The sequence below is a fragment of the Mauremys reevesii genome, linkage group 1 (genome assembly GCF_016161935.1).
Source record: "Mauremys reevesii isolate NIE-2019 linkage group 1, ASM1616193v1, whole genome shotgun sequence".
NCBI lineage: Eukaryota > Metazoa > Chordata > Testudines > Geoemydidae > Mauremys > Mauremys reevesii.
This window is the reverse complement of record NC_052623.1, coordinates 223211218-223283306: the sequence shown is the minus strand read 5'-3', so window position 1 is coordinate 223283306 and position 72089 is coordinate 223211218. Positions and strand designations below refer to the sequence as shown.

The 72089-nt window shown below is 45.5% G+C and overlaps 1 protein-coding gene across 1 annotated transcript; it reads left to right on the top strand.

Moving 5' to 3' along the window:
- The first annotated feature begins 44237 nt into the window (after positions 1–44237).
- Positions 44238–70618, top strand: LOC120404118 (olfactomedin-4-like). The gene is made up of 4 exons (XM_039536120.1): positions 44238–44358; positions 63030–63242; positions 64713–64866; positions 68731–70618. The coding sequence occupies exons 1-4, from the start codon at positions 44278–44280 to the stop codon at positions 69456–69458; spliced, it is 1176 nt and encodes a 391-aa protein (XP_039392054.1). The 5' UTR covers positions 44238–44277; the 3' UTR covers positions 69459–70618.
- Positions 70619–72089: the final 1471 nt, after the last annotated feature.

The window sequence follows — 72089 nt, the reverse complement described above, 5'->3', positions numbered from 1 at the left end:
AAATAGAGTAAGGGGACAGCTTTAAGAAACAAAATGGAGCTGTAACAGACAAGAAGCTGTCTGAATAATAAATATTGATTTTCAGTAACTCTTGGAACACTAGGGAAGCTTCAAAAGACTAGAAAACAGCTAATGTTGTATTTAAAAAGGCTGAACAGCATGACCTAGATAATTCCTGGCAAAATAATAGAACTTCTAATATGGGACTCATTTAATTCTGTATTAAATGAGTATAATACAAGTAATGGGAATCAACGTGGGTTTATGGAAAATTGATCCTGTCAAATTAACTTGATATCTCTTTTTGCCGAAATTAAAAGTTTTGTTGATAAATAGCATCATCGTGGTTATGGACTAAAAACTGGCTACCTGACAAGTGGAGCTATTGATAAGTTTAAGGTGCAAATTGCAAATTGCCTGTAGGGAAGCAGTGAGAAAGGCAAAGAGCCGGGTGGAGATGGACCTAGCGAAGGGGATTAAAACCAATAGCAAAAGGTTTTTTAGCCATATAAATAGGAAGAAAACCAAGAAAGAAGAAGTGGGACCGCTTAAAACTTTAAACGGAGTGGAGATTAGGGATAATCTTGGAATGGCACAATATCTGAATGAATATTTTGCCTCGGTCTTTAATGAGGATAATGAAGGGCTAAGGAATAGTGGTAGAGGGACTGATGGGAATGAAGATATGGAGGTAGACATTACGGTATCTGAGGTAGAAGCCAAACTTGAACAGCTAAATGGAAGTAAATCGGGGGGCCCGGATAATCTTCATCCTAGAATATTAAGGGAATTGGCGAGTGAAATTGCAAGCCCGTTAGCGATGATTTTTAATAAATCTCTAAACTCGGGGATTGTACCGTTTGACTGGAGATTAGCTAATGTAGTTCCTATATTCAAGAAGGGGAAAAAAAGTGACCCGGGTAACTACAGGCCTGTTAGTTTAACATCTGTAGTATGCAAAATCATGGAAAAAATTTTAAAGGAGAGAGTGGTTACGGAGCATGAGGCCGATGGCAACTGGGACAAATTACAGCATGGATTTACAAAAGGTAGATTGTGCCAAACCAACCTGATCTCCTTCTTTGAGAAAGTAACAGATTTTTTAGACAAGGGAAATGCGGTGGATCTAATATATCTTGATTTCAGTAAGGCGTTTGATACGGTACCGCATGAGGAATTACTGGTTAAATTGGAAAAGATGGGGATCAAAATGAAAATCCAGAGGTGGATAAGGAGCTGGTTAAAGGGGAGACTGCAGAGGGTCGTATTGAAGGGGGAACTGTCAGGTTGGAGGGGGGTTACCAGTGGAGTTCCTCAAGGTTCGGTTTTGGGTCCGATTTTATTCAATCTATTTATCGCTGACCTGGGAACCAAGAGTTGGAGTGAGCTGATAAAGTTTGCGGATGACACCAAGTTGGGAGGTATTGCAAATTCGGAAAAGGATAGGGATATCCTCCAGGGAGATTTGGATGACCTTGTAAACTGGAGTATTAGTAACAGGATGAAATTCAATAGTGAGAAGTGTAAGGTTATGCATTTAGGGATGACTAACAAGAACTTTAGTTATAAGCTGGGGACGCACCAGTTGGAAGTAACGGAGGAGGAGAAGGACCTAGGAGTCCTGGTTGATCGTAGGATGACTATGAGTAGGCAATGTGATGTGGCCGTTAAAAAAGCTAATGCGGTCTTGGGATGCATTAGGCGAGGTATTTCTAGTAGGGATAAGGAGGTGCTAGTCCCATTATATAAGGCATTGGTGAGACCTCATTTGTAGTATTGTGTGCAGTTTTGGTCTCCCATGTTTAAGAAGGATGAATTCAAAGTGGAACGGGTACAAAGAAGGGCTACTAGAATGATCCGAGGAATGGAAAGCCTGTCATATGAAAGGAGACTTGAGGAGCTCGGTTTGTTTTCCTTAACCAAAAGAAGGATAAGAGGAGGTATGATTACACTCTTTAAATATATCAGAGGGATAAACACCAGGGAAGGAGAGGAATTATTTCAGCTCAGTGCTAATGTGGGCATGAGGACAAACGGATATAAATTGTCAGTCAGGAAATTTAGGCTTGAAATTAGACGAAGGTTTCTAACCATCAGAGGAGTGCAATGCTGGAACAGCCTACCGAAGGAAACAGTGGGGGCGAAGGACCTCCATGACTTTAAGATTAAGCTAGATAAGTTTATGGAGGAGATGGTATGATAGGATAACGGGCTTAGTCAATAGGTCAATTAAGTGCCACACTGGTAATTAGTACAATGGGTCAATGATAGGATATTGTTAGCCTTTTTCCAGAGGGTCTGGCTGGAGAGTCTTGCCCGCATGCTCGGGGTTCAGCTGACCGCCATATTTGGGGTCGGGAAGGAATTTTCCTCCAGGGTAGATTGGCAGTGGCCCTGGAGGTTTTTCGCCTTCCTCCGAAGCATGGGGCAGGGGTCGCTTGCTTAAGGAGTGGGTGGATCGGCTTATGTGGCCTGCATCTTGCAGGAGGTCAGACTAGATGATCATAATGGTCCCTTCTGATCTCGAATTCTATGATTCTATGATTCTATGAAAACAGGTTCCTTACTCAGGGAGGTACCTAAGATTATTATGAAGTGAGATTGGTGAATCAGACAAATAGAAATAGGAAGACCTTATTTAAATTTATTTTAAATCCAAATAAATCCAAGCATAATTATATGAAAACAAATACATATAACACAACACCCCCACAGCTCACATTCTTGAAATCTTATGGAGACCATTAGAGATAAAGATGAAGAGAACAGTAAGTGGAGAGCACCCAAAGTTGGCAGTGACAATCTGTTTCCACCATCCTGTCATCCCAGTGTCCCAAGTAAGGGTTAGTCTGACCATCTTTTATAAAAGGGATGAGATAATATCTTTATCTGTAAACATCTTTTTCCTTATGTCCCCTCCACATATTTTATTTAGGTCTTCATCCGCTGCCCATATTTGTCATTCCCGGGCCCATCATTTAGATTCTGGTTGCTAGCATTAGCCCTTTTTGTGTAATTCTTTTTTCAGTGGTTTCAATACATAATGTGGTTTCTCCATGTTACAAATCCCCATAAATCCTCTAGAAATCCATTATTTCCAGATTGTGGTGTCCTTGTGTATCCCAAGCTACGTATTGTAAACTATTGTTACATCTTATAATGTTATGTTAAGTTGTGATGCTAACTCCTTTGCTACGTAGGCTATCATAACAACTAACAGATCCACTCAGTTCCTCAGATCCAGGCCTCAGTTTATTGTCAAGCCTTCATTAGTTGATACACAGATTCTTACATAAACCTACTAGCAAGTCTTGCATTACAGCTCTAATAGCTTCTATTTTACGATCTTCAAGCATTTTAATGTGCCTTAACATGTGATATATAATCTAATCTGAGTATGCAAGATTAGGTCAGCGTTACAGGTCAATATAGGTCTCATAATGTAACTATAAACTGGGATTTATCATTGAGTGGGTGTGTTTCCAGTGGAGGCCCACAGGGATCAGTTCTTGGCCTTATGTTATTTAACCTTCTTTACCAAAGACCTGGGAGAAAACAAAGTAATCTCTGATAAGGTTTGAAGATGACAACACACTGGGGGAGTAGTAAACAATTAAAAGGACGGGTAATTGATACAGAATGATCTGGGTCACTTGGTAAACTGGATACAAGCAAATATGTGTTTTAATATGGCTAAATGTGAAGTTATATATCTAGGAACAAAGAATGTAGACCATGCTTATAGGATGGGTACTTCATCCTGGGAAGCAGTGACCCTGAGAAAGACTTAGTGTTGCCAACCCTCCTGGATTGGCAAGGAGTCTCCCAGAATCAGACTCGATTTACTGGAGGCTACTGAAGCCAATCCAGGAGATTTTAGGTGGCTAAAAGTCCGGCAGTTCAGCGGGGCAGGCAGGCTCCTAGACAGACACTTGGCCAGGGGGCTCTGCACACTGCCTCCGCCCGGGGCACCAACTCCACAGCTTCTATTGGCCGGGAACTGAGGCCAATGGGAGCTGTGGGGGCAGCACCTACAGGCAAGGACAACATGCAGAGCCACCTGGCTGTCCCTGAGCCTAGGAGCCAGACATGTCTGCTGCTTCCGGGAGCCACCTGATGTAAGTGCCGCTCAGCTGGAGCCTGCACCCCTCACCACCTCCCACACCCCAACCCTTTGCCCCAGCCCTGAGCCACCTCCTGCACCCAAACTCCCTACCAGAGCCTGCACCCCTCACTCTCTCATGTACCACAAACCCATGCCCCAGCCCTGAGCTTCTTCCCACACTCAAATTCCCTCATAGACCCACACCTCTTCCTGCACCGCAACTCCCTGCCCTGAGTCCCCTCCTGCACCCAAACTCCCTCAGAGATCCTGCACCCCAAACCTCCTCCTGCATTCCAACCTCCTGTGCTTTGGTCAGCCCAGAGCCCCCTCCCACACTTCAAATTCCTTGGCCCCACCCTCCAGCCCACATCCCCTCCCATACCCCAACCACCTGCCCCAACTCGGTGAAAGTGAGCGATGGTGAGGGAAAGTGAGCGACAGAGGGAGGGGTGATGGATTGAGTGGGGGTGAGGCGTCAAAGAAGGGGTGAGGCAGGGACATGGCCTTGGGGAAGGGGCATGGGTGTTTGGGTTTGTGTGATAAGACATTTGCAACCCTAGAAAGACTTGGGGCTCATGGTGGATAGTCAGCTGAGCATGACTTCCCAGTACAATGCTGGGGCCAAAAGAACTAATGCTTGGATGTATAACGAGGGAAATAATGAGTAGGATCAGGGAGGTTAAATTACTTCTGTAGTTTGCACTGATTCTACCACTTCTGGAGAAACTGTTTCTAATTCGGGTGCCCAATATTTAAGAAAGAATATCAAAGAACCCACACTGCCAGCAGATTGAGGGAAGTGATTATTCCCCTCTATTCAGCACTGGTGAGGCTACATCTAGAATATGGTGTCCAGTTTTGCCCCCTCCCCACTACAGAAAGGATGTGGACAAATTGGAGACAGTCCAGCGGAGGGAAACAAAAATCATCAGGGGACTGGAGCACATGACTTACAAGTTGAGGCTGAGGGAACTGGGCTTGTTTAGTCTGCAGAAGAGAAGAATGAGGGGGGATTTGATAGCTGCTTTCAACTACCTGAAAGGGGATTCCAAAGAGGCTGGAGCTAGGCTGTTCTCAGTGGTGGCAGATGACAGAACAAGGAGTACTGGTCTCAAGTTGCAGTGGGGGAGGTCTAGGTTGGATATTAGGAAACGCTATTTCACTCAGAGGTTGGAAGTACTGGAATGGGTTAGCTAGGGAGGTGCTGGAATCTCCATCCTTAGAGGTTTTTAAGGCCTGGCTTCACAAAGCCCTAGCTGAAATGATTTAGTGTTGGTCCTGCTTTGAGCGGGGGGCTGGACTAGATGACCTCCTGAGGTCTCTTCCAACTCTAATCTTCTATGATTCTATGATAAGGGGTTCTTAAATCTATCAGACAAAGGTATAACAAGATCCAATGGCTGGAATTTGAAGATAGATAAATTCAGAGAAGAAATAAGGCACAATTTTTTTTTAATAATGAGATCAATTAACCATTGGAATGACCTACAAAGTTCAGTGGTGAATTCTCCATCATAAGTAATTATTAAACCATGATTGGATGTTTTTCTAAAAGTTAACCTCTATTCAGACAGGAATTAATTCAGGGAATTCCAGTGGCCTGTATTAGATTGGTCAGTGTAGATGATCACAATGGTCCTTTCTGGCCTTATAATATGAGTCTATGAATTGTGGGCAGGAGACAAATGTCTCTAATCAGTGAAGTTCCAGGGATGAATCTGCAGGTCATATTTCCTACCTCTTCTCCGTGAAAACAACAGGAGAAAAGCAAATGGGATTGTTGCAGCGTGACTAGCCCCTTAAAGGGGAAATGGGCCCAGCCCTACCTGTGACACTCTCCAGGTGGGGACAATGTCAGAGGGTCACGTGACACAATCTGGCCTCATTTAGCCCAACGGCATGGGCAGAAAGGGGGAACAGCAGTGGTAAATGGCTGTAGAAACTACAGAACACAAAAAGGTTCCTGCAGGAGACCCTGAAATGGACTCCTGCTAGGTCATGCTGGAAGAGACCTGTCATGGCAGAGAAGAGGCCAGGCTTCAGGAAAAGCCCAGGGAGTTAGTGCTGTGATAAGGACTAAGAAAATGTATGTTTAAGTAGAGTGTGAAGCCCAGGAGGGTGCAGGTGACTGTTTCTGTTTGTGTTATACTTGGACTTCCAGTGGGGAAAATCCCAGAGAGTCCGTGCTCCCATGAGAGTGAGAAGAACATGAGACTATTGCCGAAGGTCGTGTTTCTTTTAAACTTTGAGTATCTTGAATGGGGCTGAACTCTGAAAGTGACCTGGCCAGAGGGCTGAGCAACGTGAATTCTTGGGAGAAATGGAAAACCCTGATGAGGAGAAACTGAGGCAGAGGCACCTGCAGGGCCATCCCTAGCCACGATAGGTGTTCAGAAGCAGTGACCCTGTTACACGGACACAGGAAACAAGCAAATCTAAATAGTAGAGCTGGGGGGTAGGGAACGGTTTTCCCATCCTGCAAATTTTCAAAATACAGAATATATATCCCATCTCAAATTCAGACTATAGACAGGTGCTGTCCAAGGACACCCCTTTATGGTCTAGGGTGGCCCTTCAGTTTCCCTTTGTGATTCCCAAAAATAATCCACTCACAGCAAGAAGTCTTCAAAGCAATATTCCTCTTCTCTTAGGGTCTAATATGTTCAACCTAGTTCAGCTCCCCAGAGTCAGCCCCTAGGGTCAGGGTTTCTGCAGTCTGCCTTCTGGGGCTGTGTGGTTCAAATCCTCTCCAGCCTGTAATTTCACTCCTTTTGATCAGGGTTTCACAGCCCTCCTTCTAGGGGCTGTGCACTAGCTGAGTTCTTTTGCTTTCTGGGCTCCCAGCAGCTCCTCGTTGACTGAGCTTGGAGCTTGCTGTTGATTCACCTGCCCCAACTACTAGCAACCAGACATGCCCCTATCATCATTGGGTCTGGATCCAGGCCAGCAAAGGAAATGAGGGATGCCTTGTGTGCCCACATCCATGGTGAACAGGGATGAGGAGATGTGGTACCAGGATAGGAACCTGTAATGCAGTTATGGGGCATGTGCTGGGGGAACATGATGCAGTAAGATTTCATACTGTTGTTCTAAACTTATCAAAATGTCTGTTGTCACTTTGGTAATGTTTTTTTTTTCATGATTATGAGATTTGGATACTTTATGAAAAGCTTAAGACAAAACTTCCTGCTTCTTCCTTCTTTAGCAAGCACCTCCACGCCATCATATTGTCCACCCAAACCAATTTATTAACACAAGTAACTAATGAAAATAAGAGATATGACTAAAGCCATTGCAGATGGAGCACAGCTTGTCCATAAATAACTATTAACAAATGTGCAGAGTTAAATGAATTGCTGATTGATGCCTGACAGTGAAAGACAAATAGTGCAGCTCAGTGCAATTATCTGAAACTCAGTCATCACATATCAGAGGGGTAGCCGTGTTAGTCTGGTTCTGTAAAAGCAGCAAAGAATCCTGTGGCACCTTATAGATGTTATATACTAACGTCTGTTAGTCTATAAGGTGCCACAGGATTCTTTGCTGCTTTTTCAGTCATCACAGTCAGTCACCCTGGGGGTGGAACCTGGTGCCAGAAGTGGGCACCTGCTGTCCTGCACACAACAGAGTGTTGTCCAAGTTGCATGTGTCTGTACAGATGATGTGGGATGTATGCAGGTTGAGTGCACAGAGTACATCTCTCTGTTCTAGCTCATATAGTTGTTCATGGACCACCCATCTCAGACAAACCTAAAGAATTGTCCCAGATTGAGGTGTCATTAGGGGAGGTTTTGGAACAAATTGATAAACTAAACAATAATAAGTCACCAGGACCAGATTATATTCACCCAAGAGTTCTAAAGGAACTCAGATGTGAAACAGCAGAACTACTAACTGTAGTTTGTAACCTATCATTTAAATCAGCTTCTGTACCATATGACTGGAGAATAGCTAATGTGACATCAATTTTTAAAAAAGGGATCCAGAGGTGATCCCGACAATTACAGGCTGGTAAGCCTGATTTCAATACCATGGAAACAGGTTGAAACTATAGTAAAAAACAAAATTATCAGACACATAGATGAACATATTTTTTAGGGAAGAGTCAACATAGTTTTTCTAAAGGGAAATCATGCCTTACCAATCTACTAGAATTCCTTGAGAGGATCAACAAGTATGTGGACAAGGGGAATCCAATGGATATAGTGTACTTAGATATTCAGAAAGCCTTTGATAACGTCCATCACCAAAGGCTCTTAAGCAAAGTAAGCTGTCAGGGGATAAGAGGGAAGGTCCTCTCATGGATCGGTAACTGGCTAAAAGATAGGAAACAAAGGGTAGGAATAAATGGTCAGTTTTCAGAACGGAGAGGGGTAAATAGTGGTGTCCCTCAGGGGTCTGTACTGGGCCCAGTCCTATTCAACATATTCATAAATGATCTGGAAAAAGGGATAAACAGTGAGGTGGCAAAATTTGCAGATGATACAAAACTATAGAAGATAGTTAAGTTCCAGGCAGACTGCAAAGAGCTACAAAAGGATCTTTCCAAACTGGGTGGCTGGGCAACAAAATGGCAGATGAAATTCAATGTTGATAAATGCAAAATAATGCACATTGGAAAACATAATCCCAACTATATATATAAAATGATGGGGTCTAAATGATCAATTACCACTCAAGAAAGAGATCCTTGAGTCATTGTGGATAGTTCTCTGAAAACATCCATGCAATGTGCAGAGGCAGTCAAAACAGAATGTTGGGAATCATTAAGAAAATGATAGATAAGAAGACAGAAAATATCATATTGCCTCTATATAAATCCATGGTACACTCACATCTTGAATACTGCATGCATATGTGGTCACCCCATCTCAAAAAGAGATATATTGGAATTGGAAAAGATTCAGAAAAGGGCAACAAAAATTATTACGGCTTCCGTATGAGGAGAGATTAATCACACTGGGACTTTTCAGCTTGGAAAAGAGATGACTAAGGGGGGATATGATTGAGGTCTATAAAGTCATGACTGGTGTGGAGAAGGGAAATAAGGAAGTGTTATTTACTCCTTTTTATAACACAAAAACTAGGGTCACCAAATTAAATGAATGGGCAACAGGTTTAAAACAATCAAAAGGAAGTATTTCTTCACACAATGCACAGTCAACCTGTGGAACTCTTTGCTAGAGGATGTTGTGAAGGCCAAGTATATAACAGGGTTCAAAAAAGAACTAGATAAATTAATGGAGGATAGGTCCATCAATGGCTATTAGCCAGGATGGGCAGGTGTGGTGACCCTAGCCTCTGTTTGCCAGAAGTTGGGAATGGGCAACAGGGAATGGTTCACTTGATGATTACCTGTTTTGTTCATTCCCTCTGTAGCACCTGGCATTGGCCAATGTCAGAAGACAGGATATTGGGCTAGATGGACCTTTGGTCTGCCCCAGTATGGCTGTTATTATGTTTTTATTCTCTGCCTGGAACCTTACTGACCATCTAGAATTTCTCCTGGATGAAATGTTTTCAGGCATCACCTGCCAGGATTTAGGGAAAATTAAGGCAAACATTACCAGGATGCTGAATTAGGATGCAGAGGTAACAGAGCAGATTGTTCCTCCTTCCCTCTCCCACCCCAGCCCATACAGCATGATGCAAATGCACCAAAGAAGAAGGACAAGCAGTGAAGGGGAGTGGGAGAAAATGGTTGCCAGGGAAATGTTGTGGCTTCCACCCTCAGGTGAAGCTAACTCATCCTATTGCATGCAATATACTCCATAGGAATAATTGTATTGGTCACAACACAGAAACCCTCCCTGTTATACTACACTTTCCCCCATGGTAATAATAATGACGGTGGGCAGATCTGATCAGGCTGTGGATCCAATCCCTGGCTCTGAGCTGCTCCCTCTCCAGGCTCTTCCTGAGGTCCTCCCTAAACCAGGTCCTTGGAAAATGGATCCTGGAAACTCACTAGCCCAGAGATTCCAAATGTTTTCTGTCACGTTCCACCCTCCTTCAGAGACCCTTGCCCCCCACCCGCCTCCCTCTCTCCAAACAGAAACAGCAACTTCATGGATTCCTGGGTCCCGGAGTCCACATCAGCCGAGATGCCTTAATGCTCCCAGCCCACGAGCACCCCCTGCCTGCAACATGCCCCAGGTGGGCAGCCTGAGTAGGACAAAAACAGCCCGTCTGCTCCCCTTTGTTGTGTATTTGGTTGTCATGGGTTTTGTTACTATGGCAACTGAGTTAGACTATTAAGGGATAGCTCAGCCGGTTTCAAGCTCTCTGTCTCTGTAAATAAAATGGAGGTTTTGGTTAGCTGTCTGCTCTCTGGCCTCAAGTGATTTCTTCCTAAACCGGCTGCCCCAAGGATATAACACTGGCGACGAGGATGGGATCCTGGTGCTGCTCCAGTAACAGAAGGAAGTAGAAGTCAAGGTAAAGACCAAACAAAGAAAAAAAGCTGCTTGTTTGCACTGACTGTGAAAGTGAAACTAAAAATCATGGCTACTCTGACCAGGCCCCTGGAGCCTTTTGATGAGAATACAGAGCAGTGGCATGTGTATACTGAGCGTTTTGAGCTTTTTGGTATTGCAAATGACATTACAGAAGCGAAGAAGGTGCCAATATTCTTAACTATTGTAGGGGCTAAAACCTACTCTCTGCTACGCAGCTTACTACACCCTGTTAAGCCTGAGACTAAATCTTACAGTGACATTGTGGAAATCCTGGGGTCTCATTTCTCCCCAAAACCACCGGTAATTGCTGAAAGATATAGGTTCCACAAAAGAGACCAAAAGGAAGATGAAACAGTTGTACAATTTGTAGCCATTTTAAAAAAGCTAACAGAACACTGTGAATTTAAAGAGATGTTAAATGATGCCCTGCATGACAGGTTAGTGTGTGGCCTCTGCAATGAAGCTATACGGAAGCGCCTACTGACAGAGGCTCAGCTTACATTACAGAAGGCTGTTGATATTGCTGTCTCCATGGAACTGGCTACAAGGGAGGCACAATACATCGGTGCATCCCCTAGGGTGTAAAAAGTGTCACAAGAACTGACCCACAAAATGGTGCAGAGTCAAGAATGTTACCGCTGTGGTAAGCTTGGTCACCAGGCATCAGAATGCTGGTGTAAGGACCTGGTGTGTCGACACTGTGGCAAAAAGGGACACATCGAGTATGCCTGTAACAAAAGAAAAAGACGCCTGTGGTCTGGCTGACAAAAAGAGGAACCTTGCATACCCTAGAGCAGACCCAGGATGATCAAGGTGACACCTCCTCACAAGAGGAAGTGCCACTGCATGCTTTGTCTTTGGCAGCGGGCTCACATGAATACTGGGTAACCCCCTTATTGGAGGGCAAACCTATACGCATGGAACTAGACACCGGTGCAGCTGTCTCGCTGGTTCCTGAGACTGTGTATAAGGAAAAGCTACAGCATCTTCCGCTTAAGGCAACAAAAACTGTTCTGAAGACGTATACAGGTGAAGCTGTGCCCATGTTGGGCACTATTGATGTTAAGGTGGAGCTCAATGGACAGGCGGCTAAATTGCCACTGTTTGTGGTGAGAGGTGACTACCCAGCCTTAATGGGTAGGTCTTGGCTTGGGAAGATTCAGCTGAACTGGGCAGAAGTGCACCGGATGACTAAAGAAGAAACCAGTCTAACCCCTATACTAAGGAAACATGCTGCTGTTTTTGGAGATGATTTGGGAAGTATGAAGGGAATCACTGTGACATTGAACATTAAACCTGGCAGTCCACCAAAATATCTGAAAGCCCGAACTGTGCCATATGCCATCAGGCCAAAAGTTGAAGCAGACCTGGAGCGCCTGGTCACCAATGGAGTCCTAATACCAGTTACCCATAGCTCATGGGCCACTCCTATCGTTCCGATAGTAAAGAAAGATGGCTCTCTCCGGATTTGCGGTGATTTTAAAGTCACTGTCAACCCAGTGTTGTGTGCAGAGCAATACCCACTTCCCCGCATCGATGACCACTTCGCAGGCCTGGCTGGGGGACAAAAGTTCAGTAAGTTTGATCTGAGTCAAGCATATTTACAGATGCACGTCGATGAAAAGTCCCAAGAGCTGTTGACTATTGTGACTCATAAGGGGCTTTATTGATACTGTCGCCTACCCTTCGGAATCACATCGGCTCCCGCCCTGTTCCAGAGGGCTATGGACCAGATCTTGTGTGGCTTGTCAGGAGTTCAGTGCTATCTGGATGATATCCTGGTCACTGGAAGAAATGAAGAGGATCACTTAAAGAATTTAGAGGCTACCCTACAAAGACTGGAAGAGTATGGCCTACGAGTTCGCAAAGACAAGTGTGAATTCTTCAAGCCCTCTGTTGAATATTTGGGACACATCATCGATTCTGCAGGTCTTCATAAGGCCCTGCAAAGTTAAAGCTATTGTGGAGGCTCCCCCACCTCGAAATGTAAGCCAGCTGCGCTCATTTCTAGGACTACTGAACTATTATGGGAAGTTCATCTCACAGTTAGCCACACTGCTAAAACCACTTCATGAGCTCCTTGGGCAGAACAAGGCCTGGAAGTGGACTGAAGCCTGTGATGTTGCATTTAACAAAGCTAAGGATACATTGTTAAATTCTGAAGTTCTAACGCACTTTGATCCGTCCTTACCCCTGCAATTGGCCTGCGATGCTTCCCCTTATGGAGTGGGAGCTGTCGTGTCACACATTATGCCTTCGGGAGAAGAAAGACCTATTGCTTTTGCTTCACGCACTCTAAGCAAAGCAGAAACTAACTACGCCCAAATCGAACGTGAGGCATTAGGAATTGTTTTTGGAATTAGGAAGTTTCATCAGTACCTATTTGGGCGAAAGTTTACTCTTCTTACAGACCATCGACCTCTGACATCAATTTTTGGACCCTACACAGGCACTCCCCCATTAGCTGCTAGTCGTATGCAACGTTGGGCATTGATACTTTCTGCACACACATATGAAATCAAATATCGGAAATCCACTCTGCACGGCAATGCAGATGGCCTCTCAAGGTTGCCTTTACCGGTCAAACATCAAGATAGTGTCCAAAAGGAAATCTTCTACTTTGAACAGGTAGAGAATACACCCATCACTGCTACTCAGATAAAGAAGGCAACCCGCGTTGACCCAGTATTATCCCAAGTTATGGACCTGGTGATGCATGGAAAATCTCGACAAACCTCTTCGGTCTCACCCAACCTTGTTCCCTACATGTCCAGGAGGACAGAGTTATCGGTCCAATCTGGTTGTTTGTTGTGGGGGAGGCGTGTCATTATTCCACCACCCCTGAGATCACAGATGTTAGAACAGCTACATTCCGGTCACTGTGGAATAGTGCGCATGAAGGAAATTGCACGAAGCTATTTTTGGTGGCCTAGATTGGACAGTGCTATTGAAGAGAAGGCAAAAGCTTGTATGTCATGTCAGGGTGTAAGAAATGCACCCCAGTGGGCACCCCTACACCCATGGGACTGGCCTGAAAACCCGTGGCAACGTATTCACGTTGACTTTCCTGGCCCCCTTGAAGGAAGCATGTTCTTGGTGGCAGTAGATGCCCATTCTAAATGCCCAGAAGTCTCTATAATGCAGTCCACTACTGCAGAGAGTACTATCCAAAAACTACGAGGACTCTTTAGTCGTTTTGGTCTGCCAGAACAACTTGTGAGCGACAACGGACCGCAGTTCGTCTCTCAGGAGTTTCAAAATTTTATGAAGGCAAATGGGATACACCACATCACGTCAGCACCATATCATCCGTCCACCAACGGATTAGCTGAAAGATTTGTGCAGACAATGAAAAACGCTTTGAAATCAGCAAAGGGACAACACTCCATTCAAAAGCGTCTGGATACCTTCTTACTTTCCTATAGAAACACACCTCATGCTACGACCCAGGCTTCCCCAGCCTTTCTAATGATGGGACGACAGCTGCGCACTTGCTTTGATCTGCTGAAACCTTCTGAACCCAGACAAACTGTGCAACATCAGCAGCAATATCAAGTCATCAGACGGGCACCCAGAGCAAAAGACCGAACCTTTAGTCCGGGACAGCCAGTTTTGGCTCGGAATTATACTTCCAGAGCTAAACAGGTCCCTGCCACAATCATCACTCAAACAGGACCTGTTTCCTACACAGTCCGGACTGCAGAGAATCTTACCTGATGGCGACATGTAGATCAGCTGTTGCCAGGTCATGCCAGTCTACAGGACCCATCTGCAGTTGAGGGGTCTGACTTCACCCCTCCTGGTGAGACACCGAATCATGAGTCACCTGTTCCTGACTGTTCTCCTCCATTACTGCCGGCAGCTGAGATACCCCTTTGCCCAGCACAAGCTGATACCACCTCCTCACCTATTCGTGCTGCGGACCCTGAGCCCCTAGTACTTTCGGGTGCAACAACACCAGAAGTTCGCCGTAATCCACCTAGAGGATGGCCTCCTCATTGGCTGGATCTTTAGTTAGGGTGAACCCACGGTTATGGGGCAAAATAATCCCCAGGGTTTAGCCGGGAATGGAGGCAGTCTACCCTCCTTCTCTAGTTTAGTGTGTGTTTTATTTAGGGGATCTTCTTATTGGGGGGGAGGAATATGTTGTGTATTTGGTTGTCATGGGTTTTGTTCCTCTGGCAACTGAGTTAGGCTATTAAGGGATAGCTCAGCCGGTTTCCACCGGCTGAGTGAGCTCTCTGTCTCTGTAAATAAAATGGAGGTTTTGGTTAGCTGTCTGCTGTCTGGCCTCAAGTGATTTCTTCCTAAACCGGCTGCCCCAAGGATATAACACCCTTCATCTGGCATTACCCATGGAACTCCCTCCCCCAAATCACCCACAGGCCACAGACTTCTCCAGGCCCAGTGTGACCCCAGCACACATGCCCAACAGCTTGCGCAGGCAGAGAGGAACCACCTCCCAAGGGGTGCACATGCCCCCATATAAACAAATGAACTGGAATGGACCCCCAACCTCACACAGGAAGTAGCCACATCCCACTCTGTCCTCCTCATTGCTCCTGCAGCCCAGCAGCAGTGTTAGGGGCTGAGGTGTAGGTGGTCTGGCCTAGCGGTCAATGCTGGGCTGAGGTCCACATGTCAGGGACTTCCTGGGGCTCCCTCCAGGGTTACATAAGGCACTTGGCCAATCAGAGGACATCAGGGTATTGTCATTCTGGATCCCTTGGGTGGTACTTCCTGCGGCACCTACTCTCCACGGTGCTCCCTGGCTGTGGCTCCACAGGGCCTCCCAGTGGCACTGTGGGAACATCAGCTGTCCCAGGCTCTGCAGACCCAGGTTCTTGTCAATGAATTCTTACATGTAAGAATTCATTGGCTACCTCTTCAGGGTAGCCTTCTTCTGCATGGGAACTGGGTCCAGTATATCTGGGTGGTCTTGATGAAACCTTTTTACTAGTCAGGGGCATGGAAATGGGCGGTGGGTTCCTAGGAGCATTTTTCAGCACCGTAGCCACCCCCCCCCCCCAGTCGATTAGGTAGTACAGTCTCCCCACTGCAGTTTAGAACTGAGGATAGCATGGACTATGTATTCCCCATCCCCTTGGACCTGGACCTGCAGGGGCAGCTGTTGAGACTGATTGGCAAAGGGGTTCTCTGTGTAAGTCTTCAGGAGGGATACATGGAAAATGGGATGTAAGTTTAGTGACTGAGGGAGCTGCAATTTTAAGGTGATGAGGTTGATTTTCTGACAAATTTGGAAAAGTCCAAGGAACTGGGGGTCTAGCTTGTAGTATAGCTTGTTCATATGGAGGTGTTTTGTTGCAAGCCAGACCTTTCCACCCACCCTGAGAGCTTGGCCTTCCTGGTGTCAATGATCCACATATGGCTTGTCTCTTTTCACATCTTGGAGATAGTTCTTAAGCTCCTCCTGGATGTGGTGAATTTGTTGGATCCAGTCGGTAGTTGCTGGGTTCAGGGAGGCTTCTGTCAAGTCCAGGTGGAACCTGTAATTTGTAACGAATTGACTGTGCCCTTGGAGGGGTGTTCAGCTTGTTGTATGAGAATTAAGCTTAATGAAGGAGGCAGAGCCAGTTATCTTGATGGTCATTAACAAAGCACCATAGGTTTTGCTCGAATACTCAGTTCACTGGCTCTGTCTGCCCATGTGTCTGGGGACAGTACATGGAGGAGTTAAAAGCGTGAACTTCCATTAGCCTGAGAGTTTCATGCCAAAAGTGTGAGACAAACTGTGGGCCTTGGTCCAATGTGATACGCTCTGGAAATCCATCAAGACAGATCACATGAACCATTAGGAGTCGAACTGTTGTTTCAGCAGAGGACAGGATGTTACAGGGGATGAAGTAGATCAACTGACCAAAATGGCACACAATAATCAAGACCACTGTGTGGTTATGAGAGTCAGGGAGTTCCACTATGAAAGTCCAAGGTGATGGCGGTCCAGGGTCTAGGTCAGTGATCTTCAACCATTTTACGCACAAGATCGCTTTTTGACTATAAGTATAACCCAGGATCTACCCCTGCCCTTCCCTGAGGCCCTGCCTCTTCCCTGAAGCCCCGAGCCACTCATTCCACCCCCCGCCACTCTTTCTGTCACTCACTCTTCCCTATGCTAACTCACTTTCACCAGGCTAGGGCAGAGGATTGGGGTTCAAGATGGGGTATGGACTCTGGGCTGGGGCCGAGGGGTTCGGAGTGTGGGAGAGGGATTCGAGCTGATCTTGGGGCAGGGGGTTGGAGCAGCGCCACCCAGAGGATTCCGGGGGCCCGGGGTCTTCGGCGGCGGGGGGCCCTTCCGTTCCGGGACCCGCCGCCGAAGTGTCCTGAAGACCCACGGTGGGGGCCCCCCCGCCTCCGAATTACCGCCAAAGCGGGACCCACCGCCGAAGTGCAGCCCGGTCTTCGGTGGTAAGTCGGAGGCGGGGGTCCCCCGCCGCAGGTCTTTGGGGCACTTTGCCGGCGGGTCCTGGAATGGAAGGGCCCCCCGCTGCCGAATTACCACCGAAGACCGAGCTGAACTTCGGTGGCGGGTCCCGCTCTGTCTTCGGCGGTAATTCGCAAGCGGGGGGTCCTTCCTCCCCGGAGCGGAAGGACCCCCCGCCGGCGAAGACCGGGAGCGAAGAAGCTCCTGCGCCTGGCCCCGCAAGAGTTTTCCGGGCCCCCCGGAGCGAGTGAGGGACCCCGCTCCAGGGGCCCCGAAAAACTCTCATGGGGGCCCCTGTGGGGCTCGGGGCCTGGGGCAAATTGCCCCTCTTGCCCCCCCACCCCTCTGGGCGGCCCTGGGTTGGAGTGCAGGAAGATGTGAGAGGTGCAAGCTCTGGGAGGGAGTTTGGGTGCAGGAGCCTGGGACCTGAAGGTTGGGGATAGGTGCATGAATTCACCATGTATTCAAACAAAGCTGATCCTCTTTTCTCACCAGGAGTTGCAAGGCTTACACTGCTGCATTCAGATGATGCTGAGAATTAGGGGGCAGTGTGGAGAATGGATCACATTGAACTGTAGCACTTCCCAATGGCCCCGAATAACGGTCTCTAGCAGTGTTGTTCCTGCATCACTGGCCTGAAAACAGGAGGGACCCATCTATCATTTCTACTAGAAATGCTGTAGGCTTTAAACATAGGGGGATTTGTAGCACTTGAGCAACTTTAGCATCTGTGAAGTTATCAGTAGCCTCAAAATTGATCAGAGCCCACTGGGAGGCAATCGGCTTGGCCCCATCCATGGTATGTAACTATTTGTACTTGGAAGTGGGGGGAGGACTTGCATGTCCTGAATCGAGTTTCTCTTGAGGGCTGTGGGATTGTTCCAGAGCATAGTGACCTGGTGCTGCTCAGACTAGCCCCGCCCCATGCTGCCTAATCTCACTTATTTCCTGATTTATTGTTGGCTGAGGTCTGCAACGGGCAAGAGGAGAGGGCATGTCCGGGTGCTGCATAGCTTATTGTGTCATTAACGGTCCTTTTCTGCTAGAGTCAAGCGCCAGTGGCCCAGATCAACCTGAATCATGGCTACGCACTGGAGTTTTCAGTGTAACATGTGAGCAAAGCAGTGGCAAGGTGCCCCTCCTCTCGTCCTTTCATTCATGCATAGGTGCCGACTCCATGGGGGCTCTGGAACTAGAGCATCCATGGGGGAAAAAACAGTGGATGCTCAGCACCCACCTGTGGCCCCACTGATCAGCTCCTCTCTCTCCCCCAGAGTGTCTCCCACCCGCCAGTGATCAGATGTTTAGCGGTGTGCAGGAGGTGCTGGGGGAGTGGGGGCGGGAAGAGGGAGGGTGAGGATGAGGCCTTGGGGAAGGGGTGGAGTGGAGATGGGGCCTGGGGTGAAGCGGGTGTTGAGCACCCCCAAGGAAAACAGAAAGTTGGTGCCTCTGCATTCACACAGCCTGTTGTAGATGCAGAGAGAGAGTCAATGAATGCATCCAAGAGGGTTGTGATCTCAGTGTGGACTAGCTCATCCTTTACTTCCTTACTAAGTCCACAATGAAAATTATGCAGTTGGGCTGCCTCATTCTACACATCAGGAGCTGTGAGTTGCTTGAACTTGTCAGCATGTGAGGCAGCTGCTCTTTGCCCTTACTGGACCCTCCATAATGCAGCTGATGCTGAGGAAGCGTTATGAGAGTTGTCAAAAATTGCAGGAAAATGCTTGCAGGAAGGTGTTCCAGTCTGTTAGCACCGGGCTCACAGATCCATAGACTTTAAGGTCAGAATAGACCATCATTATCATGTAGTCTGACCTCCTGCACTTTGAAGGCAACAGAACCCCACCACCCCACTGCTGTAATAGACCCATAACCTCTGGCCAAGTTTCTGAAGTCCTCAAATGTTGATTTAAAGATTTCAAATAACAGAGAATCCACCATTTACATTAGTTTAAACCAGCAAGTGACCCTGGCCCCATGCCTCAGAGGAAGACTGTCCTGCTCCAGAAGTGGACCCTATCTAGCATTTTTCCAGCAAGTAAACTGATCACTCATCGGACCCTGGCATGGATGGTCGGATACATATGATGGTGGATCAGGAATAGGATGTGGCATTGGTTCAGGAACCCCTGAACTTCTTATGGTTCCCATCAAAATGTTCAGGCAGTGGTACTGTGGCGCCCTGTTCAGAGGGCAGCCTCCCAACCTGAGCCTGGAGCACAGAATTATCTTCCTGGGACCCTGGTAGCTGCTCACAGAGTGTCTGATTTTCTGCTAGGAGCTGCACCACCTGGGACCGCACCAGATGGTTCTTGGTTTGGAGTAGCATGGCCCACTCCTGCAGATTCAGAACCACATGGGGTGCAGTGGGTGATGGCACACCCGCCTCTTCCATATCACTGTTAAGGGGTTTCTGCAGAGTGGGGTAGAAGTAGCTCTGGGCATATTATAAGTGACTGGAGTATAGGTGCTCTGGCCTAGCAGTCACCGTTGGGCTGGGGTCAACACATCGGGGATGGTAGTTGGTGAGCAGGGGTCAGAGGAATCACTAGAACTGGGTTCAATAAGAAAGAGTCAGGGTCAAAGTCAGTATCAGAGGTAGCACTAAGCTGGAATCAGGAGGAAGATGCAAGAGTCAGGGTCAGAGTCAGACCCGGGTCAGAGCTCGGAGATCAGGAAACAAGATGAGGTCTGGAGTTGCAGCAGGCCCACAGTCTGTGCAGTTAAATTGGGTGCTTGGCCAACCAGAGGACCTCAGGGTACTGTCACTCTGGGGCGGTACTTCCTGTGGACCTACTCTCCACAGTGCTCCCTGGCTGTGGCTCTGCAGGGCCTCTCCATGGCACTGTGGGAACATCACCTGTCCCAGGCTCTGCAGGCCTGGGTTCTACTCTAAGGACTCTTACAAGCAGCAGCTGGAGCAGGACACCCAGACAGTGAGAGGAGCCCTCACCAACCACTCAGGTCTTTGAGGATGCCTGTTAACTGTGCTCTGCCTCCCCACTCCAAGGGGCTGAGCTCCAAAGTTTGAAAAACAATACGCTCTGGTTCATCCATCCTGCCAGCCAGCAGAATGCAGCAGGGTTGACATCTTCTGGCCTGCTTGGCAGAACTGGACTAAGCTGTGCAGAACCTAGAGCAGGCCATGTGGAAAATGAAGGGTTAAATACCAATCGAGTGTCTCTAAACCATCAGGTAGCTTCTGGTGCATAAATGGAGAGTGAGTAAGTAGAAAGGCGGGGAAATACAGGAACAAGGAATTTTGGGAATGGCATTGGATGATTATCTCAAAATGAGGTGTGGGTAGATAAGGTCAAGGGTTAACCCAAACTATTCCCCATACCACCAGCCATCCACACCATCACAGATTCAATGCTCCTCTAAACACATTTAAAAGCTTTGAGTGTGAAGGGGGGGATGGGAAAAACACATGGCCCAACACATGGGAAGCCTGAAGTATAAGACATACCCTTAGGCCTTGCAATGCTGAACGTAGAAAAGCCTAAATACCTCTATGAACCTGGACGAAGGGCCAATCATTCTCCCTTGTTGGTTTGCAACTGTTCGTGTGTTTTCCGAACCAGTCCATTGAAAGGGCATCAATCTAACTATTTACATAAGCTACTTCACCAAGCTGGGTATACAATAGATCTTGCTGAACATTTGTTATCAAACCAAAAATATGGTGAGTTTTGGCTTTCATATAATTTGCTCACCTGCACCAGTACATAAAAATGTCTTAGGTATTCTCAGCCCAAAGAATGTTTGCAAACTGGACAGACTGACTACTAGCTATCGCTATTTGTGGTGCGTGATCGGTCCCAAAAAGTTGTGTCTGCTCCTCAACTGGATGAGTGAAACTTCTAGAAGAAAATGAACACGATGCACTGTGATTGATAAGGACCCAATAATGCATTTCCAGGACAAATTCATGATATTCATGAGATTGGAAAGTAATTGGGAGAGTCCCAAACAATCATCTGAATAGTGGCCTGACCTAATGAACAGCAGCAAATGGAGTTGGCACTGTTTGTCTGAGATTATCTGTAAATTTTCTCATTATTCAACCAGTTCCACTATGAAGCCTCCTGTAGCAAATCGAGCGAAGATTGACCGGCAGGGTCCTGCTGGTCGTACTGGGAATTAGCTCTTTTCCAGCCTCGGAGCGCCCTCTGCTGGCTGGTGTCTTACCTGCCTCATGCCCCTGTGTCCCTCCCAGACCCTGGTGCCCTTTACCTTGGGGTTCTGCCCCAGCAGTACCCCCACACTCTGGGTCTCCCCGCCCAGGGGACCCCCCAAACCTCAACGTCCACCTTGCCTCAGTGACTACTGCAAGTCATCATTTAGTTCTCTTTCCCTGAGGCAGACTGCAGTCTATCGTGGCCACTCATCATTGGCAAAGGGGGGTAGGACCTGCTGACTTTGCCTATCCATGGGCTGCCCCTCCGCAGCCCCAGTACCTTTTGTAGGCCTGCAGCCTGGGGTATTGCTAGGCTGGAGCTCCCCAGCTCCCTTTGCCCTTCCCCAGCACTGCTCCGCTTTAAGTACCTTGCTCCCAGGCAGCCAGGCCCTTCCTACTCCAGGGCTAGAGTGACATTGCTTCAGCTCCTGGCCCCCCAGCCCTCTTTTCGAGGCCAGCTGGGCCCTGACTGAGCTGGCTACATCTGTGGTCAGTTACTACCTCAGCAGCTTTCACTCTTTTTATCCCAGCTGCAGCCCTGTCCTGGGCTGCTTTTCACTCATATTCTGCTGGAAAGGGGCAGCCGCCCCACTACACCTCCACTTTGGAGAAATTAAGGTCACTGAGGTTGTAGTAAGAACATAAGAACATAAGAAAGGCCATACCGGGTCAGACCAAAGGTCCATCTAGCCCAGTATCTGTCTACCGACAGTGGCCAATGCTAGGTGCCCCTGAGGGAGTGAACCTAGCAGGCAATGATCAAGTGATCTCTCTCCTGCCATCCATCTCCATCCTCTGACGAACAGAGGCTAGGGACACCATTCTTACCCATCCTGGCTAATAGCCATTTATGGACTTAGCCACCATGAATTTATCCAGTCCCCTTTTAAACATTGTTATAGTCCTAGCCTTCACAACCTCCTCAGGTAAGGAGTTCCACAAGTTGACTGTGCGCTGCGTGAAGAAGAACTTCCTTTTATTTGTTTTAAACCTGCTGCCTATTAATTTCATTTGGTGACCCCTAGTTCTTGTATTATGGGAATAAGTAAATAACTTTTCCTTATCCACTTTCTCAACATCACTCATGATTTTATATACCTCTATCATGTCCCCCCTTAGTCTCCTCTTTTCCAAACTGAAGAGTCCTAGCCTCTTTAATCTTTCCTTATATGGGACCCTCTCTAAACCCCTAATCATTTTAGTTGCTCTTTTCTGAACCTTTTCTAGTGCTAGAATATCTTTTTTGAGGTGAGGAGACCACATCTGTACACAGTATTCGAGATGTGGGCGTACCATGGATTTATATAAGGGCAATAATATATTCTCAGTCTTATTCTCTATCCCCTTTTTAATGATTCCTAACATCCTGTTTGCTTTTTTGACCGCCTCTGCACACTGCGTGGACATCTTCAGAGAACTATCCACGATAACTCCAAGATCTTTTTCCTGACTCGTTGTAGCTAAATTAGCCCCCATCATGTTATATGTATAGTTGGGGTTATTTTTTCCAATGTGCATTACTTTACATTTATCCACATTAAATTTCATTTGCCATTTTGTTGCCCAATCACTTAGTTTTGTGAGATCTTTTTGAAGTTCTTCACAATCTGCTTTGGTCTTAACTATCTTGAGTAGTTTAGTGTCATCTGCAAACTTTGCCACCTCACTGTTTACCCCTTTCTCCAGATCATTTATGAATAAATTGAATAGGATTGGTCCGAGGACTGACCCTTGGGAAACACCATTAGTTACCCCTCTCCATTCTGAGAATTTACCATTAATTCCTACCCTTTGTTCCCTGTCCTTTAACCAGTTCTCAATCCATGAAAGGACCTTTCCTTTTATCCCATGACAGCTTAATTTACGTAAGAGCCTTTGGTGAGGACCTTGTCAAAGGCTTTCTGGAAATCTAAGTACACTATGTCCACGGATCCCCTTGTCCACATGTTTGTTGACCCCTTCAAAGAACTCTAATAGATTAGTAAGACACGATTTCCCTTTACAGAAACCATGTTGACTATTGCTCAAGAGTTTATGTTTTTCTATGTGTCTGACAATTTTATTCTTTACTATTGTTTCAACTAATTTGCCCGGTACCGACGTTAGACTTACCGGTCTGTAATTGCCAGGATCACCCCTAGAGCCCTTTTTAAATATTGGTGTTACATTAGCTAACTTCCAATCATTGGGTACCGAAGCCGATTTAAAGGACAGGTTACAAACCTTGGTTAATAGTTCCGCAACTTCACATTTGAGTTCTTTCAGAACTCTTGGGTGAATGCCATCTGGTCCCGGTGACTTGTTAATGTTGAGTTTATCAATTAATTCCAAAACCTCCTCTAGTGACACTTCAATCTGTGACAGTTCCTCAGATTTGTCACCTACAAAAGCCAGCTCAGGTTTGAGAATCTCCCTAACATCCTCAGCCGTGAAGACTGAAGCAAAGAATCCATTTAGTTTCTCCGCAATGACTTTATCATCTTTAAGCGCTCCTTTTGTATTTCTATCGTCAAGGGGCCCCACTGGTTGTTTAGCAGGCTTCCTGCTTCTGATGTACTTAAAAAACATTTTGTTATTACCTTTGGAGTTTTTGGCTAGCCGTTCTTCAAACTCCTCTTTGGCTTTTCTTATTACACTCTTGCACTTAAGTTGGCAGTGTTTGTGCTCCTTTCTATTTGCCTCACTGGGATTTGACTTCCACTTTTTAAAGGAAGTCTTTTTATCTCTCACTGCTTCTTTTACATGGTTGTTAAGCCACGGTGGCTCTTTTTTAGTTCTTTTACTGTTTTTCTTAATTTGGGGTATACATTGAAGTTGGGCCTCTATTATGGTGTCTTTAAAAAGGGCCCACGCAACTTGCAGGGATTTCACTTTAGTCACTGTACCTTTTAACTTCTGTCTAACTAACCCCCTCATTTTTGTATAGTTCCCCCTTTTGAAATTAAAGGCCACAGTGTTGGGCAGTTGAGATGTTCTTCCCACCACAGGGATGTTGAATGCTATTGTATTATGGTCACTATTTCCAAGCGGTCCTGCTATAGTTACCTCTTGGACCAGCTCCTGCGCTCCACTCAGGATTAAATCTAGAGTCCTCTCCTTGTGGGTTCCCATACCAGCTGCTCCATGAAGCAGTCATTTAAAGTATCGAGAAATTTTATCTCTGCATTTCGTCCTGAAGTGAAATGTTCCCAGTCAATATGGGGATAATTGAAATCCCCCACTATTATTGGGTTCTTAATTTTGATAGCCTCTCTAATTTCCCTTAGCATTTCATCATCACTATTACTGTCCTGGTCAGGTGGTCGATAATAGATCCCTACTGTTATATTTTTACTAGAGCATGACATTTCTATCCATAGAGACTCTATGGAACCTGTGGATTCGCTTAAGATTTTTACTTCATTTGAATCTACACTTTCTTTAACATATAGTGCCACTCCTCCCCCTGCACGGCCTGTTCTGTCCTTCTGATATATTTTGTACCCCGGAATGATTGTGTCCCATTGATTGGTCTCAGTCCACCAGGTTTCTGTGATGCCTATTATATCTATATCCTCCTTTATCACAAGGCACTCTAGTTCACCCATCTTATTATTTAGACTTCTGGCATTTGTGTACAAGCACTTTAAAAACTTGTCCCTGTTTATTAGCCTGCCTTTTTCTGATGTGCCAGATTCTTTTTTATGTGACTGTTTATCATCTGATCTGGCCCTTACATTATACTTCTCATTCCTCTGCTCCTGACTATAACCCGGAGATTCTCTATCATCAGACTCTCCCCTAAGAGAAGTCTGTGTCCGATCCACATGCTCCTCTGCAGCAGTCGGCTTTCCCCCATCTCCTAGTTTAAAAACTGCTCTACAACCTTTTTAATATTTAGTGCCAGCAGTCTGGTTCCACTTTGGTTTAGGTGGAGCCCATCTCTCCTGTATAGGCTCCTCCCATCCCAGAAGTTTCCCCAGTTCCTAATGAACGTGAACCCCTCCTCTCTACACCATCGTCTCATCCACGCATTGAGACTCTGAAGCTCTGCCTGCCTACCTGGCCCTGCGCGTGGAACTGGGAGCATTTCTGAAAATGCCACCATAGAGGTCCTGGATTTCAGTCTCTTCCCTAGCAGCCTAAATTTGGCTTCCAGGACCTCTCTCTTACCCTTCCCTATGTCATTGGTACCTACATGTACCATGACCACCGGCTCCTCCCCAGCACTACACATCTATCTAGATTCCTCGAGAGATCCGCAACCTTCGCACCAGGCAGGCAAGTCACCATACGGTTCTCCCGGTCATCACAGACCCAGCTATCTACATTTCTAATAATCGAATCTCCCATTACTAACACCTGCCTTTTCCTAGAAACTGGAGTTCCCTCCCCCGGAGAGGCAACCTCAGTGCGAGAGGCAACCCCAGAACCATCTGGAAGGAGGGTCCCAACTACGGGAAGGTTTCCCTCTGCTCCCATTGACTGCTCTACTTCCCTGGGCCCTTCTTCCTCCTCAACAGCACAGGAGCTGTCTAAGCGGAGGTGGGACAATTCTACAGTGTCCCGGAAAGCCTCATCAACATACCTCTCTGCCTCTCTCAGCTCCTCCTGTTCCGCCACCCTGGCCTCCAAAGTCCGTACATGGTCTCTGAGGGCCAGGAGCTCCTTGCACCGACTGCACACATACGCCACCCGCCCACAGGGCAGGTAATCATACATGCGACAGTCAGTGCAATAAACTGGATAGCCCCCACTCTGCTGCTGGGCTTCTGCCTGCATTGTCTCCTAGTTAGTGAAAGGGTGGTTTACAGAAAGTAGTTTTGGAATGTGGTTCGGTTTATAGGTTTGAGGGGGGGGCCACGGGGAAGGGGTTACGGCTGGTGAGGGGTTCCCACTCCCTTCCCACTCCCCTGCCAAACTCCCTTGCGAAACTCCCTGTTAGCAGCCCCTGGTCGCTTGTGCGCGGCTTTATAAAGCCCTGGCCTGAGTGAATGCCCCGCCCACTGATTAAGGCTCAGCCAATTACCAGAGGCTTCGAGCTTTCAAACCTGCCTCCAACTGCCAGCCAGAGCACACGGTCCCTCAAACAACCAAACAAACAAACAGACTGACAAACACAAGCTCAGCACACAGCAAGTAACCCCCAAACACAAACAAACACACACTACAGACAGTCACTTACCCCACAGATGCTGTATTAGCTCCTCCTTCACCTGGAGAACTCCCTTGCGAAACTCCCTGTTAGCAGCCCCTGTTCGCAAAGTAGCAGGATTTTATGTTTGTATTTTATATAATTTAGAATGAAGGATAAAGAATAATAATGTAGCGTGTATTAAATGTATTGGTGTATGATTTAATCATATCCTGCCAGCCACCCTTTTAGAATAGCAGAAAGGAATGGCCTAGTGTGCCATTGGTAAAGATGCATCAGCCACAATCTGTGTCTGAGCTGATTTCAAGGCAGTAACAGACCTTTTAGGGTCACCACTTTGTTGTAGGTTTAGCATTTTAAAATAAGTAAAAGAATGCCATGATTGTTTTTCTCTTGCATTGCAATTTGATGCTCCTGTTCAAATGTTCTGTGTAAGTCAATTCTGTTTTGTGTGTGAATGAGGAATGTGTGTGTTAGAAGATAAGTGTGAAGGCCATCACTGAGCCAGATGTTCTACGGAGGAAACGAGGACAGACGCAAAGGCACCAGAAGGTTACAACACACCCCTATTGAAATGTCAGAAGAGGGCAGATTGACAACTCTAAAAATGAGACAGGCACCTATCAGTGGGGACAAGATAGCTGTGATCAAAACCAGCACAGGGCCGCCCAGAGGATTCAGGGGGCCTGGGGCAAAGCAATTTTGGGGGCCCCTTCCATAAAAAAAAATTACAATACTATATTCTTGTGGGGGCCCCTGTGGGGCCCGGCGCAAATTGCCCCCCTTGTTCCACCCCCATGGGCGGCCGTGGGAAAAATAAACCTTCTGCATCTCGGCACAAATCCAGTTTTGAGAAAACTTCTTTACAAGGTATCACTGGTTCTCAGCATCAGCTAGTGCTAAAAGGCACTAAAGCTCATTAAAAGGGTTGGACAAATATATGCCGGCAAAATCGTTTCTGGATCGAAAACTAGGGGCTTTTAAAAAGCAGAAAAAAATCACAGACAATGTCTGCTTTCCTTCAAAATTTGTTGTGTTTTTTTTAATTGAAAAGCTGAAATTAGTCTGCCATAGCCTGAATATGGTTTGGGGTTTCAGAAGTGTGTGGCCAAATATCTGCTGCTTGCTGTGTTTGATTGTTTAAAGAAACAATAAAAAATTCTGCTTAAAAAAAAATCCAAAACTTTTTGAACCATCTAAGCTTGTGACCAAACGCCTGAGCCCATCCAGTCAGTGATTTTTCCAGGTTTCTGATACTGTGCTGGCTTCCTTGACTCATATCTGTCTCCATAACTTTGGGTTCATTTAGGTTAGAACGTAAGAACAGCCATACTGGGTCAAACCAAAGGTCCATCCAGCCCAGTATCCTGTCTACCGACAATGGCCAATGCCAAGTGCCCCAGAGGGAGTAAACCTAACAGGTAATGATCAAGTGATCTCTCTCCTGCCATCCATCTCCACCCTCTGACAAACAGAGGCTAGGGACACCATTCCTTACCCATCCTGGCTAATAGCCATTAATGGACTTAACCTCCATGCATTTATCTGTTTCCTAGAGACTGGCTCCATGGGGTCCCTCACAAACTGGAGATGGTTACTGTGGGTTTGTCTTTAGTACATCTTATGTGCATACTCCACGAACTGAGCATTTGAGCTTGTTCCAAATCTGGGATGAGCCTATGTTGTGAAAACGGAAATGCTCAAAATAGCACATGCATGTGAATGGACATAGGGTGTTAAAATTAAATTAACCCAGGGGTTCTCAAACTGGGGGTCAGGACCCCTCAGGGGATCATAAGGTTATTACTGGGTGCCGCTAGCTGTCAGCCTCCACCTCAAACCCTGCTTTGCCACCAGCATTTATAATAGAGTTAATTATACACAAAAGTGTTTTTAATTTATAAGGGGGGGGTCACACTCACAGGTTTGCTATGTGAAAGGGTCACCAGTACAAAAGTTTGAGAACCACTGTATTAACCCCTCTGGAGCCCCAGGGAATGCAGGGGATGGGGGGGTCTCCCTTGGTTGGGTTGGGAAGGATATTGCTCTTCTCATGTGATCCCGCCCCCAGTGACTAATTTTAAATGAAGCTACCCTCCCATGACATGAATCCCCCTATGGCACTGAAATTAAATATAGACTATAATTTGGCATTTGAGAAGAGAAAGGGATGGTAGCCCTAATGGAAAAGCTAATAGCTTGGCTCTTCTGCAATCCTCAAACTGCTGAATGAGCTTTAGGGTAAGGAAGGCTGTGCCTCCGAAACAGCCTAGCCCTGCCCCCTATCCGACCCCCACTGACTTCCTGCCCCTCGACTGCCCGCCCCCCTCAGAATCCCTGACCCATCCTGCTCCTTGCCCCCTCACCATACCCCAGAGACCCCCGCCAACCACCACCCCAGGACCCCACCCCTGCTCCCTGTCCCCTGACTGCCCCAACCCCTATCACCCCATCGCTGAGTCCTGACAGACCTCCGGAACACCCACAATCCAACCCCCCCATTCCCTGTCCCCTGATCGCCCCCCCAACCTCTGCCCCTCCCTGTCCCCTGATCGCCCCCCCAACCTATGCCCCCTCCCTTGTTGCATCTCAGGCGTATATGAGCAAAGCTCTTCAGTCAGTTTGATTGGCAGCAAAAGTCATTTATATCTTTCCAGCATACATCTTTATACTCTTGAAGCAGGCAAGCAAGCAGTTGCTAATTGGTTAACAAAATTAACACAGCCGCAGCTGTAACCCCATAGGGTAATTATCATCCTAACACCTGTTTGACTTATCATCCTATTTACAGTTAGCCGGCCACTCAAGGCCAGCCCTTTATACACAGTTCCCAGTGTAATCGGCTCGTCCCAGAAGCCTAAACAATCTCAGCATTTCACATTCCATTCCCAACACCTCCCCCCTCTACCCAAAATCAAAAAGGAGGGAAAAAAAAAGGGATAAAAACATTAGCAAAACATTTCCAACTTATAACAGCATAACACCACAATCTATCACAAGCCAAAATTAAAACTTTATAAAGCCAGCCTATATAACCATGCAATTCTTAACATAACCCCAACAACACCAAACAAAAACAAAGCACAACAAATAAATGGTGTAAATTCTACAGGATTCCCCCTTTCTCTATAGCACACCAACTTGTGGCAAACTTCTATTACCAAATCATCCCTCAGATGTCAGGCGATCAAACTGACACTGAGGGAGGGGGGGTCCTAGAAAAAACACAACATAAACCACATAAAACGCAAAAAACAATTCTGGCCAGAAAAACAAACAAACAAACACCACAAAACAAAACATAAAACACATAACATAAATTGAACTCCATAAATAAATGCATGGTACATAAAATGCTATGCAGCTAACACCAATTTTCTTAATATCTAAAAAACAAAACAAAACTACCCCTACTGGGCAAGCAATCATTACATACAATATACAAATACCCTTAGTACCATCAGGCAAAAAAGGAAAATTACATCATCAATTAAATCATTTACAGTAATACAATTGCATCCTGGCTTACTTGTAAATTCAAAGCTATTCACAGCTTAAGGATTCTTACTATTAACTTCTACTTTTAAACACAAAAAAAAATCACCACTTATATGCCCGTAGCCTAATACAATTACATAGCACAATATACAATCTTCAATTAATGCAACAAAATTATTTATGGCCAAACAATTGCAAACTAATTTCTTTGCCTAAATTTGTTTACAAACATTTCAAAAACACCAAAAACTTTTCTCTTTAGCATCCTTACAAAATTCAACTGCTATTCCCTCCAGCAACCACAGAGTTAACTTTGTACTCTGCCTAACATTACTCGCTTGTAGTTAATTACCTTTTCTATCAACTACACCCTCAAGGTTATCAACCAGTTTTCCAAGCTTGTTGTCTGTTGCCTGCCCGCTTGGGCCCGATCCTTTTTTCCTTTCCAAGCCTCTGTCTATTGCCTACCTGCCTAGGCCCGATCCAAAGCACTTTACATAAAGGTATTTTGGGTCACATAAATTCAAAGCCATTCTCCCAAATTACCTAAATTTATGCCTAAATAACACCATAAACTCCCCCCCCTTTGAGAATACTCAACAAACCTTTTGGCTGAGTTTTCTCAAACTTTAAAAACAAAAAACAATTAGGCTCTAAAAAACAGGGCTAGTAATGGGGGGGGGGGTAATATCATTTACAATCCAATTAGGGAGGGCAATACATGCTAAAAAAAAATTCCACAACACAGGGCGCAGCCTGTAAAATAAACCCCAAAATCCAATCAATACCACATTTTTTAGCAGGAGTCCAAATTTTTTCCTGCCAGTGTGCAATTCTTTGCTTCTTTACCAGGGTCAGTTCTCAATGCCCTTTTAGTCAGGAATTTCTAGACATTGGCAATATCAATGATGTGAGTGTTTTTTCTTCTGTTCCACCACCATCGTGGTTCAAGTTTTATGGGGGAAATTATCAGGATATCATCCTATACATTCAGGCAAAGCAAAAATTATTTCAATCAATTAAATCATTCAGGGAGGATCAAACAAACGGGATCCTGGCACAGCTAACAAGCAGTTGTTCTCCAGGGGCTCAGGTTGTGTAAATCTTGTTGCTTTCTCAGTCATTCCATCCACCATTGCAGCAGTCATCTCCGATACTGACACTGTTGCAGTTTCTTCAGTCCTACTGTTTGCAGCCTCAAATCCCGAATGAGCAGTGGTAATATCTTGGACTAGTTCAGGAAATAGTTTTCCAGGCACTGCTTCTAAAGGCTTTAAAGTTTCAGCTGAGGTTTCCATAGATGTTACAGTTTCTGCAATGATTTGTTCTTCAATTGCTGCAGCTGTAACAGGCACAAATGTTTTTTGAGCCCCAGAGCTTTCAGTACTAAAAATGGGTGAGCCAGTATCTGCCAGCTGCACAGCTAAATTCTCTTGCTCCTCTTCGTCTCCCTTTCCACACACAGGCAGTTCTTGAGGACACATGTTGCTCTGTAGAGGGGCCCCATTTACAACTGCCCCTGGGCATTCTGATACTAGGTTAGATGGCGCATCTCCTACATCATTCTGCATGGGGGCCTCAGCTGCAACCGCTTCAGTGGGCTCTGATTCCAAGGTAAACACAGTATCTTCTACCTCTGTCGTCCCAGGTGCCTCAGTTACCCCACTCTGCATTGCATCCCCAATAAAAGCTTCCTGAGTGATCTGCCGCCCATCGGATCCCTGAAGCCGAGCGGTTCGGGTGGGCTTGCGCAAAGTGATGTCCATAGCAAAGGCAGTTTGGGGAGGGCCAGTGGATCCAAACCCTCGAGACCCGCGGTCAATCGGGGTCGATCGGGGCACACATCCTTTGAAAGGTATTAATTGAGCAAGACGTGTACCAGCAGTTATAGTCACAGGGGGACAGAGGGCACGTACCATTATCCCAATATTCCCCATATAGTCGGCATCAATAAGGCCAGGCAAAACAAAAATACCTTGTTTCGATGTTGACGAACGGCCAATCAAAAGGGCACTCAGGCCAAATCCTAATGGACCATCGGTGTTGGAAGGAAGAACTTGAACCTCGTCAGTCTCTAAAACTACATCTGTCACTGTGGCCAAGTCCACTCCGGCACTGCCACGGGTTGCTCCGGTGAGGTGTTCCAGGCAGCCGGGTTGGCGGGTGGAGGTACTTGTGTCGTAGCGCTCCTCCAAGGGGCGCTCTGTGATCCGTTTCCCGGCAGCGGTGTTCCATCCTTCTTGTAACGCGCCCAACAGTCGGTGGCGCGATGTCCAAACTTATCACATCGTGTGCAAGCGCCAGTTGCAGCTTCAGGTAACACATCAGAGGCCCGCTGCTCATTTTGCATAGGGCAGTCCCGCCGGAAATGCCCGGGTTTTCCGCAACCAAAACAGGGGCCGGCTGGCCGGGTCGGTTTTCTAGCCCCCCGCTGTCGCCCGAGCAGGGGTTGTAACGCCACGGCCAGTGCAGAGGCCTGTGCCTTAGCATGAATTGCTGCCTTATCCGTCTCCTCAAGCATAGCGGCCCTACCACATGCCTCAATCATTTCCATCAGGGTCGCAGTCTTGGGCAAGGTGGCTAATATACGGCGGCAAGTGGGATTTGCATTCTGGGTTGCAAGATCAAGTCCAACTGCAGTTCTGGCCTCTGGCGTCAGATTAGGAGATCTATCAATAGCCTCTCGAAGGCGATCCAAAAAGGTGGAATACGGTTCCAATGGCCCTTGCATAATTTTAGCGTAGGGAGGGCTCGGCTTTCCCATCTGGGGCACCGCTTTAAAGGCAGCCAAAGCCAGTTCCTGCGATTGCTGCAGGATCCGGGGATCGAGGCGGGCTTGCAAATGCGGGTCAACAAAGCGACCGGCTCCCAAAAACATATCAGCAGTGGCCACGCGCCGAGGATCATCATCCGGTAAATCCAAATTGCGGACAAGAGCCAAGTCAACTCTCTTAGCCCAATCATCTTTCCACAACAATTTCTGTGTAGGTGTAAGAAGCATGTCAGCTAGCTTAATCGCATCATACGGACACATTGCTTGGCCAGCAAATACCTGTTCAATGATAGACTGTACATACGGATTATCTAGTCCATAAGCCATGATCGATTTCTGTGCCTCACGGATCAACTTCCAGTCCAAAGGGGCCCACCGTCTATGATTAGGGTGTTGAGGGTCTGGCGTAATCACCGGAAAGGCCTCAGGTGTTAGACCTTCAAGGATGGCTTCTCTTAAAACCCCATGCCAGCGCTGTACCGGATCCAGAGGGTCCCCAGTTGGAGGGTCCCCGGGGCCAGGCGGGGCGGGGGGGCGAGTCGAATGAAAGCACTTGTGAAGATGCGATCGCGATGATCCAGGTGGAAAACCTTCCAATTGGTCCAACTTGTCACATATATGCTGCAGCTGTCGACCCTGGCGCTCCATCTCCTTATAGAAGGCATCAGACTGAGTAAACTGAGTAAACGTAGTCAAATCGGGATATGGGTTCGATGGCACATGTTCCACCCGAGCCTCCTCTGTCCCCCCGCAATCGTGGCACCCCCAGGCCCCGTGGACACGGCATGGCTTTGGAGGGGGTGCATACGGCAAGGCTGTCTCCATAGGCTCGGGCGTATCGGGGGGTAACGGGACCGTAGCAGGATCAATCATGTCGGGGCCGATAGCCACATTGGAGGGTAGTGGGGCCGTAGCAGGGGCAACATCATCCATAGGGTAGGAGTTGGAAGCCAAAGGTATCACCGTGTCCTCACCACCGAAAAACTCTCTGGCTCCAACCGGCAACACAGAAGGCATTCCGGGCGTTGGGCGGCAGAGCTCAGAAAGGGCCACCTGCACTCCTGCCTCGGCCACGAGAGTTTCTACTATCTCCTTCGCCTTATTCCATACTGGACTCAGGGAGAAGGCCTCCTTATCGCCCTGAGCCACCGACTTCCAAAGCTCGGAGCCTAGCCGCTCCCAAACAGTTTTATCAAAAATTGTACTTGGTTGAACAGAAAGTCCCCTTCTCCGTCCCCACCGCAGCAGACGGGATAACGTATCAGAGGGGAGCTTCTCTCCCTGCCGCTCCGCGATGCGCATCAGATATTCATGCACCGTCCTTTCTTCCGCTGATGCAGCGGTTCCCATGTTAGCTGCTCACCTCTGGGCTGGGGTGTGCCTCCCTTTTCAGACGCCCTGCGGCTTGCCACTCGACACTGAGCTCAGGTGCGCCCCTCTTTTCGGACGCCCTGCGGCTCCTAGCCGCTCGACACTGAACTCAGGTGCGCCCTTCTCTTCGGACGCCCTGCAGCCGCCGCTCGACACTGAGCTCAGGTGCGCCCCTCTTTTCGGACGCCCTGCGGCTCCTAGCCGCTCGACACTGAGACTCAGGTGCGCCTCCTTTTCCTCCTTTCAGTTCAGGCCACCAACACTATCCTCATTCAATCACGTCGGGGTCACCATTTGTTGCATCTCAGGCGTATATGAGCAAAGCTCTTCAGTCAGTTTGATTGGCAGCAAAAGTCATTTATATCTTTCCAGCATACATCTTTATACTCTTGAAGCAGGCAAGCAAGCAGTTGCTAATTGGTTAACAAAATTAACACAGCCGCAGCTGTAACCCCATAGGGTAATTATCATCCTAACACCTGTTTGACTTATCATCCTATTTACAGTTAGCCGGCCGCTCAAGGCCAGCCCTTTATACACAGTTCCCAGTGTAATCGGCTCGTCCCAGAAGCCTAAACAATCTCAGCATTTCACATTCCATTCCCAACACTCCCTGTCCCCGGGACTCCCTGCCCCTTAGCCAACCCCCCCAGCCCTGGCCTCTTACCCCTGGCTCCCCTCTCACCGGGAGCCTCAGAGTATCCAGGAGCTTCGCTCAACAGAAGCAGTGTGTTTCCGGCGGGGCCTGAGCTCCGCCCCGCTCAGAGTCGCGTGGGGAGGGGACGGGGCTGCGAGCTCCACGCTGAGCTCAGCTCCCTCCGCTCGGCCTGGAGCTTGCAGCCCCGCCCCCTCACCACGCTGCTCTGAGTGGGGCGTGGCTCAGGAGCCCCGCCGGAGCCATGCTGCAGCTGTCCGGGATGCTGCTGGATGGGCTGAGGCTCCGGGAGAGGGGAGAGGAGGAGACGGGGCTGGGGAGGGAGCCTCAGCCATGCTCGTGGGGGCCCCTGCGGAGCCCGGGGCCTGGGGCAAATTGCCCCACTTGCCCCCCCCTCTGGGCGGCCCTGAATCAGCATGGGGTAACTCCCTGAGAGACTTGATGAAAGAACAAGATAAAGGATGGGAAGGACAATTTAAGAAAACAAGCACTCGTCAGACAACAATTGATTACAGCATGACAGAGCAAAACTCATTGGTCCCAATGAAGGAAAAACACTATAAAAACAGGGTGCCTTGCCATGAAACTTTGGGTTCACCCTGCCAAGACTTCCCTGGAGCATTGTGTCACGACTAACAGAACCCAACTCATTCCTACCCATGATCAACCTAGATGGCTACTAGATTGATCTGGACTCTGGACTGGTAACTATAACATCGACTGGCAGGACAGAGTGTGTGTGTGATTGAATGCACATGCTAATTGTTGTATTTCTAATAAATGTGGTGTATTGCCTTTTCCCATGAAAAAGATTCTGTGTGCTTCTTATAAGCACAACGAGGTCACCAGATCTAGTGAATCAAATTTGTCCAAGGCATTGCTGAAACTGAGTGAATTCACTACAAGAGCCAATTATTGATAGGCACATCTAACTGTATGGCGGGATAGCTGTCATCTTGTTTGTATTGTAGATGGAGCACCTAGCAACCCCTGCACTAAAGGTATGGTTAATGTTCCTTGAGCATTTCTATTTGAAAGGGTCTCTTTTCAGCTCCTGATAGCTTTTTATGTTTCAGGCTGAATTCTTCCACATCTGGTCTTTACTTAAGGTGATTTACATTTGTTTTTAGTGAAAACGGGTCAGCCATTTTTGAGCATAAAAAGAAATGATATATTTATACCATTATTAAAAAACCCAAACAAACAAACAACCCCAAAGCTACCTTATCCTGAACACCAATAGCACTTCTGGGGTTTGATGCAGACACTAGATGTTTAGCAGATGTTGATTGCAGATGTGCTCTTAGACGGCTCTTAGTCTGGATTTGGCCTAGTTCTGAGAATTTACAGAATGGATGTGACAGATATTGCAACTGCAGGTATTGCAGTATTTTGGGGTGTCTATGTTGTATTTGATATATAAAGTATGAAAACCTGAAAAACCCATTGCACTGAGATAGGCCAGACAGTCTGAGCTATAGAATATCCACATCTCTTTAAAATAAGGCATTACATTTATCATTATTTGTACTAGTGTAGTGTTCAGAAGGTCCTTGATATGACCTACGTGTAACCATATCATGGATTGAGTTAAATCCCCCTGGATACTGATAAGTATGAACTCACCTTTCACTTAACATAACAGTAAGCATAAACCCTCATCTAAGACAAAAGGTGTCTGTGAATCCACCCAGGAGCTCGTGGCTGAGTATTGTTTTACAAAGAGCAGTGGGGGAAGAGAGTTCACACAAAAACTAAGAACGGACAAGAACAACCAGAGAGGCAGAGGCAAAAGGTAAGAGATCCAAGCAGTAGCCTGTGAGTGAGCACAGTGTAACCCTGGGAAAAGCCAAAGAGAGTGTGTAGTCTGGTGTGTCTGTCTATCAGGTGGAGGGCAAAACAGTCACCCACACCCAGCTTTGTTTTAGCTGTCTGTGCAGGCTCTGTTATTCTTCTGCCTCACAAACACAAGGTATATGGAAAAGTAACAAAAGTGATACTCCTGACCTTGACTGATACTCCAGGGTCCTCTGCTCTCTAGTAGCTCAAGCGTCACAGCCCTCCCTTAGCCTCAGGAGGACCACAGAGCTGGCCTGCCAGCCTGCCCTGCTGTTATTTAGGAAAGTGTTTGTCTGTCCTGGTGCCCCCGTCTTACAGACCTGGATCCTCACTTATATGTCTCAGCTGGACATGGGGGACAGTCATTAACTACTGCTTAGCTAGATCAGCTGGTTCCCAGCATCTGCTGCTCAGCTTCTTGTTAGGCCAGGGCTTGCTGCTCCCTGGCTCCTCAGCCCCTTAAACGGCAGACTGCCCTGCCACATGCCTCCCCCTGGAGTTGACTTGGGGTACGTCTTCACTACCCGCCATATCGGCGGGTAGCAATCGATTTCTCGGAGTTCGATATATCGCGTCTCATCTAGACGTGATATATCGAACTCCGAACGCGCTCCCGTCGACTCCGGAAATCCACCACCGCGAACGGCGGTGGCGGAGTCGACGGGGAAGCTGCGGACGTCGAGGACGGGTAAGTAATTCGAACTAAGGTACTTCGACTTCAGCTATGCTATTCGCGTAGCTGAAGTTGCGTACCTTAGATCAACCCCCCCCCCCAGTGTAGACCAGGCCTTGGAGACTTCTTTTATCTTATCAGCCCCTCCCCCATCTCATGAAAAAAGTCCTCATTCATATGTGTGGCACCAGTTCGATGGCGAAGTGTAAACGTATAAGGATGCAGAGCCAAGTACCACTGGGGCAAACTGGGGTTTGTGTCTCTCTTGGAATGCAGCCATTTTAAAGGAGTGTGGTCTATGACGAGAGTAAAATAAATAGTATAAGTAAATAGTATCTAAGGTCCTCGGCAGTCCACTTTACCAGCAGGCATTATTTCTCTGTCACTGTGTATTTTTGTTCTTGGGGCAGCAACTTCTTTCTCAAGTGCAAAATGGGGTGGTCTCTGTCCTCCAATTCCTGTGAGAGTGCAGCCCCCAGGCCCCATTCCAATGCACCCATTTGTTAGATTAAACTCTTTACTAAAGTCTTGCCTGTGAAGTACCAAGGCACTGCAGAGAATTTGCTTTATTTCGCCATATGCAGCTGCACACACAGAGGGTCACGGCATCTTTTGGGGTGTGTGGCTGCACAATAGCTATGCAAGTGGGGCTGAAATCATTAACATGTGGGTTATGAAGCACTGGTGGCTCCTAGCCAACCCCTAGAAAGATTTTATTTGACACTTTGTGGTGGGGACAGGACATTCTCCCAGGGCCTTTACCTTCTCTATGAAGGGTTTGATTCTCCCATTCCCCAATTTATAGCCAAGGTACTTTGTCTCCATGCAGCCAGTCTGGCAATTGTCTGGGTTGAGTGTGAGACTCACAGCTCAAAGGAACTGGAATATTGCACTGACATGATGGGGGTGCTCCACCCAGGTGGTGGAATAGACCATTACATCAATTAAGGTTCTGTCTACACTAGCATGTATGTTGGCTAAACTTATGTTGCTCAGGGATGTGAAAAAACACAAACCCCCCCAGTGACATAAGTTTTGTTGGCATAAGCGCTCATGTCACTCATGTCTCCCTCCACCATAGCTACCACAGCTTGTTGAGCTGGTTTTATTATGTCAATAGGAGAGCTCTCTCCCATCAGCATAACATGGCTACATGGATGCTTTTAGAGCAGCACAGCTGTATCAGTACAGCTGTGTTCCTGTAAGCTTGTAAATGCAAACACGGTCTAAGTATGCAGTGCCATGAACTTTGTGGGGCAGAAGTATTTTGTCCGTGAGTCTGTGAAGTGTCACAGGAGCTCCATGGATTCTGAATGGAAAGGTCTGGAAGTGGTACAGCCCATAAGTCATGGTGAATGCAGTTAACTCCTTGGAGTCAGGTGTCAAGGGGATTTCCCAATAGCCCTTTGTAAGGCTGAGGGGGTGATGTATTGAGCTTTCCCCAGGCCTTCAGGCATCTCGCTGATCTGAGGTACAGGATAGGCATCAAACTTTGGCACTGCATTTAATTTGTGAAAATCAATGTGAAGGCAAATGCTGTGGTCTGGCTTAGGGACCAGCACAACTGGGCTGCACCAGTCACTATTTGATTCCTCAGATACACCCAATTGCAACACAATTTGTAATTCCTTCTTGGCTGTATCCTTTAACCGCTCCTGTACCTGGAAGCAACCCTTCTGGACACAGCTGTCACGTTTCAGATGTATGGGTGTGTGATTAGGTGGGTTTAGTAGTAAAGACATTTGTGAAATGCTTGACCAATTCTCTGGCCTCCTCCTGGTCGGCCAGGGACAGGTTTTCCCTGAGAAGCATCTCTGTACATGACCCGGTCTCTGACCCCTGGGGACCAAATTTTGTCACTGGTGTTGGGATGTGGGCAAGACACATCCTGGACCCACCAGGATTTCAGCAGCTTGCCCACCAACTGAAACTTATAACTCACCCCCTGCGACTTGTCTGAGGATCTCAAATGTCCCTTGCCCCTTTCTCAGCAGTTAGTGTTCTTCAGAGGCAAAAGCAGAAGAACCCCATCCCCTGGCTGGTAGACCCAGAGGCAGGCATTTCTATTGTACTCTTGTTCCTGGGAGTGCTGTGCCACTCTCAGCTTCTCCCTGGCAAAGCCCCCTACCAGATCCAGTATCTCCCTCTCAACTTGAGGACACACCAGATTATATTCCTGACAAGACTCCTGTAAAAGATCCAGTACCCCCCGGGGTTGTCTGCTGTACAGCAATTCAAAGGATGAAAAGTCATTGGAGGATTGTGGGACATCCTGAATGGCAAACTACATATACAGGGACATTTTGTCCCAATTCTGGGATTCCTTGTGTGATGGGCATTCCCAGGGTGCAGCCTGGAACCAGGGTACCACTGTGCTCCCTTAACTCTCCAGCCTGGCCTGTCTCTCATAATGCCTCACTAATGACAAGCAGCAAACCCCTCTAGGTGCTACTATCACTTGACACAACAGCATGTGGAGCCCCACACCCAGCTAGATTGTAACAATGGTTCTGGTTGGTTGGTTCTCATGTGAGTGCAGGTCTCTTCTTAGCTCTTGTTAGGATATAGATATTCAGGCATGTCTGCAAAGGCCTATACTTTAAGAATTTAGGTGTATTCTTATCACTTAACTAGTTATAGAGGTATAAAAGAAAGAATCAAAATCACTGTCTGTGGAATGGCCTTCTCTTACTGTGACAGGCTAAGGCCGTCAGCTAAGATGTAGTTAGGCAGCCATAAGCTGGGAAGTGTATGGTCACGTCCTCACATTCCAAACTAGTCACATTGAAATAAGGTGCTATTGGGCTGTTAGGAATACAGTCCTGGTCCTGATATTCCTCTCACCTCCAGAGAAAGGGTAGAGCCTAGAAGATGTAAAAGGAAACTTAGCTTGATAGCATCCAGTCTGGCAAGAACTCACTTATCAATAAACACAGCTGGAAAACCCTTATGTCTGTATAGATGTAGTTGTGAAATCCTCACTTCTGTATTGTTTTGTATGTTTATTTGCATGGTCTCTGTCTGGTTCTGTGATTGTTTCTGTCTGCTGTATAATTAATTTTGTTGGATGTAAACCAATGAAGGTGGTGGAATATAATTGGTTAAATAACCATGTTACAATATGTTAGGATTGGTTAGTTAAATTTTAGTAAAATGATTGGTTAAGGTATAGCTAAGCAAAACTCAGGTTTTACTATATAGTCTGCAGTCAATCAGGAAGGGAGGGGTGGGGACAGGGACTGGGGATGGGGGAACTGGGATCATGTTTTACTAAAGGGGAAAATGGGAACAGGGGATGGGAACAGAAACAGGGACACAGGCAAGGCTCTGTGATGTTAGAGCTGGGAAGGGGGACACTAAGGAAGGAAACTGGAATCATGCTTGCTGGAAGTTCACCCCAATAAACATCAAATTGTTTGCGCCTTTGGACTTCGGGTATTATTGCTCTCTGTTCATACGAGAAGGACCAGGGAAGTAGGAGGGTGAAGGAGTAAGCCCCCTAACAATCATCAGTGGGATCAGAGGATAATGGCCTGTAGAATGTGGTGTTAGAGAGCTGTCTAGTGACCTCTTGTTCATATTCCAACTTATTCATGATGATGATAGCACCTCCTTTGTCAGCCTTTTTTATTATGATGTCAGAGTTGTTCCTGGGACTGTTAATGGCATTATGTTCAGCATGGCTGAGGTTATGGGGCAAATGATGCTGCTTTTCCACAATTTCAGCCCATGCATGTCAAGGGAAGCAATCTATGTAGAAGTCCAGTCTGTTGTTTCGACGTTCAGGAGGAGTCCATGCAGAATCTTTTTTTGTAGTGCTGGTAGGGACCCTGATTCTGCTGATATTTTAAATTCATTTTTCAGTGTAGTCTCACAGACTCAGTGGAATACCTCACATAAATAAAACATGTGTGTGTGTGATGTATTCATTATTTATCTGTTTAGTGTCAATAGTGCGTGCTTTACAAGACAGAAGAAGTAAGGACACTCCCTAATACAAAGACCCTATGATCTAAGGAAGATTGACACATACAAAGAAAGCAGGATATGTAAGACCTAGGATTTTCTTTCTTTCTTTTGATGAATAGTCATTTATTTATTATGAATTACTATTATTATTAAAGAAAGAGTGGTGGATTGGAGAACTTGTCTAGTGAGGATGTTCTATGCAGAAGGAGCAATATGTAAACACACGAAGAATGGAATGGGAGAAAGAAACACATATGGTATTGGTGATAGTAGTACTGGTAAAACAGAGAGGGAGGGAGGAAAGGGACTAGATTTTTTGATTATGGCCTGTCCCTGTAAATAGCCCTGTCATGGAGTGGCTTGGGATTATAAGGACTGGAGGCCTGAGCTCAGCCAACCCTCATGGCTAAGAAGGCCCACCTAAACAGGGATCAGCTCATTCGTTTACTGATCAGCAGGGCACAAAGAGAAAGTGGCTGAGAGAGTTGCAGGAGCTGCTGAGAAAGGAAGGAGCAGCAAGGATGGCTAGAGACAGAGAGTTTGGCAATAACCTTGGACCCAGACAGCAGAGACTAAGGCCAGCAACAAAATTGCCTTATGCTGTTAAACATGATCAGGGAGCCAGACAATAGCTGCATACATTACCTTTTTGACAAGCTGGCACACAACCCTGTCTTCTCTGAATCCACATAAACAAGTGGCCCTTTTCCTGCCATCTTCCAGTTCCTCAGCTGTCCAAATGGCTGTTTTAGGGGCTCCTTATGAGTGGGACTGCCTGACTGGCTGGGGGATGAGGGAGCAGGTGATGGGGATGCAGCAGCATGAGGAGCTGAACAGGCTCTTGGATGGAGGCCCTCAGGGGAAGCTGGCTAAAACTGGGGCTCCAGAGCACTGTCAGAATGGGAGCTCTGCTTCAGTGTGGCTTTGAAGTTGTGCAGCTGGGGATGACCCCTGCCATGCGGAGCTCCTGCAGGAATGGAGCATTGCTCTTGTATGGCTGACTAGCAGCTGCCTTCTTGTGCAAGCCCCTTCCTGCCCCACACTCCTTTAGTTTAATCACACTATTTGATTCACAATTTATCAAATGGTTTTGCAAGCCCTGGAGATTGCCACAGCTCCCATTCGGTGGAGCGTGGCTGTGTAGATTGGTGGGCTGCATCCCTGCAGTATAGTGTCTTGTGCAGTACATGGAACCTTGATTACTGTAGACTCCCAGGGATGCATGTTAAGATTCAAGAGTGACATCCAATCTTGCCAGTGCTATGGAGGGGTGGGACCTGAAACCTTATTCCATAAGATGGCAGTGAGATGGTATATATTACTTTAACATGAATGATGCACATTGTTTTGGACAGACTGAGCATCTGCAGCCTTTCATTGATCACATGTAGCTTTTTTTCAAAGGAAGGACTCCATGAAACGGCGTTGTACCAGAAGAAACATTAACTGTCTCAGCAGTCAGTCGGAAATCCCAATCAACGTTAGAGCTGCTGGAGATGGCTCCCTTAACGAAATCAAAGTTTGAGAATACTGAGGAATTTGGACTGCTGTTTGGATGTGGGGAGCGGGAGAGGGGGTCATGATTTAAATATGGATGGGACACACAGTGAGTTGCATTGTAACAGGCATTTGTTTCCTTTCTGGCCTACACCTCTTCCTCCCCTGGTCGAATAGACTCTTATAATAATAATTAAAAGTAGTTTGGGTTTTTGATAGTTTAAATCCACTTTTAGAAAAGTTCTTTATTTAATAAATTATGATATAAAGGGCAGCTTGTAATCTGTATCAGGGATAAAAAAGTACTGTACCACAAAGTACTAGGCTAGCACAAATGGGGGCCTTATCAAAGGTAAAAGTACAATAACCATGTTTGTCTGTTCATTGGATATTTTCCTCCACTCCTTTTTTCACCATCCCTGCTGAGCAGACTGCAAATCCAGTGATGTGGGGAGACTGAGGGTGACAACTTCCAAAGCACCTAAAGGACTTAGGTGCCCAAGGCCCATTTTTAATAGTGACCTAGGACCAGATTTTTTTTAAAAGCTATTTCAGCGTTGCTGCACTCAGTGTTGTAAAGCCTAACCGAGTTAGGTGTCAATTCCCTTTTCAAAAGGATTTAGGCTCATAGGAGCTCAAATGTAGGGATTGTGTTAATCCAATAAAAAAGCACCGGGTGTGGAACAGAAGCCTGTTTATCTCACTATTAGAAGTGGACAAATTTAGTCATGGTACAAAACTACTCACAAAAATATTCAACAGCCAATATTTTATTTTTTTTAACATGTTTCTACCCCTGTGCACTGATGGAGAGAGCAGTGGTGCATGGCCATGATGCCACTCAGTACCCTGCAGTTGCAGGCATACCAGCTACTGCAGGCTGGGGGAGAGTTTTGAAGTCTTCAGCTCTCATGTGCATGTGGCTGAGTGTACAACCTGTTTACCAGGGCTGGCTGAAAAATATCAAATGAAACATTCCCAGTGGGGAAAATAGGGTTTAGTCAAAATTTTCCATGAAAATTGGTCTAATTTCTGTGGCTCCTATCAGTGAAGTACAAACAACTTTAATTTCAAAGCACTTTACAATGGACTAAAATCACTAACTGGTCTCGTTGCAAAGACCATTAAAAGCAATGACTCCCTATAAGATTTAATATTTCCTGCTCTGCCATTTACTGACTCACTGTCTGAACTTATAAACATGCCTTAACTTTCCTGAACCTCCATTTTTCCTGTGTTAAAATGGTTATAGTATTTAACTACCTCTATAGGGGGTGTGGTGAAACTTAATGAATTGATATAGGGAAAATACTGAGTTCACTGGAAGAAATTACTACAACTTCTTGCATCCGAAGAAGTGGGTATTCACCCACGAAAGCTCATGCTGCAAAACGTCTGTTAGTCTATAAGGTGCCACAGGATTCTTTGTTGCTTTTACAGATCCAGACTAACACGGCTACCCCTCTGATACAACTTAATAAATGCTTTCAGGGTCAATATTATCACAGCTTAACTTTTCCTCTGCTTGGTGACTGTCAGTCCTTTGTTGTTAGATTCGTAATAGCATGTTGACAATTATTTGCTTTCTGAAACTTGTTCTTACAGCCATTTGCCAATGTGACTGGCTCTTTGAATGACAATGGAGCGTGCCAATGCTCAGTGTACCTGCCAGACACCATGTTCCCTGTGCAGAAGGTCGAGATGCTGGAAATCAAAGCCCAAGTGCTTTCTGAGAAATTTGAAAGAGAACTCACTAAAGTAAGGATTTTCAGTTTCCTTTTTTAAAAACTGACCAGTCCTATTTTTAGTGAACATGAAACAGCCCAGCAGTCAGACCCTTGCAGGGCCTGTCTTCCAAGTAGCTGCAGTGAGGAGCATGTAAAAATCACAAGGAAAAGGGTGATTAAACATAACATGTTCACTATTGTAGCATGCAAGCAGGGCCTTGTGTTTCAAGTATTCTCAGGCCTCATTCCTGGGCCTATAGGCACATGGTGTTCTTTGAGGGATGGAGGAAGGACTTTGCTACTCTTTATGAACCGTGGAACAGCCTTGTTGGCCTGTAATTGCTATATACAGTTGCAGAGGAAGCCATGATTACTGCTCCCTCCTGTGGTACTTTTATGTAACCAGCATATGGGAGGGAATGAGGGAAAGGAGAAAGTGTCAGCTTAGCCCAGGCTGAAGCATGGGCAAAAATCCACCACCTGACCCCTTCCATTCCCTTAACAGTTGAAAAAACAATTTTCTGTCAACATCTGATGCTCTAGCAATGACTACTGGATTATGCATTCTAGTTAAACTCCTAACCCTTACACTACTTTCCTTCCTTGTTACAAGGATTCACATCTGTTCTCTCCCCCACCCCCAAGGAAAAAAAACAAAACACGCAACACTAGGGGACTACTGTTTCCCGAGAGAAGGAGAACCTGCATTTGAGTTTTGCTGGTAAATGAATATTCAGGGTTTAAATTAGGTGTCCAGGAGAAAATGTTGGACTTCTCCAGGAGCCAGACATTAAGAAATAGTGTCCTTGAATTCATCAGCATTAAAGGCACATCTGTAAATTAAAAAATTCTAACCATAAATATTCATAACTCATACTGGAAGTGATGTATAAAAAACAATGTGTGGGGAGAATCCTATAGAAGGTCTTCTCAGTTAAAATAATTTGCTTTGAAATAACTATAGCTAATGACACATTCAGTTGTCAGTAAAGATATGAAGGGCAACTTGACGCAATCTCAGTGCCTCTCAGCACAAGTTACTTGATGAATTAGAACCACTGTCCTAAAGTGAACTATTGTACTGGTGACCCCTTCACATAGCAAGCCTCTGAGTGCAACCCCCCATAAACATAAACAAGTGTTTTTAATTTAACACTATTATAAATGCTGGAGGCAAAGCAGGGTTTGGGGTGGAGGCTGACAGCTTGTGATGCCCTATGCTATAACCTTATGACTCCCTGAGGGTCCCAACCCCCAGTTTGAGAACCCCTGCTTTAGGAGGAATGTTGAACTTGACATTAATGATCCATGAAAACACTAGGTATTTAAGGGTCCTAAAGTGCTTCATTGTGGTCAGTAGCCAAATTTCAATTGCTTTCAAAAAGGACAGGATCAGATCTGTAATTCCCATCCTGAAACTTTGACTAATTCTGCAAGGCCCTCCCAAATCAGAGGGGACTGAAATGAGACCCAACTGAAGCCAATCTCCTATTGAAGTGAAATTCTGCAATGGGAGTTTTGCTTGAGTAAAGATTGAGTACAGATGGCAGGAGTGGGCTGACTTTTTGCAACCCTGTAGCAGTTTTTTTTCTTAAAGCTGGACTCTAGTGACCAGATCCTCAGCTGATATTTTCTTGAAGTCAGTGGAGTTGTGCCAGTGCATACCAGTTCAGGAACTGGCCCTCACTTTTCAACTCCAGTGACAGATACAAAAAAACCCTTGACATAATCCAAGTTTCACTGCACTTATGTTGAGTCTGATCAGCCAAACAGTGTCATAAAGCAGCGAGTTAGTGTGACAGATCCCCAATGTGATCCCAGGAAAAGAGAAATCGGGTTAAATGAAAAACTGTATTTTAGTTTAACTATGAGGGTGTTAAAATTTTGTAGTTAATTGTTTGTCTGTAGAAAGAAAATACCAGGCATTGACTCACTCATCTGAGCTGAAATACATTTAAATGTATAGATGGGGCAGAACTGAAGATGTTTGAATCTGTGCATCTTTACTTGTTTCATGTAAACATATTTCTCAGGCTGTCTTTGACATGATTTTCTCACCCTCAATGTGTAACCCAATGTACCACTTGTTTCCTGAAAATGCTTATGGACAAAATGAAACAATAAAAGCAAAAGATCTTCCAACTCATCCTAGTGATAGCGGGGTCTGAATCAAACCTCTGGGTTCCAAACATCTTCAACCTTTGGGGATGTTCAGATCCAGATTCAATTTTGCAGCCCAGACTTGCCTTTATACAGTTATGGCGTGGAAAAGTCTACTGAACTATTTTAAAATTTGAAACTACTAGGCAAATCATAAACAGTTGGATTTTGGTTTTGAGTCCGAGAACCACTTTACAAAGAGGTTTGAGGTAACAGACAGATCCTCACTAATTTAAATGGATGTAGCTCCATGGAAGTTAGTTTCCACCTTGCCCATTTACACCAGCTGAGGATCTGACCCAAATGCCATAACTGCATTTCATCATCCCCTTGTGGGGGTCAATCTTGCTGTACATGCTCAGTGAAAACTCCATTTGACGCTAATGGGAGATGTTCCTGAGTAAGAACTGCAGGATCCATCCCTTTAAGAGGGGCTAGACATGTATTATAAGTCAGATATACAACCTGATTGAATCATAGAATATCAGGGTTGGAAGGGACCTCAGGAGGTCATCTAGTCCAACCCCCTCCTCAAAGCAGGACCAATCCCCAGGCAGATTTTTGCCCTGGATCCCTAAATGGCCCCCTCAAGGGTTGAACTCACAATCCCTGAGTTTAGCAGGCCAATGCTCAAACCACTGAGCTATACCTCCCCCAACCCTGATTGTAGGCTGCTAATTCAACAAGTGGGGGGTGCTTAAATCAATAGGAAATGAATTTCACAGGCAGATATTTGGATATTCCAAATCAGTAAAAACTGTAGGCTGAAAATATTGGTGTAGCTTTTTCACCAATATTCACCTGTAACTTGAAACTTTTACCAGAATAAAATGAACCTGCGGGACTAATGCAGGAATCAGCTCTTCCCAGCAGTGGAGAGGAGTATGGCTCTTTGTGCACCACATTAGAAGGGGAGAATGTGCCTTTCAGTGCTTTGACCACAATGCCTAGAACATGCTCATGCAATAAAATAGCAAGAGCAAACTAGGGTGACGAAATGTCCTGATTTTATAGGAACAGTCCTGATTTTTGGGTCTCTTATAGAGGGTGCTATTACCCCTCCCCCCCACACACACCCCGTCCTGATTTTTCACATTTGCTGTCTGCTCACCCTAGAGCAAACACACCTGGCCAACAGATGAAGACTCTGTTAAAGGCAGATTACTCTGTTGGAAATAGTTCTCTTGATCTCAGGCTGGGTTATATGACATGTGGGTGGCACGCTCACCATGTGATCATGGAGGTCAGACTTGCAAGTGCATTGGCCACAGGCACATGCACCTTCTCAGAATTCAGAGGGGTAGCTGTGTTAGTCTGGATCTGTAAAAGCAGCAAAGAGTCTTGTGGCACCTTATAGACTAACAAAGACACCTTAGTCTATAAGGTGCCACAAGACTCTTTGCTGCTTCTCAGAATTGCTTGCTCATGTTATTTCTATCCTAGTTTCCCTTCCTCTCTATCCTTTCTTTCTATGCCTTCCTTCTGCTTCCTCATTTTTTCAGTCCCACCGTCAGGGGTGGCTCTAGCAATTTGCCCCCCCCCCCCAAGCAGTCATGCCTGCGGGAGGTGCTGGTCCCGCGGCTTGGGTAGACCTCCCGCAGACATGACTGCAGAGGATCCGCTGGTCCCGCGGCTCCAGTGGACCTCCTGCAGCTGCAGAGGGTCCGCTGGTCCCATGGCTCCGGTGGAGCTTCTGCAGTCATGCCTGCGGGAGGTCTGCTGTCCCACGGCTCCGGGGGACCTCCTGCAGGCATGACTGCGGAAGTTCCACCGGACCCACCTGCCGCCCTGCCGGGAAAATGCTGCCCCATGCGCGCCCTTGGCGCGCTGGGGTCTGGAGCCGGCCCTGCCCACTGTCCAGCTGCATGCTGGAGGAGTGTCTGCTTGCATGCCAAGAAACCTGTGAGAAATACCAGTTTCAAGTAACTGCCACAATAAATGAACAGTACAGATTTTCCCCCTGCCCTTTTCAGGCCGTAACTGTGACAATGCTTGCAAAGAAGGAAAAACTAGATAAGAATTCTTATGCATGCCTAAAATAGCTGAATTTTATTTCTTTAAGAGTGACATTTGTGCTTCTGCAGAGGTCCAGCACATAGCTTATGCACTGCTCAAACCCCACTGCAAAGCTCTGAATGTGGGATGCATGGTGAATATTGATCTGTACCCCAAAATCTAGTTTGTGTACTAGATTTCTGAGATGGTGTGTTGGCCTGTTAGATGGGAGCAGATCATTTTGATACAGTCACAAGCTATTTAAGGCAAAATGGGTCTAACTGCCAAGCAACAGAGCATCCATCTTGGAGTGGAGAGGGAGGAATTCGCCTAGGTGGCCTGGCTGGCCACCTGGGGAAAAACAGTTGGAGGCAGAAGAAAGACTGGGCCTTGTAGCACACTCCAAATAGGCCTTGTGTAGTGCCTCTGCCTTGTGCTGAAATTGAAGGGGGTGGGGAGCACAAACAGATCAAGACATCTGAGAGAACCAAAACTCCTGGGCTCAGGCCTGAAGCTCTTACTTACGAGTAGCCCTTACTTATGCAGGTAGTCCACTGACTTCAACAGGTTGCAGATTTGGCATATTTTTAACTAACTTTTTTTCTTTTAAAGCATTTGTTTTAAGTGATATTGGCAGCAGGGTAGATACCCACATTCCTGAATGTTTGAGCCTGTGGTATAGGTAATTGCACACATCAATATTCTCATATGGTTGCCAACTTTGCTCAGCAGTTTTCAAATGCATTTTTGTGCATGTGGTGGGTTCATGTGCAAACTTTACATGCACAGTTTAGTCACCAACCCTTAAGCATCTTCTCCACAGAGAAGTTTACTGGAGAAGTCTCCCAGCTCTCAGATTTGTGATTAGCCAGGCACTCCATCTAGAATCCATCTAAGGCTGTGGCTACACTTAGCGCTTCAAAGCGCTGCCGCGGTAGCGCTGCCGCGGCAGCGCTTTGAAGCGCTAAGTGTAGTCAAAGCGCCAGCGCTGGGAGAGAGCTCTCCCAGCGCTGTCCGTACACCACCTCCCTGTGGGGAATAACGGACAGCGCTGGGAGCCGCGCTCCCAGCACTGGGGCTTTGACAACACTGGCGCTTTGCAGCGCCGCAATTTGCAGCGCTGGAGAGGGTGTGTTTTCACACCCTGCTGCAGCGCTGCAAATTTGTAAGGGTAGCCAAGCCCTGAGTCTTCCAACAAGATGGATCTTGCTCTATGGCCTAGTCCATGTTTGGGTAGTGGTAAGGGATTTTAGACATACCTATGGTTGATTGCCAAATAAAATAAGTGTCTAAATTTATATCCATATATGGAGAAAACCATTTGGCTATCAAAACTAAATTTAATTATTCCTTAGTTTGAATGTACACAGGGCTAGGATTGAGATCTGATTCTCAGTTTGTGTAAATCAGTGTAGATCCATTGGAATCTATGGACCCATGCCAATTTACAACAGCTCAGGATCCATGGATGTTTGCATTGGAAGATCAGATTGGTTTATAATGGATAATCTCTCTGGAGATGTAATTAGCACAAAGAATCCAAAAAATGCAATTTCTATGAAGGATCCTCTCTCAAATCATGTATTACTTTCATTAAGGAAGTTGGGGTCCAAAACAAGCAATAGAATTGCATTTTTTTGGTGTATTGCATCTATCAGTGATGTGAAATACATGTCACACCTGATTTTTTTGGGTGTGACATGGCATTTCCAATTTGGCATGACCTAACCTGGATAACACAGAACAGCATCAAAGAATGTGGAGCTCACTCTTTTCACTTTACTGACATGCATGCCATATTGCTCACACCTTGGAAAAACAATTGCTACTCTGTAGTGTTCCCTCCTTCTCATAAAAGAAGCAAAGGGAAAACTATCCTCTTATGCTTACCACAAAAGTCATCAAGTTTAAAAGATCATGCCAAAGGAATAGTCAGTGCAAAAAAATTCAGTGTTACGACTCTCGTTGTAATATGATGGTCCTAAGTTACTTGGGATAAATTCTCCCCTAAGGTATGTGCACACTGAAATGCACATGGTATGTATCTGAGGGCCACAGTTGGCACTCATTTTCTGTGTGCATATGGACTTCAAGACTTCAGTAAAGAAAATTGATAGGTAAGATCTTGTGGGAAGTCTAAAGGGGGGAAGTTCAGGAGAACTGTTTGTTTTTAAAAGAGACATTAAAGTCACAAGAGCAAATGATCCCCATGCACAGGAAAGATAGAAGTATGGTAAGAGACAACCCTGGCTTAACCAGGAGATCTTCAAAGACCTGAAACTGAGTCATACAAAAGTGGAAACTAGCTCAAATTACAGAGGATGAATATTAAAAAAAAAAAGCATGAAATTCAAAATTAGAAAGACCAAGGTGCAAAACAAGATTAAGCTAGCTAGGGACATAATGTGTAACAAGAAAACATTTTACAAATATGTGAAGCAAGAGGAAGACCAATGACAGGAGAAGCCCATTACTCTGTAAGGAGGCAAAGACAATAGCTGAATACACAGTAATGTCTGAGGTGTTAATTGCCTTTTTGTTGTTTTCACCAAAAAGTTAGCATGACTAACAAAGTGAACATCTATGTAAATGAGGTAGGACCTTAGGCTAAAATAGGGAAAGAACAAGTTAAGAATTACTTGGACAAGTTGGATGTCTTCAGGTTGGCAGGACTTGATGAAATAAATCCAAGAATATTGTGACAAACCTAGACTGATTGGGTACAGGAATCTGGTAGAGGAAAACGAGTGTCTATAAGACACCTGGAACCAATTAACAGATTAGAAGCCATCAAGGGGAAAAACAGGTTAATCCCGTCACCTGAAGCCTGTTTAGAACAGGCTGGGACTAGTTTAAAAGGAAGCTCTTTCAGAGAGGTTGGCTGGTAGGAGCTGACAGTAAGTTGGTGTGTAGTAGAAAGTCTGGGAGAAAGAAGGTGCACAATAAATGAGCCAGAGGACAAGCATGGTCAGGGTGCTGCTAGGGTCTGTTTGAGAAAGTAGCCCAGGGAAGGGCTATAGCTCTGGTGGTATAGGAAAACTACCTGTTGCCAGTGCCATTGGGGGCCCTAGGCTGGAATGTGGAGAAGAGGTTGGGCCTGGGTTCTCCCCAACCCCCCCACTCTCTAGGCCCAGCATCCCCTGGACCTGCTAAGCCCAGGGCCCCCCACAAGTGCTCAGTGCCCTGCACACCACCATCCTGCCCAGTGCCCCACAACTGCCCACCACCTTCCCACAGCCCCCCCACTACTGCCCAGAACCCCCACTCCCTAGTGCCCCAACACACAGATCTCCCTCAGCCACGTGACCCACCACTGCCCAGTACCCTTCCCCACAGCCCCACCCCCACAAGTACCCAGTGCCACTCCCGGCCGCACTCACCAGCCCTGCTGGGAGGCGACTGTCAGCTGAGCTGAGCCAGCAGCGTGGTCAAGGCTGGTTCCATTGCCGGGATGGGGAATTGCGCCGGCCCCTTGGGAGCAGCACACTCAGCCAGGCAAGGGCCTGCCCCTGCCCTGGCCTGGCTCCCTCAGGAGCCTCTTGCCTGGAGGGGCCCAGCCAAGCCCCCTCACTGCCCCCTCATCCCAAACTGGCCAAGATTGGTCAGAGCCAGAGCCACATTGAGGTCTGGCCAGGGGACGGAGAAGAGAAGACAGGTGGGGCCAGGGATCAGAGAGGAGTGGGAAGGAGGGGCTGGGAGTGGAGAGGAGCCAGCAGGCTGGCAGGGCCTCAGGGCAAAATGCATACAGAGCAGGCTGGTTTGGGGCCCTTTTGAGCATGGTCTGGGCCCCATGGCACTGCTGTAAACTTGGTATTGCTGTGGCAGCCAGCCCTGATTACTGAAGGAGGCACACCTGACAGGTATCAGGTGATTTTCCCCCATACAGATTAGCTGGAAGCTAAAGTGAGGGGAAAACTCAGGGAGAGAAAAGACTGCTGGGAGTGAGGAGGCTCCAGCAGAGTCCTGGGCTTTGTGACTCAGGGTTTATCTGTGCCAGTGGTGCCCAACCTTATTACACAGAAGTGCCACAAACCTGATGTGGGCCAAACAGATTTGACATATTTGAATAAGATTTAAAGTCACTTGTATTTATATTTGAAGTTCAGCTTGTTTATGTATTTAGATATGTAAATAGACAATATCATACACAGAAACAACCTGTGTAAACTAAAATGATGTAAACATGATGAAAAAATGCTAATGAATGGGCTGTTAGTATATTGTGTTGAAGCAGGCCACAGGCCTTATTAAATGCTCTAGTTGGCTGTGTATGGTCCACAGGCCATAGACTGTGTACCCCAATCTACCCTGTCCAACAGTTTGGCCCATGGGGGATGTGAATAGAAATGCGCACCGAGATGCTGCACTGTAACTCGCTCGTGTGGATGCTGCAGGTGCAACCCATAAGGTTCCAAGTTTGCCTTCATGTAATCCTCTTCAAACAGGACTATGTTTGTGTGAAGAAGGAACCTGCTAGTTTAAGTCCCTGGCATCCACACAGGGAGTTATAGAGCAGCACTTTAGTGTAACCTGCAGGGCAGTACAGATGTAGCCTAGCATTCCAGCTAGGAAGTGCTGGCAGTAGCCTGCTAAGGCAAGGGGGACCCTGAGGCCTGGTCTACACTACACGTTTAAACCGAATTTAGCAGCGTTATACTGATTTAACCCTGCACCTGTCCACACAATGAGGCCCTTGATATCGATATAAAGGGCTCTTTAAACCGGTTTCTGTATTCCTCCCTGACAAGAGGAATAGTGCTGAAATCGGTATTGCCATGTTGGATTAGGGTTAGTGTGGCCGCAAATCAACGGTATTGGCCTCCGGGAGCTATCCCACAGTGCACCATTGTGACCGCTCTGGAAAGCCATCTGAACTCGGATGCACTGGCCAGGTAGACAGGAAAAGCCCCGCGAACTTTTGAATTTCATTTCCTGTTTGCCCAGCGTGGAGCTCTGATCAGCACGGGTGGCGATGCAGTCCCAAATCCAAAAAGAGCTCCAGCATGGACCGTACGGGAGATACTGGATCTGATTGCTGTATGGGGAGACAAATCTGTTCTATCAGAGCTCCGTTACAGAAGACGAAATGACAAAGCATTTGAAAAAATCTCCAGGCTATGATAGACAGAGGCCACAGCAGGGACTCAGCACAGTGCTGCGTGGGAAGCGTAACAGAAAGCCAAAGAATCAAATGGACGCTCATGGAGGGAGAGAGGGGGGACTGAAGACTCCAACTATCCCACAGTCCCCGCAGTCTCCGAAAAGCATTTGCATTCTTAGCTGGGCTCCAAGTGCCTGAAGGGTCAAAAACATTTTCCCAGGTGTTTCAGGGTGTATGACTTCAATTTACACCCTTCCCCTTCCCTCCCCCCCCAAAGAAAAGGGAAAAAATCGTTTCTCGCCTTTTTTCAATGTCACCCTATGTCTACTGCATGCTGCTGGTAGACGGGGTGCTGGAGTGCTAAACAAGAGCATCCTCTCCCCTCCCCGGTGGCAGACGGTACAGTACAGAAGGACTGGTATCCATTCTCGTCATCAACCCATGAGTGCTCCTGGCTGGCCTTGGTGAGGTCGGCCGGGGGCGCCTGGGTAAAAATAGGAATGACTCCTGGTCATTCCCAGCAGATGGTACAGAATGGCTGGTAACCGTCCTCATCACAGCAACTGGGGGCTGCCCTCTATCAGCCCCTCTTCCCCCTCATGTCTAAAGAAAAGATTCTGTACTGCCTGGACTATCATAGCAGCGGAAAGCTGGTCTCCTCTCCCCCCTACCCTTTAATGTCCTGCCTGGACTATCATAGCAGCCGGAGGCTTCCTCCCCCTCATTTTATCTCACTAAAAAGTCTGTGTTTCTTATTCCTGCATTCTTTATTACTTCATCACACAAATAGGGGGGGACACTGCCATGGTAGCCCAGGAGGGTTGGGGGAGAAGGGAAGCAACTGGTGGGGTTGTTGCAGGGGCACCTCCTAGAATAGCATGCAGCTCATCATTTCTGCGGGATCTCTGGGGCTCTGACATGGAGCGGTTGTGCTCTCTGGTTCTCTAGTACACTTGCCCCATATTCTAGGCTGGACTGACTCTATTTTTAGACAAAGCATAGGAAGGGAATGACCCAGGGAGTCATTCCCATTTTTGCCTATGCACCCCCGGCCGACCTCAGCAAGGCCAGCCAGGAGCACCCATGATAGCAGCAGACGGTACAGAATGACTGATAACCATTATCTCATCACCAATTTACAATGGCAGATGGTGCAATATGACTGGTAACTGTCTCTGCTATCTTGCAAAGGCAAATGAATGGTGCTGTGTAGCAGTGCAGTACCGCGTCTGTCAGCAGCATCTAGTACACATATGGTGACAGTGACAAAAGGCAAAACGGGCTCCATGATTGCCGTGCTATGGCGTCTGCCAGGGCAATCCAGGGAAAAAGGGCACAAAATGATTGTCTGCCATTGCTTTCCAGGAGGAAGGATTGAGTGACGACATTTACCCAGAATCACCCGCAACACTGTTTTTGCCCCATCATGCATTGGGATCTCAACCCAGAATTCCAATGGGCAGGGGAGACTGCGGGAACTGTGGGATAGCTACAGGATAGCTACCCACAGTGTAACATTCCAGAAATTAACACTAGCCTTGGTACATGGATGCACACTGCCGAATTAATGTGCTTAGTGTGGCCTCATGCACTCGACTTTATACAATCTGTTTTACAAAACCGGTTTATGTAAAATCGGAATAATCCCGTAGTGTAGACGTACCCTCAGAGATATAGCTTTGTTTTTCAGCTTTAGCATCTCCTAGCTTTAACTTTAGAATCTCCTAGTGGCACATGAGGCAAACCATTTTTCCCACTGCTGTCTGTCCAGAGCAAGACGTTTGACTCCATTTCTCCATGATGGCAACATCCTTTTCAATCATCCTGATCAGAAAAGTAGATGCATTTCCGGAAATCGACACCAGCCTCGGTACATGGACGCACACCACTGAATTAATGTGCTTAGTGTGGCCGCGTGCACTTGACTTTATACAATCTGTTTTACAAAACCGGTTTATGTAAAATCAGAATAATCTCATAGTGTAGACATACCCAGAGAGAGATGGGGAAAGACAGCAAAAGCTGTCCAGGCAGGGATGCTTGGGAGCAGGAAGAGAAACATTTGCTTGTTTGATGTTAATTTGGGACTCTGATTTTTATTTTTAGTTTATATTTTGTGAATAAACCCAAGCCCCAAGGACGGGTATTTTGACCTCAGAGAAAGAGGGTGGAGTCTGAATAAGGGGCCCTTGTGGGGGAAATAGAGGCAGGTGTTGCAGGGTGACTTCTGGCCATGAGGGGTTGCTCACAATGTTGTTTCCCTTGTTACAGTGAGGAATAAAAAAAGTGAGGATTATGAATGAAATTCTGCCCTCAGTAATGCACATGCAGTCCCAGTGAGATTGCACAGATGTAAAGATAATATTGTCGAAGAAAAACTATGTTCTCGCTTTTTTGTTTGGGTGCAGCAAAATTAAATACTTTATTATTTCTCCAGTAATTACAATGGAGGGAGAGAGTGCCATAGGACACAGGGTCCTGGACAGGTCTCTCAACTGGTAAACAATTACATCAAGCCTTTATACCGTTGTTTCAGACAATTTCTAGCAATAATACAGACAGTAAAAAGCAACAACTACATTTTGTTTATACATAAGCTTTTCTGCTATCTTACTAGAAAAAGCAAGACTGCACATTGCAAGGTCGTAATACTTTCACACAGTTCACTCTGTCTTACATTATCTTGCTTCTACAAATCTCACGTCATAAGGGTCACAGTATGGCCTGACTCTTGCTAACTAACATTCATTAAGATCTCTTCAAACCTTGTTAATTATTTACTGGCTTCCACACTCCCCCCTTTTGTACTTCTAGTACAACAAACAATTTCAAATCTCAATTCGCATGAAACCATGGACTTCAGATTCTACAGCAAACATGTCAACCGTCATGGGACGTAATGACAATGCATGATTAGCATGAACATGAAAGGTATTGCTATTCTTACGTTATTTACAACAACAACAACAATAATATAATCCTAAATTAACTAACAACACTACAAATAACAACAATCCTATAGGAATAATATAATGGGGCTGTTGTACAATCGTGAACACAAAGCACAAAACATCATACCTAGTACATAAAGTAAACACTCTATAAGCTGTATGAAAGGCATTCCTTCCAGCTTGATATATATTCTAAAGTATGGGAATTTGCCCTTGCAATTCAAAGATTCTTTGAACCTTTGGTAACAATGAAAGCAAATTTTGAAACCGATCAGGCACTATTCTAGTCCAATCAAAATATACCTAAAATCTAAGAGCTACTTGCAATATTCTATCTGCATTCTATCTGCAGGCCAGTAAATGATATAATTGCCTGCAGCAGTCGTAAGATCAATATGTATATCTTGTAAAGTGGTGGCATTAACGCACACACAGCTATCATTAGCTTGAAAAAAATGGGTGTCCCATCAGGGTAGTTCCTTGACCTCCACCCTCTCAACAAATATTGTCATAAACAGTGACAACTTCCCCTAGCTTCAGTTTATAGATACACTGAGCTGTGGTGGTTCTAACGGCCAAAATGTCCATTGACTCTCTAATCTTATCCAAAATGTCAGGTGTCATTCTAGGGGTACTGTCTAGAAATCAGTTGGAGATACCAGGTGGTCTAATTTCCTCAGATGTCTCGGTAAACAATTACAGTCCCACAGGCATCCTCCCCATGGACCCAGCAGGATTCGGTATGTGGGAGCCCACACCCACCCTAACCGGTCCATATGCTTGGAAGGAGCACTGTGAATGTGCACACTTCCATCCAGAAAGTGTCCAAGTATGTCTTCATGACCACAGATCAGATGGTACTCCTGACGTGTCTGGAAGGGCAGTGGGCCAAGTCTAGTCCAGATCCCACTGCAATGCCTTCCCAGCCTCAGTGATATTCAATACCATCTCTGTCAGTAACTTCTGGGTCATAGAACTAAGGGTGGAAATGACATGTAACTCACCAACTCCAGCCTGTACTTAAGATAGCTGAGCTTCAAAAATAAGACTAGTGGCCTTTTCTAGTTGCCCCAATTTCTTATCATATTCTTGGCCTGGAAGAATAGTCCAAATGGCTACTACACTATTGGCCCCAGCCCACAGGGATCTGGTCAATTCCCTTTTTGTCCAGAGGAAATAACCCAGGCCTTTTTGTTGTGCTAATCTAATGGTAGCCTCTTGTGAGCAATCTGGGTATGTAGAAAACTGGATAAGGGCAATGTCAGGTAAAATCCAATTAGGGAGGGCAATACATACTGAAGGTTTTATCCAGAACACAGGGCGCAGCCTGTAGAATAAACCCCAAAATCCAATTAATACCACAGTCCCAAGCATGGGTCCCACAAATTTCTTCCTGCCAGTATGTAATTCTTTGTTTCTTCACCAGGGTCAGTTCTCAGTGTCCGTTTCAGTCAGGAATTCCTGGACTTTGGCAATGTCAGTGGAATGAGTGTTTCTTCTTCTTTCCCAAAACAATCGAGGTTTAGCATCCTACAGGGGAGAGGTTGCCAGCACATATCACCCTGTAATGGCTTTGCTTTTTTCTAGAAAAGTCTAAAGGCACAGTTGGTCTGTCAGTGGACAAGGGAGCTTTTTCCCTGCTGTCCAGAAGCACAGTAGAACTAGAAGAAAGAATAGGCTAATCATCAATAGGAAAATTCTCCTGATGTGGAGGGGTCTTTTTGCAGTGAGAATCCTGGGTCCAAGCAGTCAGTCTGTGGCACTTCACAGCGGTGTCGGTAGTCAGCAGGACTTGGAAAGGGCCTTTCCAGCGTGGAGCCAAGGCAGTCTTTCGCTGAGGGATCTTTATGTAGACCCAGGCTCCTGGTTCCAATGAGTGGCAAGGTTGCACAGGATCCTTTGGTAGTGCTTCCATCACCTGTGCATAAAAAGACTTAACACATTTCATTAGTGCCTGACAATATTTAAGCATTATGTTATCCAGCAAATGAATGTCCATCTGAGCTGGGGTTAGTGGGGGTGCAGTTGGTAGTCAGCATTGGGTGTCCTGTCAAATTTCATGAGGGCTGAGTCCAGTCGTTCGATTGGGAATGGTTCTCATACACATCAGTGCCAAAGGAAGGGCATCTGGCCACTTTAAGTATGTCTCAGCACAAATCCTGGCCAGTTTATTTTTTGTAAGTCCCGTTCCGGCGTTCCACTGTCCCAGCAGACTGTGGGTGGTGAGGGCAGTGAGTTGCACATAACTCCTTTATGAACTGAACTTCTCGTTCGTAATTCCTCAGGGTGGAAGCCATGTGTGCGATGAAGCTCTGAGGTTGTCCTGAGATTTTACAGTCCCGCCCCCCCCCCCGTAGCGGACAATGTAATAGAAGTAGGAAAATCTGGCTTAGACTGTAATTTTCTTTGCTCTCTGTGTAATTTTCTTTTCTGTTTAAGTGTCAGCAGACAAATGGGTGGGTCTCTGGGTAGACCCCCAAAGGGGTTTGGATTATGTGTTAAGTGAATGGCCATGTATTTTTGCCCAGGTGGCAAGCCTTACTAGGAAGGACTCAGGTAGTCTTGTGAGTAGAAATGTTTTGGGGACAAGACCAGAAGGGTGGGGGCTAGTTGAGTAGCCCACCCTCCTAGCTAAGAACTGGTTGTGGAACAAGCTAGTGTCCATGGACGGGACGATTCAGTGAGGAAAAAAGGATCGGGCCCAGACGGGCAGGCAACAGACAGAGAGATTGGAAAACAGGTTGGAAATTTTTGAGGGTGTAGTGGAAAGAAGGTGTAAGTGAAAATAAGCATGAGGATTTCACATACTCAAGAGGATATTTGGAATGGTGATTTGAGTTGATAAAAGTGACTATTGGGAGACAAGCAAGTGATTTTTAAGGAAAGTGAAAAGTTGACTCCATAGTTGCTAGAGGGAACAGCAGTTGAACTTTGTGAAAATGCTAAAGAGAACAGTTTTTGGTGTCTTTGACATGTTTGTGAATAAATTCAGGCAAATAATTTATTAGATTGTAATAATTTGGCTGTGACCAATTTTGTTGAATTAGCTGAAAAATGGATACAGTGCTATGTAATTAAAATTGTATTAAGCTCTAACGGCACTGTAAGAGGTGATGTTTTCTGTCAGTGTTTAAAAGCAGGAGTTAACAGTAAAAAAAAAGCAAGCCAGAAAGCATCTGTGTTAATGCTAATTACCTAACTGATTGAGATGCAGATACTTGTTTTGTTCAACTTAGAATACAAAGTGTTTGGTTACATCAGAAAAATGTGATATACTAAAGTCTAATACATTTTCTTAAGTAAGAGAAAGAAACGACATTGGCCAAATGTAGCCGAAATACGACTGTAGTGAAATTTACATACATTTAGAATAAAGTAGAAGGCATCTGCAAAAAGATACAGCAAAAATATCTTCCCCACAGAACCAGATAAATGGGAAAACATTTGGCCAAATCTTTTAATTGAGAATTGTTGTTAAAATTTGCATACTGACAGTCTTTGGAAGCAAGGACATGAAAAGTTAACCCACTCCCCATATTGTACGAGGGATCCTTCTGGCTACCTCAGACTTTTAGCCAGAGGGCTGGGGATGGTGGATAGCTATTGGACAAGAAGTTATATTAAGTGAACTTCTCAAAGTGGGTGTGCTTGTCCTGGCTTGTTCTTCCAAAGTTCTGTAATAAGGTTATTTTAGTGAAAGGGTATATGTGGCATACATTGAATGATAATACTTCTGTACTGTATAACAGTACTGTTTATGTGTTCATAGGGTGACCAGACAGCAAATGTGAAAAATCAGGATGGGGGTGGGGGGTAATAGGAATCTATACAAGAAAAAGACCCAAAAATCAGGACTGTCCCTATAAAATCGGGACATCTGGTCACCCTATGTGTTCATGGTATGAAAAAGGTGTATAATTGAAGAGTAAAAGTGTCCTTTGTAGGTTAAATGGAAAAAACAACCAGAGAATTGTTAGCTCACACACCTAACGCCCAAATGAACAGAGCAGAAAAACATCAGTAACCGGTTAAACAAAACAGAGCCAAAGCTAAATAGTGCACCAAAACCAAATAGTGTTTCCTTATTCTATTAGAGCTCACCTATAATCATGCTATTCTTAACACATAACACCAACAGTACCAAACAAAGCAAACATAAACTAACAAGGGTAAAACAGATAGATGGTGTAAATTCTGCAGTGCCCCCCATTCTTAATTGCTCACCAAACCGTGACAAATTCCTGTTACTAATTTATCCCTCATGTCAGGTGATCAGACCAACAGAGCATATAATCAAATTTTAAAGCTTCATTAAAAATAATAAAACAACAATGGAGAGTGTTGGGAATGCTCCCACATCACTCGGGAAAAATATGAATGCCCCAAGCCTTAAACCACTTTAATACTCACACATGTCTCACTGGGAAGTTAAGCTTTGCAAATATAATTCCAATTCTGTAACTTGTAGTGCCTTTGGTTTGCCTGTCTCTATTTTCCACAAGCAGCTGGGGCTGAAAGCAGTTTTCTTTGCACTTAGCATAGTCCGTACTAATTCATGACCTTGAACACAAAACAACTTCTCCTTTATCTCAGGGCTAAGCCGAATTTCAAATTAACCCGTTCCTAGACAAATTGCTCACACTGTGACAGAGGTTTTTCTTTGTGATTAAAGCTCCACTGAGATATATGATCTTATCTAGATTGAAGGTACCTTCTAATGGGCATTGTTTAAATGAATTTTCACGCGTGTACAGATTCCAATCATTTAAATACCTGCAGGTTTTAGGTCCATAATGTACGTACATGTAATATGCTGGGGCACCCTTAGGGGGTGAGGTGGAATATTTAGACAGTCCCTTACCCATTTTCTACTAAGGAGATGATCAGACTGTCAGTAGCCCACACGGAAGGGAAAGGGGAGGGAAGATGGGTTCACACACCCCTAGACCCAGGCAGCTTCCTCGCCGGACTATGCCAGGCTGAGTCAGCCCACCGTGGGTCGGATCTCCTAAAGATCCACTAGTTACCGGGCTAGCCCGGTAACAGCCACTCACACTGGTGTACACACACACACACCAAGGCCTCTTTTTCTTCCTTTTTCTTTTTCTTTTTAACCCTTTTTCAACCTTTTTATCTCTCTTTTTTTTTTTTTTTTAACCATGATGCATCTTTACCTGGTCCGGACCAATACCATGAGGCGGTATGACAACCCCTCTTGAGGCGGTAAAAACCCCTCAGCACCGGTGCATTCTAATGCATTTACCTATGCATTACCTTATGCATTATCTTATGCATTTCCTTGGCCAACTCAGCAGTTCCCAGTACTGCTATAAACTAACCTTATTGGGGCCTCTCCCCAATACCACTTTGCATCTGATCCTGCAGCACAGTCAATAAGTTCAGATGGCGTGAGCCCAACAGAGACAGACGTCCTCACGGAAAGTCCTCCTCCGATACCCCAATAGAGATTTCAAAAGGTCTCATACCTCTCATGTGGCGCCATGGGGTTCGAAGGGGAATGATCCGTAGTAGTTGTCTGTGGGTCCGTGGGCGTTGCCATCCCGGACGAGCCCCCAAATTGTCGAAGAAAAACTATGTTCTCGCTTTTTTGTTTGGGTGCAGCAAAATTAAATACTTTATTATTTCTCCAGTAATTACAATGGAGGGAGAGAGTGCCATAGGACACAGGGTCCTGGACAGGTCTCTCAACTGGTAAACAATTACATCAAGCCTTTATACCGTTGTTTCAGACAATTTCTAGTGTGGAAGCCAGTAAATAATTAACAAGGTTTTGAAGAGATCTTAATGAATGTTAGTTAGCATGAGTTAGGTTAACTGTGACCCTGGTGACGTGAGGAAGCAAGATAATGTAAGACAGAGTGAATTGTGTGAAAGTTATTACGACCTTGCAATGTGCAGTCTTGCAGTCTTGTTTTTCTAGTGAGATAGCAGGAAAGCTTATGTATAAACAAAATGTATTTGTTGTTTTTTACTGTCTGTATTATTGCTAGAAATTGTCTGTAAAAGGTATAAAGGCTTGCTGTGATTGTTTACCAGTTGAGAGACCTGTCCAGGACCCTGTGTCCTATGGCACTCTCTCCCTCCATGGTAATTACTGGAGAAATAATAAAGTATTTGATTTTGCTGCATCCAAACAAAAAGTGAGAACTGAGTTTTTCTTCGACACTAGCAATAATACAGACAGTAAAAAGCAACAACTACATTTTGTTTATACATAAGCTTTTCTGCTATCTTACTAGAAAAAGCAAGACTGCACATTGCAAGGTCGTAATACTTTCACACAGTTCACTCTGTCTTACATTATCTTGCTTCTACAAATCTCACGTCATAAGGGTCACAGTATGGCCTGACTCTTGCTAACTAACATTCATTAAGATCTCTTCAAACCTTGTTAATTATTTACTGGCTTCCACGATATCAAACATGCTTGTTATATTTGCTAAACTGAACTTGAAAATTTGCTTGTTTTTTTAGGTTAGCCAATATACTAAAGCAATTGAAATGTATGAACAGAAAATCCAAAACCTAACGATCAAGGTGGAATATATGGAGTCAACCAGTGTTTCTTACACAGAGTTGGACTTTCAGTTACTGAAACTGGAAATCAACGAAATGGAGAGACTGGTCACTCAGCTGAAATCCACACTTGTTGGAAGCAATGTGATTGTTGAACAACTATATGTGGAGGTAGAGTATGAGGGTTATTCTGCCATTCAGTTCTGTTATATCACTGAAATTTGGAATGTCTCTACTATTGTCAGTGGAGTTACTCTGGATTTAAATCAGTGTAAATTAAAGCAAATCTTGGCCGTGAGCATGTTAGCATGTTTCTTCATATGTGACAAAAAATGGCAATTTTTATCATTTGTGTGACTGAAAGCTAAAGTTCTTGGATGCTGCTATATTAAATAAATATACCGTCTACATTATTATAATATTGATTTATGGGCACCCATGCCTGAAAGCTTCTGTGTTCCAACAAATAATTAAAAACTTAACTTCTTAGAGTAGTGACCCAATCAATATAAAATCAAGAACCTCTTCCCAATATTCAATAAATCAAATTCTCAAATTTGTTATCACTCACCTGATTGAATAATTGCTTTTGATGGTAAGTAAAATATCATTAGTTTATTCACTGTCTTCAACATTAAATGAGTAGATTATTTATCTGGGCAGGTAAACATTCAAGACACGTCTGCAAGGCTGAAATCATTTACCAGTATGTAATCATGCAGACTCACCCCACGGCACCTCCTGCGGTGACTTCTGGGAATTAGCTCATTCCAACTCTGGAGCACCCTCTGCAGGCGGGTGATCAGCTGCCTCTTGGCCCCCATATTCCTCCCAGGACCTAGTGCCCCTTTATCTGTCTTAGGGTCTCCCCTCCCCAGGGAACCTTCACCTACTATCCCCACCTCACTTCAGTATATGACTACTGCCAGTCATCATCAAGCCCCCATGCCCTGGGACAGACTGCAGGATCAGCTTACTCATCACTGGCAAGGTTGGGTTTGGACCTGCTGCCTTTGCGTACCCCTGGGCTGCCCTCTGCAACCCCCAGTACCTGTTGGGCCTTATGCTAGGCCACAGCCTGGGGCTTTCCAGGCTGGACCTCCCCAGCTCCTCTGCCTTTCCCCAGCCCTGCTCCACTCAGGTACCCTGGCTCTAGCTCCCTGCAGCCAGACCCTTCTCCCTCTACAGCTAGAGAAAGAGACTGCCTGAGCACCTGGCTCACAGCCTTTTTATACAGGCCTGCTGTGGCCTGATTGGGGCATGGCCCAGCTCTGACTGCTTCCCCAATCAGCCCAGCCTTTAGAGCTGCAGCCTTCTCCAGGGCTGTTTTCCAGCCCTCTCAGGGAGAAGTGGGTGTCCACCCTACTACACGGTAACAGTTAATAACCAAGTAAGCCTTACTGGACATTTCTGGGTGATCTTTAGCATTATGATATATAACTGAGTGCTAAAATCACAAACATTTTCTTGTAGTTACAGACATTAGCTTGAGACCAGATGTTCATGCTAAAACTTATTCTAGGGAATATTTCCTAAAACTTGTTCTGCAGCACTTTTTTTGAAATGATAAATCGAGCCTAAAATGTGTGTGAAATAAAGTTGACTGTAATTTAAAGTCATGCTGAATTTTTATTTCTCTAGATCAAGAATCTGACTCTCATGGTAAATGATCTGGAATCATTGGACAAAAACAATATCCTTTCAATCCGTCGAGAAATTGTGACTCTCCAGAATAGCTTGACGGAATGTGAAAAACACAGAAATAAAACCACAACACCCTCCTATTTCCCACCAGGTAAGCATTGCATGTATAAATCACACGAGAAGGGATGGGAGAAGTAGGAAGAAGACTGAGTTAAATGAAATGACAATAAATCACAAGTCTTGGAAAATTTGCCAGACGTACTAACATTTCAGTAACAGGCTGATACAAAAGATGAGGGCAGGAAACAAACACTTTCACATACTCCTACTGTTTTTCAAGTGGAAAAAGCTGGAAAATAGTACAAAGGTATGAAAAGTAATGTTTTGCCCTTCATCCAAACTCTCTTAGTAGTACCTCAGTACCAGCAATATTATTTGAAACAAATCAGACTTATAGAAGCATTAATATCCATTTAATTTTGAAATAAGATTGCTGTGAGTTAAGTTCAGTAATAGATTCAATATGTTGACAGTTAAGAACAAACCATAATGCCAGAGGTAGCAATAAACAATAGAGATGTAAGGCGAATGGCTCAAATTGATTTATGGAGTTGGTAGGTTGCAAGCCACTTTGCATCATGTGCATTATTTTTCTTGCACTGCATTAGCTGAGGTATGAGCACTTCCAAACATCCGTATTTGTGCCAAGTACTGAGGCCATGTTCTTAGCCATCCTAATTATCATTTGCAGAGTCACAGCTCCATGCCTGCATTGTGTGCTATATCTGGAAATGAGGTCCCAGGCCTCAATGGTCCATTCCCAGTCAATAAAGCACTTAAACACGTGTTTAAATGCTTTGCTGAATCTGGTTCTGTCTTTGTTTATTTATCTCTGTTCTCAATGCTAATAAGGCGGCAATGATGATATTTGTGCTGTGGCCACCTCTCCATTAGGAATAGACTAATCCCAGCAACTCTTTTCACATAGGCTTGCAAACCAGTCATCAAATGATATTCACTGAACAGATAAAATAGAAGTGATTGTGTCAGACACCCTATCCACTAGAGCATGTGCAACCTCTGCACTGATTTGATATCATCAGCTAGTGCCCTCAATTGATCAATTAATAGAAACATGAAACTCAGGTCTTGCAGGTAAACTTTATTTCACCTCTAAGAGGGAGCATTGTCTAGTGGTTAAAGCGCCTGATTTTGAGTTAGGAAATGTTGGTTCTAATGTTGGTTCTGGTCTTGGCACTGCCATTTTTCCGAAAGGTAGATCGTGCCAAACCAACCCTGATCTCCTTCTTTGAGAAAGTAACAGATTTTTTAGACAAGGGAAATGCGGTGGATCTAATATATCTTGATTTCAGTAAGGCGTTTGATACGGTACCGCATGAGGAATTACTGGTTAAATTGGAAAAGATGGGGATCGAAATGAAAATCCAGAGGTGGATAAGGAGCTGGTTAAAGGGGAGACTGCAGAGGGTCATATTGAAGGGTGAACTGTCGGGTTGGAGGGGGGTTACCAGTGGAGTTCCTCAAGGTTCGGTTTTGGGTCCGATTTTATTTAATCTATTTATCGCTGACCTCGGAACCAAAAGTAGGAGTGGGCTGATAAAGTTTGCGGATGACACGAAGTTGGGAGGTATTGCCAATTTGGAAAAGGATCGGGATATCCTCCAGGGAGATTTGGATGACCTTGTAAACTGGTGTATTAGTAACAGGATGAAATTCAATAGTGAGAAGTGTAAGGTTATGCATTTAGGGATGACTAGCAAGAACTTTAGTTATAAGCTGGGGACGCACCAGTTGGAAGTAACGGAGGAGGAGAAGGACCTAGGAGTCCTGGTTGATCGTAGGATGACTATGAGTAGGCAATGTGATGTGGCCGTTAAAAAAGCTAATGCGGTCTTGGGATGCATTAGGCGAGGTATTTCTAGTAGAGATAAGGAGGTGCTAGTCCCATTATATAAGGCGTTGGTGAGACCTCATTTGGAGTATTGTGTGCAGTTTTGGTCTCCCATGTTTAAGAAGGATGAACTCAAACTGGAACGGGTACAAAGAAGGGCCACTAGAATGATCCGAGGAATGGAAAGCCTGTCGTATGAAAGGAGACTTGAGGAGCTCGGTTTGTTTTCCTTAACCAAAAGAAGGATAAGAGGAGATATGATTGCGCTCTTTAAATATATCAGAGGGATAAATACCAGGGAAGGAGAGGAATTATTTCAGCTCAGTGCTAATGTGGACACGAGGACAAACGGATACAAATTGTCAGTCAGGAAATTTAGGCTTGAAATTAGACGAAGGTTTCTAACCATCAGAGGAGTGCAATTCTGGAACAGCCTACCGAGGGAAACAGTGGGGGCGAAGGACCTCCATGACTTTAAGATTAAGCTGGATAAGTTTATGGAGGAGATGGTATGATAGGATAACGGGCTTAGTCAATAGGTCAATTAAGTGCCACACTGGTAATTAGTACAATGGGTCAATGATAGGATATTGTTAGCCTTTTTCCAGAGGGTATAGCTGGAGAGTCTTGCCAGCATGCTCGGGGTTCAGCTGACCGCCATATTTGGGGTCGGGAAGGAATTTTCCTCCAGGGTAGATTGGCAGTGGCCCTGGAGGTTTTTCGCCTTCCTCCGAAGCATGGGGCAGGGGTCGCTTGCTTAAGGAGTGGGTGGATCGGCTTATGTGGCCTGCATCTTGCAGGAGGTCAGACTAGATGATCATAATGGTCCCTTCTGATCTCAAATTCTATGATTCTATGATTCACTTGCTGTGTGACTGTGCAGGTCACTTAACACGTGTCTCAGATGACCATGCTTTTAAAGGGAAAAAACTGACACACATTCAAGGGGACATCTTTTAGGGCTGCAGAGAGTCAGACAAAAGGAAACTTTTATTTTTAAGTATGCTGATGTCACCACTGCCAGCTTCTGACCCACGGAGACCTGCATATTTTGGAGTGGAGGATTTTTTCCAATACTTTAATGTTCTGCATTTATTGTGAAACATTGAACAAGTGTCATCAACAGTTGCTCTGAGCAAAGGAACAGCTTTGATAGCGTTTACTTTCATTCAAGTTCTCTTCATTCCGGACATTGTTCATTACCCTGAAAGCTCATTCCACTGGGCTGTTTATTCTCAGTAAACAGTGCAAATTCTACTCAGCATAGCAATGCATCTCGAACAAGCATTGTGTAGCTATAAAAAAACCCAAATATTTTGGCTGATTAAATGGAAAAAAAAACACAGGATATTTCAATTATCCTGGGGCATCATAAGAAAAAACAAGACTATCCTGGTTGAAATAGGTTGTATTGTCACTTTATAGTTACCTCACATGTAAACTGGGGAGCTATTGAGAGGCTATGATCATTAATATTTGAATTGCTTTGAGAGCCTCAGATGAAAGGCTCTCTGAAGTATTGTTTTAAAGTGGTTATTTTGACAGTAGCTTGGTAATCTGAAATGAGCCTCTCGAGCCAGTGCTGCTAATTCTCCCTCCACCTTCTAAAACTCACAGAGGTACAGTGAGACAAGATGTTCCTTCTCGTTTCCCATATTTCCAGAACTGTGCTCCACTGCAGAAGAAAATGACCTAAAATGCTTCTGAAATTATATTTTCTATGTGATTTCCCAGCCCAGCGGGGTGGAAAGCATAGAATAGGTGGAAACAGAAAACTGGTCACTTATCTGAAACAGAAGCTAATCACTTATTTACTGCAAGTGAGTACCAACTAAAAATTGAGATCTCTAAAATGTGTTGCTGGACTGTTGGCTGTTTTTTCAGTATGATCCCAGTTCTAGTGGTATGACCACTGTATTTCAGTCAGACTGGAACTGCTACAGAACTGAAATGCATGTGCTGTTTACATGGTGCAAGGAAAATCTTTGACAAAGATATGTATTTCTGTTCTTGCAACAATGCTGATTTTTATAAAGCACACACACTAAATCCTCTCTCCTAATCATGCCATTTGAAAAGCCTGCATTTTCTCTTTGCTTACAGGCAGCTGTGGTCATGGTGGAATTGTGAATATCAGCCAGCCCTATGTTGTACAGCTGAACTGGAGAGGATTTTCCTTCAAATATGGTTCCTGGGGTAGGGATTACTCTCTTCAAACTCCGCAGAAGGACTTATACTGGATTGCACCTTTAAACCCAGATGGGAGACTCGTAGAATATTACAGACTTCATAATTCCTATGATGATTTGCTGCTATTTAAAAATGCTAGAGAGTTAAAAATTCAATATGGGGAAGGCAGTGGCACCACAGTTTACAATAACTTCATGTATTACAATATATATAATTCAAGAGATATGGGCAAGCTCGATTTAAACACAAACACATTGGCTGTGAGGAAAACTCTGCCGAATGCTGCTTATGGTAACCGTTTCTCTTATGCTGGTGTTGGGTGGCAAGATATGGACTTTGCTGTGGATGAAAGTGGATTGTGGGTAATTTATTCAACTGAGGACAGCACAGGTAACATTATGATTAGCAAACTCAATGAGACCACACTTGATGTGCTCCATACTTGGAATACAAGGCAGTACAAGCCATCCATTTCCAACGCTTTCATCATATGTGGTGTTCTATATGCCTCAAGACCTGTCAGCACTAGGAAAGAGGAAATATTTTACACATACAACACAAACACTGAACAGGAAGGTAAAATTAGCATAATTATGGATAAAATGTTAGAAACAATTCAAAGTATCAACTATAACCCCTGAGACCGAGTCCTGTATGTTTACAATGATGGCTACCTTGTTAAACACAATCTTATTTTTCAACCTGTGTTGCATTGATATGAATATAAACAACAACTAGAGATCACAGAAAGTCTGATTTTATATCCCTTTGGACAGTGTTAATGTTAAATTAAGGCCTAATCCTACGAAGAGTAACTCCTGGGCATAAGGTTTATTACCATGAGCGTCCCACTGAAGGATAATAAGCTCTATTCCTGGTACAAGATTAGGTTCATAGCTTTTTAACTGGTGTCCAGATACAGTGGCAGCAGGAGCACTAGAAATGCCTCTGCTATAAACATAGATTAAATAGATGATTTAGTGATGGACAGAACATGTATCATGATAGGGAGATTGCTCACACACTGATGTGCATTTGGAGGAATGTCTGTATTTGGATAACACGTGGAAACTGAACTGCTGTTTTGTCATCATTGCTCAAAGTATGCAAGGCCATGAATAACACATTAAGCACTACCCTCAAACAATTACTGAAAGATTAAAATTAGAGGAGAATTGGCACTTGATCTTTAAAGAGCAGCCATTGGTTAAGCTGAAGCTGTGGAAATGGTTGCCTTGGCTCCTTCTTGCAACCCATCAATGTATTTTAGATGGCAGGGCTCCAATGCATTACTTTCCTAATGCTGCACTTCATGAAAAAACCTTAGTAACCATTTTTGGACAGTTGCATTTTCTTAGCACTGTGTTCTGGGGGCCTGACCAATGAAAGCCCCTTGGTATATGGCACATGCTGCAGTAGAACATAAGCTGTGCCATCCTACATGTTCCATTTAGTCCTGGAGTCCTTTTAGTCTGCAATTTACTGTAATCTCCATTAGCACTTTTCAAAAACACTCTGAAAACAAGGAGCCAAATTAATTGCCAGTATAATTCCATTGGCATCAATTATCTTACATCGGGGGTGAATCTGACACGTGATCTATCAGTTACAGAATACTGAAGTTGGGACAGAATGAGTCATATGCTCTTTATTTTTAAAATGCCACTTATAAGATTTTTGTACCAATATCTGTACTGTAATTGTGTCAGAAATAATTAGATGAACAGTTATGAAAATGCAGTAAATGTTTGCTGGTTTTCTTTTATTAATTCTGTCTTTGTTTTATAATCTGGATCAGCAGATGTGAATGATTAATTTTTGTTTAATAAAGTGTTATAAAAATCCAAACCCTATAGTTGTTTGTCATTGCACAACAGCTGGGAAACTTTTGGGATGCATCAAGAAGCCAGCTTGACCCAGGGCCACCCAGAGGTGGGGACAAGTGGGGCAATTTGCAAGAGTTTTTCGGGGCCCCTGGAGCATGGTCCTTAACCTGTTTACCCCTTATGACATTTTCTCTTTGAAGTGTTCAGAGGCAGATAATTGGCTGAGCAATACTTGATTGAAACAAAAGCCTCCTAACCCTAGGTGTGATGAAAGCCGTCACTATGCACATTCTCTCTTTGATGTTCTGGACCAGTCCAGATGCCTGATTTCTCCATGGAGACAGAGCAATCAGACTTCCAATGGCTCAAAACCTCTCACACAGGATTGTAACCATCTCTCAGCTTTTAGCTTTTCAGGGTAGAGAACACTGTCCTGAGCTGGCAGTTGCTGGAGGAGTGAAGGTAGAACCAGGCCTCAGAGGCTTACAGGAAGCCCTGGGAACACACTGTGGTGTGCAGCTGCTCTAGTAGGACAACCCCTGTGGGCATGATGTGCAGCTCAAGATTGTCTGGGACGAGTGTCTCTCTTGCCAACCTCAATAGTTGAAACATCATGAATCAGGTCCCAGAATCATGAAACTGGCTTAAAAATCATGCAGTGTTTTAAAGCAATACGTTTGGGTTCTTGTCTTTTGCCTGCTGTGTCACAGTCTTTTTGGGGTCCTTTGTTTTCAAGCTTTTGTCCACAACCACGAGGGTTTGAACATCTCTGTGTTTAAATGAAGGCTGAGACTCTCATGCAGTTTCTGGACTCCAGGAGCTGGGACTTTAGAAACTCCTAATACAGTCGTGGGCTTTGGCAACAGTGCAACATTTCCTTCCCGCACACACTCACTGTGCTCCAGGACACAGGACCTACACTAACAGCAGGGAGTTCTCCTGGGAAAGGATCCACCCCCAACATTAGGGAGCAGGAAGCCAGGACTGCTCAGGCCACAGCTTCCATGAGAGTCAGCTCCTCTGTGTGTGCCCCGTCTCACAGCGTGGTCTGGGGGAGAGAGGAGAAGCTGCTTGGGCAGATCCTAGAGTGCAGCTCACCTGCCCCCTGGAACATGCCCAGTGGGACTCAGGGACATCTCAACCCAAGCTCTGCCTGCAGACACTGATGGGGCTGGATCAGATCAGAGCCCCTGGCTCTGGAGATTAGGGGACAAAGAGCAGCCTCCTTGATAGGTAACCCAGAGAGTGGAGAGGGGAGAACAAGGTAAAGGATGTCATGTGCTTCAGCTCTTCCACTGATCAAACTAACTCAAGCTGCATGGGGCTGCTCCCACCTCCCGCACCCAGACATGGCAAAATGAAGCATGTGCCATGATGGTGGTATCCCCTGCTGATGGAGTCTGTCTTCAGGAGAGACACTAATGGTGACTCTAGATCTTAGAGACT

Bases quoted from the DNA above. Each gene is read 5' to 3' on its own strand.
- LOC120404118 (XM_039536120.1), top strand. From the start codon at position 44,278: ATGTTCCCTGTGCAGAAGGTCGAGATGCTGGAAATCAAAGCCCAAGTG. The intron at 44,359-63,029 runs GTAAGGATTTTC...TTGTTTTTTTAG, and splicing joins TTGAAAGAGAACTCACTAAA to GTTAGCCAATATACTAAAGC. The intron at 64,867-68,730 runs GTAAGCATTGCA...CTTTGCTTACAG, and splicing joins ACCCTCCTATTTCCCACCAG to GCAGCTGTGGTCATGGTGGA.